Source organism: Euprymna scolopes, chromosome 21 (assembly GCF_053919585.1).
Source record: "Euprymna scolopes isolate OS-2025 chromosome 21, ASM5391958v1, whole genome shotgun sequence".
Lineage (NCBI taxonomy): Eukaryota > Metazoa > Mollusca > Cephalopoda > Sepiida > Sepiolidae > Euprymna > Euprymna scolopes.
Window position 1 is genome coordinate 72,877,661 of NC_136502.1, and position 72,089 is coordinate 72,949,749.

The 72,089-nt window shown below is 33.6% G+C and overlaps 2 protein-coding genes across 2 annotated transcripts in view; both read right to left on the minus strand.

The window, feature by feature from the left end:
- LOC145242485 (uncharacterized) overlaps positions 1 to 7,031 on the minus strand; it is a 10,479-nt gene extending 3,448 nt beyond the window's left edge. The window contains exon 1 of the mRNA XM_080105542.1: positions 6,849 to 7,031. The gene's annotated coding sequence lies outside the window, so the exon portion shown is untranslated. The remainder of the gene's footprint in view (positions 1 to 6,848) is intronic.
- Positions 7,032 to 30,169: 23,138 nt separating this feature from the next.
- On the minus strand, positions 30,170 to 56,176 carry LOC145242486 (uncharacterized). Its single transcript, XM_080105543.1, has 2 exons — positions 55,907 to 56,176; positions 30,170 to 35,302 (listed from the first exon to the last, which is right to left on the minus strand). Exon 2 carries the CDS (start codon positions 35,297 to 35,299, stop codon positions 33,605 to 33,607), a length of 1,695 nt encoding a protein of 564 aa, XP_079961669.1. The 5' UTR covers positions 35,300 to 35,302; positions 55,907 to 56,176; the 3' UTR covers positions 30,170 to 33,604.
- Positions 56,177 to 72,089: the final 15,913 nt, after the last annotated feature.

Below are 72,089 nucleotides of genomic sequence, written 5' to 3' on the forward strand. Positions count from 1 at the left end.
TGTGCTGTGTGTTCTACCGAGAGTGAATGCCAGTGAACATGACAACGTGACGTCATTACCAGATCAACATGTAGGTATATGATGCCTGAAGTTTCTTGTGTTCAACCATGTGATCACGCTAATAGCCATAAAAAAATATTTTTCATTGCCCCTTGTATATTGGCTGTGGTAATTTTATGAAGGTAGTTCAAACATGTATTTTTTTTTCTAAAGAAAAAGAACAATTCTCCATTTAGATAGTTATATAATTGCAATAATTGCACATTGGGATAATTTTAATCTAACAAACAGTAAGTGAACTTGTTTTTGAAATTTTCTTACATGTCTATCGAAGAAAATCGCATATTTCATTTTATTTATTTTTTTAAACAGCAAAACAAACAATTTTTATATGAGAATATTTTTCAGTCTATTCTTTTAATAATAAATAAAACTTTTCATTGAGTATTTTCAAATATTTTAAACTTTGAAGCATTTTCCAAGACAGTTTTTTTTAAATTTTTTTTATTTAACTAAAACGATTGATGAATTGTATATTTTAGCACCGGGCATAATTTATTTCTTTGAAATATATTTAAAACTTTTTTGTTTTTGTTTGTTTTATAACATTTCAATTGTAAATAATTTACATGACTGAAATGGGAAAAGAAATAGGAAATTTTCTGTTCTCTCTCGAGACATATTCCCCGACATATTCTCCTGAGACTAATTCATCTTAAAAATTCATTAACTAATCAGTTTTAATGAAAGTCTTGATATGAACTAAAAATAAAGACTACATTAAATTTTAGTTAACATATTTTCTTGTGTTTTATCTTATAAATACATGGGTAGTTCATGGGGAACGTGGACCCTGTGTAAATGGTGTTTTTATTTAATGATTGCTCTTTGAAAGCATTTTCTTTCACTTTTTCCGTATATATCTCAAACTTTTTTTTTTAATTGTGCGTGTATTTATTTAAAAAAATTGGGGGGGGGGGGATAAATTTGATTCATACTTTTATTTTGTGCTTGTTTTTATTTTATTTCATTTTTTGTTATTATTTTCTCAGGTTTGTTTTCCATACACACATAGATTTGAAAAAGTTGTCATAAAACAAATATATAACAAATAAATGTTATCAAAGGCAAGACTGCATATTTTTTCGGTGTGTTTTTAACAGTATTTTGTATAGTTTTTTATTTTTAACTCCTTTTCCCAAACTTACTGTGTTCATCAAAGATTCCTGAGTTTGACAAGATACACCTGGAAAAGGTTGGAGGTTACATCAACCGAAACATTGTGAAAATAACACTCAAGATGAGAACAGTAGTCCGAAGAATCCAAATAATATGAAAAGATAAATGCATTATTTAAACTGAATTCTACTTAAAGCTTGTCAGTTCAATCCCTGATGAAGAATCTAATGAAAAATAAAACAAATGAATGGATGCAACATATCTTAAATCATGGGAGTAAAAAAAAAGTTAGCCTAAATAAAGGGTCCAGTTTGAATATGTGTCAGCCTATGTCACGGTAAAATATATTGAGCGAGTTTATAACAGTATTTTATCTAGTGTTATATTTTTAACTCCTTTTCCAAAACTTATCATCAGAGTCGGTTGCCATTTTTAATTTTCCAATACATTGGTAAACACTGTATGTTTTTCGAGCTGAATAAACATGTTACATTAAATAAAAACACTAAAAAAATATCCAGTTAGGTAGAAAAGTAACTTATAGGGGAGAAAGACATTCCCCACATAAGAAACAACTATGTGTCTAATAGAGAGGCAAGTAAATAGAAACTTTAAAAACAATACAAATGAAGCCAAATTTTTATTTTTCACTAATTTTAAGGAGTGATAACTTAGTGTCACTGATAAAAACAAGTTAGAATACCTCAGACATATTTATGTCAAATTGATCTCTCAATCTAAATTCTAAAATAATTGTTTTTGGCTTTCTTTCTGCCAAGTTTTTCAGAGTGTTCACACATAGCTGTCTAAAAAATGTAGAATCTAACTTTGGGGGTGATTTACTTGAGAGATTAAATTTTTGTTATAGACAGATATTTTATGTAATTGCCTAAAGAAGTACAATCTCACTTTCATACTTGTAAGGAATGAGCACCCATAAGATTTAGATTTTAATGGAGTCGGTTCTGAGTATCCTGAATCAGTTCTGGAAATTGCTGAAACAGTTTACGATTTGAAAACCACCTTCATTCTGTTTTTTTAGTAAGTTTTTTCAACTTATTTTTTTATCAACTAAAAAATTGTTTTTTTTAAATTCTTATTCACCTCAAACAAGGCATAGTGCCACTTGGATGTATAGGGCTACTGTTTGGAACCATATCAATAGGTACACTGTAGGGAGTTGAGCAGTGAGTCTGTTCACATTACACTTCTGCATGTCAGTATAGTCAGGGAAGTAGGAAACCGGGAAGGAATTCCAAAGTCTAGCAGTTTGAGGGAGAAAACCACTGATACCATATAAAGCTTTCCGGCATCTAAGGATTTTTACAGTGGAGGGGTGGGATTTTGTTGCTTGACAGGTTAGTTGTGTATTTATGTTGAGGGGGCACAAGTGTTACGAGTTTGTCAGAGCACACCCCACATAGCACTTGGAGAATAGGTACAGGGATGCAACAGTGCAGCAATAGGACAGGGGTTGGAGTTTGATCGACAGTGCAGGATCTATTAGGTTAGACTCTTTTCTAGACCCTGTCTTAGAGCGAGAGACAGCAAGAAAGATGTATCAGATGTGGCAACAATGTGCATTTGTAGTGATATAAAATATTCTCATGTACGAGTAGTTTTCAGCATGATAGAGAACACATCTTCTTTGCAGCAACCTTGGCAATGTCTTCAATGTATTTGTTCCAATTCATGTTGCCTGTGAATGTTAAGTCAAAGAGTTTAAATAAAGAGATTTCAGATAACATATCATTAGTTATGCCAATCAGTAATTGAGAAGGTTTCTTGCAATTGTTAAAGGAAAGTAGCTTTGTCTTGGCAGCATTGAATGTTACCGTACATTTATATCTCCCATTTCACTACAGATCGGACAGCATTTTCTAAGGTTTCAACCATTGCCTTTGATATATGTTCATTCATTTTCCCCTCATCTGTTATAGAGCATAGTATCATCAGCAAATATACTCATCTCAGAGACAATTTTATCAGGGAGGTCGTTTATGAATATGAAGAATAAAAAAGGTCCAAGGATCGACCCCTGTAGCACGTCCGTATTTATATCATGCTATTTTAATGTACAACCATCGAGGACAACCTATAATTTTCCCTTGTCTAACAATTATTTGATTATATTAAGTATTCATCCAGTAATACCATATGATTTGATTTTCATGAGAAGACTTTTGTACCAAACTTTGTTAAAAGTCTTCGATATATCAAGGGCTAATGCCCTAGCTTCAACTGCCTTCTGCAGTGCATGATATATGCATTCAAAGATTACAGTTAAGATATCTGCAGTAGAAGGGATTTGTCTAAATCCATACTGTAAGTCAGAAAGAAGTTTAATATCTATGATGTGGTGGATTAGTATTCGATTGATTAAGGACTCAAAGCTTTTAGCGAAGAGCGGAAGGAGGCTAATGGGGTGATAATTGAGTGGGTCAGTTCTTTCACCAGAGTTTTTGAATAGTGGTACCACAGAAGTAATTTTCCAGCAGTCAAGAAAGCAAGATTTGGTAAGTTATTTGTTATAGAGTTGGGAGCAACCTCAGTGGAGCTTTTTGTTACTAGTATAGTACAGAGAAGATCAGGTCCACATGCCTATATTGTGTCTAGGTTTTTTATATCATGAACATGAGAAGGGATGATTTTCAAATCATTGAGTGTGGCTTCTGTCCACAAAGGGAAATTTGGGAGAAGGTAATTTGTTGGCATAAAAATCACCAAGTACATGTACTGTCTGAGCTCCAGTATATGGCCTGACTTTCATGAAAAACACTCATCTATCTTAAACTACTATCAATAATTTCCCACACTCTTTATCTGTGCCTAAACCTAAACGTATTCCATGAACAAAGCTTCTTTCTTAGATCTGCACGCCTGTGGAACTCTGTTTCGTTTTTCTGTTTTCCAACTGACTACAATATGGTCGTCCTCAAGTTCAAGGTAAACAAATTTTTGATAAGCCATCCACTTAAGTTATCCAATTTACCAAATTTTCACTACTAACAATTACTACATGTTTCGATTGACTACTGTACACTTATTAACCTTTATCCTTGAGTGGCCTTAGGGCCTTAATAAGCCGTGACTCCTTTGTAAGAAATAACAAAAAAACTCGAGCACTTGTATCTAAGGAGAATGTTGCATTTATGCTGTCAGAGAAGTGTTTTTTTAGAGTTCAGTCCTAGGTCGAAGGAGAATAGCAGAGAAAATATAAGTAACTAACACTATGTTGCAAGGTTAGTCTGAAGCACATAAAGGCCTGGTTGACTGATTCTAGTTTGGATTCTCTAGTCAAGTGGAAGGTGTTATGAACATAGACTCCAAATTTGTGCCTATTTGAATTCTTACAGCAAAGTGTTGGAGGGGGGGAGCAGACATATAAAAGTAGTTAATTTCACTTAATGCTAAGATATCTGGGAAGTTTGATAGGAGAAATGATTCTACATCATTAAAGTTAGTTCTAAGCCGACGGATATTTGTGAATGTGAGCCTCAGAGAAGGAAGCAAATTGGTTTTGTTTGAGTATGTGTCTGGGTTGATCATATCTTGTGTTTTGGATGTCATTTTATTTAATAATTTCAGTTTTAGGATAAAAGGAGTTGGACAAAGTGGGCGTATACCAAACATGCATACACAAGTAGACTATTAGCCGACTTGTCATCTATAGGATTTGTGGCCTCAGAAAAGCCCACCGGAAATGGGTGCAGGGTCCCTTTCCATGTGTGACATGGCACTACAACCATCTCGATATTATATAATTGATGATAGAGCAACCACTTTAAGAGCTACTTAAGAGTACTGTCAGTCAGAATACAACAGCCAGACAAACTGTTAAACTAGTACCCTCAAACCCGTCAGACAAAAGTGGCCCAGACTAGTTGTGGCAAGCAAGCACCCCCAAGATGTCCAGTTTTAGAGGAAGAGAATATGGAAGTAGGGGGTAGAATTAATTGCCTGAGTCGGGAAACAAGGCCAAGTACTGGGTGTCTTTGCTGAGTCCTTGTTATCGCACCTCTGTGCCTAGCTAATAGCCAAAAAAGTATGAAAGCCGGGTGATAGGCAATCTACCTACTCCTTAAGCAAAGTTTGTAAACCGGATAATTTGTTTCAGTCACAAAGAAGACTGTTGAGTAGGACTAAGAAGACTTCTCTCTCTTACTGGTTTGGTGCTATGACGTACGAGGTCAGTAGCACAGGTTAATATCAATTATCCTTCTTCTAACGAGATCAACGGATCCATCCAAAATAAACCCTAACCAATCTGATTGGCTGTCTTTTACATTTTGTTGCTGCTTTATAATTGTAAACTGTTTCGATTATTTCCGGGACTTGGGATCCTCCATTAATATTCAGAACTGACTCCTCAAAATTGAAATCCTCTATGTGCCCATTTTTTTTACAAGTATACTCCTTGTTTTGGGGTGGGGATAATATATAATGTTGGGGCTACAGTTTTACACCCCCAATAAAAGCGAAACAAAAATGAAAGTAAAAAAAACAACTTTTAGGCAACACGGGGAAAATAGTTATTTACATATAAATTAGAACCCCGTCACCGTTGTCATTTTATTTCCTTTGTCATTTATGAATTTTAATTTAAAAAAGAACTTGGTTTTATGGCAAAAATTAAAAATGTAGCTTTAGGGGTTTGTTTTACTGTACACAAAGATTCGAAAAAGTTCACACGAAACAAATATAGAACAAATAAATGTTATCAAAGGCAAGATAAGTTACTTTTCTACCTAACCGGGTATGTTTTTTTGTGTTTTTATTTAATGTAACATGTTTATTCAACTCGAAAAACATACATTGTTTACCGATGTATTGGAAAATTCCAAATGGCACCCGCCCGACTGTAAACACCGTACTTTTTCGAGCTGAATAAACATGTTACATTAAATAAAAACACTAAAAACATACCCGGTTAGGTAGAAAAGTAACTTATCTTGCCTTTGATAACATTTATTTGTTATATATTTGCTTTGTGACAACTTTTTCGAATCTATGTGTATAGTTAAACAAACCCTCGATTAGTTTAGTCTGATTTTCCAAGCGGTAACAGGAAAATTAATTCACCGTATTATGTTGTCATACATTTTTGTGTATTTCATTTTGTTTTTAATTTTGCAAATGTTTTTTTCTCCTGATTTTTGCAGATTGATTGCGAATTATTTTGCAAATAATTTTTCTAATTCTTGTAAAATTTTCTATAATCTTGGAAATTCATAAATAATATATAAAATAAAGATAAAATCCAAATTTTCTGTTTTTTTTTTTTTTTTTTTTTTTAATTAAACAGTGCCACCCGATGTGAGGGCTGGTGCCAGGAGTAAGGGAAAATATGCTTTTAATATTTGCAATATAAAAAAGGCGAAATTTTCCTCAGTCACCGCTGGCGCTGGTGACAAACAAACCGACTAATCGTTATAATTTGGCAGTCATTTTGGAAGTCAATCGCTTCAATATATCCTTTTCAATGCGAGAAACAAAACGTAAATAAATAAATTTTACCAAATTTGCTATATTACCGACTTTTTTGTGGCATAACTTTACTTCCGTTGTTTTTGATTTTGTCTTTTGTTGTTTTTTATTGTATGTGAAGAAAATCTTATTTGATTATCACAACAAAAATAGGCATAAAAAGTCAGGCATTTTTGTGTTACCTTGCGTCCGAAATGACAAACACAACGATTTAGTTAAAACTTTGGGAAGCATTAAAAACAGTATATTTGATCCGCGGAAACAAAAAGCAATTCAACAAAGCCGCTCCGCAGATGAATTTTAATTAAGCGTTATCTTTTTTCGCAAACATTCTCCAACCAACAAATGACGTCATCACTTTCAGTATAAAACGTTTTTAACACACTATAGCGGTAACTGGTAAGTGGCAACCCTATAGTGGTAAAGGAGCTGACATTAGTTTCTTTCCTCCTCCTTTAATGTACTTAAAAATAACTAGCTTCATACAGTGTCCCTAAAATAATTTATTAAAATTAAATCATTTAACCATAAGCGCATTTGCATAAATTAAGAGTATTCCAATTTCGTTCGTGTGTGTTCCAACCTCCCAAATTCTTTCAGAAGACGTTATTTTATAATTTAATAAATAAAATTCTATAATATAATTGTAGAATTACAGATAGAATGAGTTTTCGATTTAAAATTTACTTTGTAATTTAAGATTTAGTAACAGTAAAAAATACCAATAAAGATTTAATTTATATCAATTTCTTCTTTTTAAAAAATAACTTGGTATTTTGTTTTGTCCAATAAATAAAAAGAAAAAGAACTTTGTATTTACTTGCCTCCCCACGAGGGCAGAATCAGACAAAATCGGTTTTTATTGTGGGGAAAATTCAGCGCCCTGAAAAGGGGTACTTTGAATTGAGACAAAAAATAAAATTGCCTCAGTTTAGAAGGATTTCTGGGTTTGTATTACTGTACACATAGATTCGAAAAAGTTGTCAAAAAACAAATATATAACAAATAAATGTTATCAAAATCAAGATAAGTTACTTTTCTACCAAACTGGATATAATTTTCGTGTTTTTATTCAATTCAACATGTTTATTCAGCTCGAAAAGCATACAGTGTTTACCGATGTATTGGAAAATTCAAAATGGTGCCCGAATCTCTCTTTAACACGATAAGTTTGGGAAAAAGTGTTATAAATAATAAACTAGACAAAATACTGTTAGATCTTAGCTCAATATATGTTACCGTGACATAACTTGACATATATTCGGTGGTTTTTTAATAGTATTTTGTCTAGTTTATTATTTATAACACATTTTTCCAAACTTACCGTGTTAAAGAGAATCGGGCGCCATTTTGAATTTTCCAATACATCGGTAAACAATGTACGTTTTTCAAGCTGAATAAACATGTTACATTGAATAAAAACACAAAAAATATATCCAGTTTGGTAGAAAAGTAACTTATCTTGCCTTTGATAACATTTATTTGTTATATATTTGTTTTTTGACAACTTTTTTTAATCTATGTGTACAGTAATACAAACCCAGTTGTGCAAAACCGGTTTGTTCAGGGAATTTATTTTACCCATCCTGGGATGGGTATTCTTCTAGTATTGTTATAAAGAGTTAACACTGTATTAACGTTGTGCTATCATCCTTAGTAGATATCACACTGCCAATGCAATCCTTGGTCTTTTCAAGACTAAAGTCAATAGGCGTCTCCTGTTTTTGCTTTCATTCTTGTTAGCTCTTTACATCAAGTGACAGCATCGTGCCATTAGGTATATACAACTTATTCTCTGCCGCGACCCTGTTCCCTCTGAGGTATATAATCTGCTTGGATTAGATCTGTTGTCTACTCGCCAAAATGTAACAGTTGCTTCTGTTGCTTACAGATAATTTCATGGTTCTTGCCCCACCACAATACTTACTACTCTGCTGTGACTGAATAGACCAAACCTGCAACGCTATACATTCACATTAGACTCTCTGCATAATCACACTGGTTTTTACTCAGAGATGTACCAACGATCTTTCACATTGTGTTCTGTAGTCCTAAACGTGTTGCCTCAGAATTGTGTGTGTGTGTGTGTGTGTGTGTGTGTTTTTTACAAGGTGGTCACCACTTATCAAGGCCCGGAAGCCACTCAGGGATAAGGGTTATTGTAAGTACAGTACGTTAGTGTGGAGATTTAATAAAGTGTCTACTTAAGGGGGCGGTTCATGAGGAATTTGTTTACGTTGGACTTGGACATTCAGGTTGTAGTCAGGTGGGAAGCAGGCAGATGGAACAGAGTTCCACGGGCGTGCAGTTCTAAGAAAGAAGCTTTGTTCATGGAATCTACGTTTTGATTTAGGCATAGATAAAGAGTGGGCAAAGTTTTTGACAGTGGATTCAGCTTCCCCTTTGCATTTGATCCCAAAGAAAACTGGGAAGTGACATCCGACTGGGGATGATCAACAACTGAATGCCATGAGAGTACCTGGTCAGTACCCAATTCTAAACATACATTTTGTTCTGTCTTTGCACAATTGTAAGACATTCTTAAAACTAGATTTGGTTAAAGTTTACCATTAGATTCCAAAACTTATAAAAGGATCCCCAAAGCTACATAAATTGCATGTCGAATTGTTTTTACACTCATTATTGTCCAAACCTTTCCCCACCCCCTCAGCAACTACTTGCTGTTTGAAGACGTCAAAAGAATTCTTCAGAGAAAGAGATATGGATGTAATGAAGAAGTGATGTCAGGAATTGAGGTGTAATTTCAGGCCAAAGACAAATCATTCTACAGAAAAGGCATTGAATAGTCAAAATCGGATTATCACCCTAGAAGAAGGCGACCATGTTGATGAATAAAGTTGAATTTTGCATTAAAGTGGTTGTTTTATTTGTTACTTATTGAGTGGTGTGTTAAGTTCTAAAATAATTGTGTTTTTTGTAATTTTCTTTTCACTAAGTTTTTCAGGGTGTTATCATCTAAAACAGTAAAATCTAAATCTAATTGGGGGAGAGGGTCCCACATCTTCACCACAATTCTTCAGCTTATGATCTTCGAAGTATTCAAGGGGTATTGAGCTGCAACTATGATTTCCAAATGTTTTTTTTAACCCAGTACAAATCATCATAATGCAGCTCACTCTCTTTCAATATTTCAGTGCTTTCCAGTCATCCATGAAGATTCAGACCGCAAATTCATCAATAGTAGATGGAAACAACTAGGGCCATGTATTGAGAGCTAGCTGTGTCTGACCATCGATCAAAGACTAGCTGTATCTAGCCGTGTATCGAGGACCAGCTATGTGTGGCTGTGTATCAAGGGTTAGCTATGTCTTGTCGTGTATCAAGGGCTGGTTGGGTCTGGCCATGTATAAAACACTAGACATGTAAGATGTATATAAAATGTGAAATGATCTTTAAAGTTCAAGGGGGCATGTAGCTTTAAAATATAATTTGCATACAAGAGGAATGGATGCAATAAGAAGGGCGAATTGTAGAAGAGAATGAGTCGAGTGTTTGGCAGCAAAGAGTCAAAGTCCATAAATCATGCTAATAACATGAATGTCATGGGAGTGCTGCCAATTTCATTTTTTTCTCTTTTTATATTACATCATTGTACGTTACCGCTCTTTAAATGATTCTGAAATGAAAGAATATAAAAAATTATCAAATTTTTCTTATTTTGTGTTCTTTTTTCCAGATATGTTGTATAAATGAAAACAAAATTAAATCTATTTATTTTTTTTTATTAAGAACATGGTTGTTTATTACATGCATAAATAAATATTCATTTTATTGTTTTATTTCCCTTGGTCAGGGAGGTGATATTTTTTTGGCAATCAACAATCTTCAAGCTTTATGGTCTTGAGGATTGATTCCATTCAACTTCCATTGTTAAAATCCTTTTCATATTTGTGGCACAATGATGGAGAGTCCTTTTTGGAGGAGTTTTTAAGTTCCCCACATGTGAAGGACTTCTTCCTGTATTTTCTTGTCCTCAGGGAAAGATATGTAAAATAAAGTTGGTGCTATTTTTGTCTCAAAATATCAGCACACATCCAACCTGAAGATTGACAGATGTTTATAAAATCTCACAATCAGGCTACACACATGAAAAAAGTCAAATTTGCTTCGCTGACATCAGAATTTGAAAAGCAAAATAACATTTCAGTCTCTTTGTTTTTGGTGTGTATCTCTCTGTCTCGAAGAGAGAAAAAGTATTATTCAGTTGGAATCTAATTGCAGTTGGCGATGGATGTAAAAATTGAAGCAAGACACCATTGTAGCTGGGTTGAAAAAGTTGGAATTTGGAGATGGTCGCAGATGATCTTGTAACACTGGCTGGCACTTGTCTTCATTAATTGTAGTTGGAATAATAAAAGTAATACAAATGTTAACCTTTGAAAGGAAAGAACTTTATTTGCCTTTTTACATTTTGGAGTGAGTACACCTCTTGTTAATAATGTTCACTGGCAACATACGTCTCATTGATTTCAGGACTAAGAGTGTACTGGCTACTCGCCTGTCGTGCTGGCTAGGGATTGGTTAAGGAGAAAGAGAAAGAGAGAGAGGAAGATGATGAGGGATTCTGGATACCAGTTTCTGGTTTGTGTCCGGTTTTTGTGAAAGAGAAAGAGAGGGGCTAAGAAACTATTATTTCTTTGGAATAGTATTATTTTCGTCCTATTTCTTGGCTTTTAAGGGTGACTCAATATTTGCCTACCAATTCACTGAGTTTTTTTTTTTTTTAAAGTTTAATAATAAATGTATTCATTATCTTTTTTCTATGTGACTCTCCTACCTGAAGTTCTTGTTTTTATTTTATTTTCCTGCACTTTTTCAGGAGGTAAACTATCAGGCTTTTTATTTGCATTTGTAGTTGTATTTTGAGTGCATTTTTGTTTGTTTTCAATGTAAGGTTTCAAACGGTCTATTGAAATTTGTGTATGCATGTTTGGGTTAGTTTCTATTAAGAAATATTTTAGTGTTTGGTTTATGAGAAAGAGAGGGACTAAGAAACTATTATTTCTTGGGAATGGTATTATTATTCTCGTCCTAATTCTTGGCTTTTAGGCGTGACTCAGGTCAGTCCTACAATCTAAAAAAAGATGGCATTTTGACTTTGTCAGGAATGTGTCTCGAGTTAAAATGCTCCTTAATTGTTAAAATAAATAAAATTCTATTTTTATGAAACAGATGCCTTGTTTGCTTGTTTTATAAGGCGTTCAATTTCAGTCCTGCCAGTAATGATGCCAACAGAAAAATTGAAGAAAACACATATCAACCTCCTGATGCAATGGATATTTTTATTGCCTATGTTTAATCGTTTATTCCCCCTGAGGAAGTGGTTGCTGTACCCTAGACATAACAACCACCCCAGAAACATGCCCACAGCATGAACAAACCAAACTACACTCCCTGACAAGCGATAGTGACACATATATAAGATAGTTTCCATCCAACTTTACTCGAATTGGCCTACATTCGTCTAGTTTTCTATCCCAAGATATGTCTTTGTTTTTAGATTAAAGAATTATTCCTCTTAACAAATGTAGCTGACTGACCATCAGGAGTTTATTAAGCTTTAATATATTTAACCTAGCGAACAAGGTATCAGAAATAATATGCTGAGTCTGATCCAATCCATCTGACCATTGCTTTGTGATTGTTCTGAAAACAGACGATTGAGTATTAATAAATTTATTTGTTTTTTTCCTTTAGTTGTTTCTCTAGAGATGAACTCATAATTTTCAGATAGAATTAATAGAAAAAAAAAGAACTATTACAATATATCCTAAAGTATGGAACAAATAAAGAAAGCTGTGAACTAACCAAAGAGTCTAATTTGAACTTCATGGAACAACTGAATAATGAAAAACTTCTTAACCAAAAGTTTTGTACCATTTTTTACTTTAAGGTGACAACTTTTCATATAAAGGAGCATAAATTTTCTTCTTTCAAATTACAGTTTATGTTAATTCGTTTTTTTATTTCAACATATTTTTACTTTTCAATGGATGACTTTAATAAAACCAACAAAGAAAGACCCATTTTTTTTTCCAAATTATTGTTCATTAATGGTATATAATAAACAAATTTAACAACTTTTAGTCTTTTAAATCCATGAAACAACAACATGTTTATTTACGGAATGTTGTTTTGTAGAAACAACACACAACATTTCCCTCTTTAATTAATTCTCATTTTTCCTTCTTTTTTTAAAATTTATATTAAGTTCAGTTTCAGTATGCAAGTTTTTAAGTTTTCTTATGTTTTTGTAAAAAGCTCTCATTCATTATCAACAGTCTAATTGTTTGACAGATCTTGCTTGCTAGGGACTTCCAGCATGATGTCATTTTTCAGTAAACAGGCCAAAGTCTATTATATTTATGTCAGTCATGACTTAGTAGATAAACATATTGCCTCAAATGAATTCTATAGTGAAGTGGTCTTAGTTATGGTGTCACCATCTTAGGTAATTACCAGTTTGGAGGGTTAAATTTCGGGGTTTTGCCTTGGGGTGTTCATAATGGGAAAACGACGATAGACATGTTAAATGAAAAGACCAAGACAAAACAAATGAAGACAATCAAGCATACATTCACACAAGAGATATTTTATACATGTTTAGGAATAGTGGATTACAGCAATAGAATATTCGTGAATGTATGGGAGTTCTTGTAGAGCAAGGAAGACTTTAGTTGAAATATAGAAAGGTTCCGATGCCAACAGTTTTAGTGCCCTGTGTCACATGGGTCTGAAATATTGTATCAAAACTTTGTTCAATTATATGAATTATATTTTCTTAATTAAAAGTTATTAAAGAGAGTGTTCATTGCTTTTTGTATTATTAGAAAGAAATTAAAAGAATATTTAACTGTTATGTGTGTGTGTTCATTAAGTGTGACAGGCTTTAGTCATCTTTTTGGTACCAACAGGCCCCTGATGCTGCCAGTTCTGGATTCAAGTATGAAAGGAAGGAAAAGAGACCAGAAAATCTTGGTTTACCCTTTTTCTCTATTTAGTTGCATGCTCAACTCACTTGAGAGATGGTGTTTGATTGGACAAGTTGGAAGGTAAGTTTTATGCTTGCGCCAATCAGGATATTTACACTAGTAAGCAGCGAAGTGTTGCAATTCTACCTATGAGTTCAATTTTTAATGAAGGAACCAATAAAAACTAAAACAAATGAATTGATGCATAATATCCTAAAACATGGCACAAAGAAAGAAAACCAGATTAAATAAAGAGTACAGTTTGAAATTCCCAGAAGGTTAAGAATTATGACAAAAAGCATTTGAAGAAGGTTGGAGAGTTTAACAGCCAAATTGTTTCGAATACAGCATCCATAATGAGGATACCAGTCTTAAACCTATAACTAATGACACTCCATATCAGAAATATAATAGTTACTGCTTCACAAGTAAATTGACTGATACACATGAATAAGGATTTGGTTCAAATATTTCTCAAAGGCTAAAAGCTTTGGCAATGATAAGAACAAATGATTAAGGTGAGCAGGATTGAATTCATCACCAGGAATAAATGTAATTTCAAAATGTTCTTATGTTACAGACAATATATATATATATATATATATACGAGCAAACAGTTAATAAGACATGTTAAAAAACACTTTGAAAAAGAGTTAAAAACATATTTAATCTGAAAAGGAAACACTTGATAAGTGGATAGTCCTTAATCTGCGGAGTTTCGAAGATGAGAAGGAAAGTATTTCTTCGAAACTCCGCAGATTAAAGACTATCCACTTATCAAGTGTTTCCTTTTCAGACTAAATATGTTTTTAACTCTTTTTCAAAGTGTTTTTTAACATGTTTCATTAACTGTTTGCTCGTATTATAAGCTCTGTCTCTCATTTGGTGTTATCGAGCTTTTACATCTGGCTGAGATAACTTTATAAATATTAATTCTTTAATATTCATATTATACTTTAATTTTACCATCTTGGATCATTTTGGTAAATTTAATTGTAATTTTTATTATATATATATATATATATATATATATATATATATATATATATATATATATATATATAATCTTTTGGATCTATTAGATTTCAGGAACTCCAAAATGAACAAATATGAAAAGGATGGATTCAGGTTGACAGCAGTGTTTTTCATTTCTGATTGAACCTGTAAACTACTTGTGCGCATGCACTGAACCTTAAAACAGGTGGATAATGAAACAAATAAAAGCAAGCCATAAATGCCAGAGATAACAGCTGGAATGATAAAACAAAAGCTGAATTGATTTCAGATTTACAAAACCCTGGCATAGACAACCTACCAAATTTCTGGCTTAAGAAACTAACAGCACTTCATAGTTACTATAGTAGTTGCTTCATCAGATTATTGAAGGATGAAGAGGCCACACCAGCATGCCCCAGTAAGTACCAACCCATCTGCTTTCTTACTGGCCTAGTTGCAGATAGCATTTATGACCATATCTTCTCCAGAGCAAGAAAAAGAACAAGCAGAGTGTAGGAGGAAGTGTTTTCGTACCAATGATCAATTGTTAATAATAGGACTATCATTGAAGAGTGTAGAAAGAAGCAGAACATAAGCATGCTTGGATCAATTGCCAAAAGGCAGATGATTGTGTGCTCCACATGTGGCTACTGTAGAGCCTTGATTTATAAAGTTGATCCAGTAATCAATGAGACCATAGTTATACATATAAAGATGTGGCAAACAACCATTATAAGAAGACACAACAATGGCAGAATAACAATTTCTGATCTCAAGATCCGAAGAGAAATCTTATCTCCTTTTACTCTTATTATGCCTGGTGATAGATCAGCTAAGTAAAATACTGAATAAAAGCTGGAGTACCTACAACTTAAGCCATGTCATTCAACAAGATCTGAACAAAAGAGTCAACAACCTGCTCTTCACGGATGATCTCTAATTGTTTTTTAATTTTCTTTTTTTGAAGATTGTAGCACTGGGTACCAGGCAGCCAAACCATCTGCCAACATTGCCCTGCTTTTTATTGAAACCAGCGGAGAGCTCTTTTTAGTATCCTTGTTGTTCCCTTAAGTGCAATTGTTTGGATCTCTTTTGCACTTGGTTCATCAGTTAATTAGTTAGGTAGGACTACAGGTTTTTCTTCATAAGCCCTGTGTAACTGGTATGATTGATATCTCCCTAAGATTCCAGTTGTATGTCAGTTCAAATGCTGACTCAAGTTGACTTTTGCAGGTTATACATATATCCTTCAAAAATATTGAAATGAAGTTGGGCCTAGACAAATGTGCCAAGTGCTTCATTAGAGCTAGGGAGAAGATCAAAATGGAGAACATACAGCTTGATGAAGATAGTGGCGTCAAATGCCTTTGAATAGAAGAGAATTGTTCAATTCAGCATGCCAAAATGTTAGAAAAAAATTGACAGTGAATATGTATGCCGTGTAAGGAAAATTTGTAAAACCAAGCTTATAAACAAAAAACAAGGTAACTGCTATCAACCATGTCTGTGATAACATACAGCTTGATATTACTGACTGTCCACAAATAAACATAAATAAACTAGACATTAAAACTAGGAAAATTTTGACATTGTACAGAGTAACATACAGAAATCAATGTTTGCAAAGGCTGTATCTGTCCACAGAAAATGGAGGTATGGATCTCTCAGAAATCGACTATCAACATTATTCCACTATTGTGAGGAATATCTGATGAGCCCCCAGAATTTAAACCTTAAGATGGCACATTAATATCAAGGCACAAGAGCTAGCAGAACAATCTCTATCATGAAACTGGGCAAAGATTTTGGACATGACTGTCTTACAAATGAGATAGAAATACAAACAGGCCTGCTATAAAAATAGCCCAAAAGAGTCGCCAAAAATATACTAAAACCTTCCAAAAATAAAAAAATGGACGAATGAGCCAACCTACAGTGTGCCAAGTATTTTCTTGATGAATTGAATCAGGAATATAGATAAGAAAGCTCTGTAGACTGGCTAAAAAGAGGATTGCTCAGCAGATGATTATTATAATGGCTGACTAAGATCAAAGCTTGATGACCAATGTTTTAAGAAAATGAGTTGTCTTAGATGTAGAGAGAGTAATCCACCTGACATCCAGCCATGTTCTACTGAGGGACAGCTATCATCATCATCATCACCATCATCATCGGCGGTCACTCGTGTCCGAGTAAGACTGTCCTCCGTTGTGGCTTCTGTGGGTCCTCAGGTGAGCATAGAGCCCAATCCTAGACCCAATTTTTCTTGTGCAATTTGGGCAGATAAAGGTAGTGGTGGTGAGGTGGGGTTGGGTGTGTCTGGTTGATAATCTGTCCTTTCTGTGCTTGCACTTATCCTCAGCAGCTTGATTTAGGTCACTGCTATAAAGCGCAGCACCTTCGTGGACTGCACTCCTCCATGCCAACCTGCTCCCAGCCACGTCCTCCCATGTCTCAAGGTCCATGTGAAACCGCTTTAAATTTACTTTGATGTTGTCCTTATACCTCATCTTTTGGCCACCCTGGGCACGCTTTCCCTCAACAAGCTGAGAGTAGAAAATCTGTTTTGGGAGGCGGAAATCCGGCATTCGGACATGACCAGTCCATCTGAGCTGGCGTTGAGCAACAGTAGCGGTGATAGTAGGAATGTCAGCCTCACTCAGGACACTGGTGTTGGTGCATCGGTCCTTCCAACTGATTCGGAGGATTTTTCGGAGGCATCTTTGCTATTATATGATGTGACCCAATGGAGTGTGCAACTATCTCCATTGGATCATCTGTAAAAAGTTGAATATCAAATGCAGCAATAAGTCTTGGGAACATATACAGTATAACTTCTATAATTTGAACATCTACTTCATTTAAATTAGAGGATGCTGTTCAAGTTTCGTGATAAAAAATGTGCTACAGTTAACTTTAATTTTCTAAGAATTAAGAAATAGTAAATGAAATTCATTGCTATATGATACTTCAAGTATATATTAAGATAAGTTTACGATATATTGCAAGTAAGAATTGTTAAATATTATTACCAGGAACAAAAACATTGAAAATAAATTAAATCTACTCTTACTTGTTAGGTATTTATTACATAAGTTATCATCTACAGAAATCATACATTTATGTAAAATAGTTTTTTTTATTTATTCATTGAATGAGTCTCATTGCAGTTTCTATTTTCATCAATTGAGCTCTTGGGCGCTGCCATTGCATTCCGTAAGTGATCACGAAAATCTACAATTTCTTGGTTCTGTAGCTTCTTTATGATTATATCTCTTCGGAGTGACATTGCTTGCAAAACATAGTTGTCACTAAAGTAAGGACTTTTTTCTAGAAATTTTATAACCGTCTCCATAGACTTTCCTGCATCATCCCATAATATTGCTTCATCAGAGTGTTCTTGGTTATTTACATTAGGGTCAAGAGAATGGGAGCTGTCGCTATTTTCATCACCATTACTGCCTTCAGAATATTGATCAGTAGTTTTCTCACCTTGTTGCAGCCACATTTCAACATCATTTGCATTAACTGATTTAAGAACAGCATGGTTGGTCGGTAACCGTTTGGTTTCAAGAATTTTTTCTAGACCAGATGTATTCTCTGATTCTTTCAGTTCAGAAGCCTTTGGTGCTGGGCATAATATACCCCATGTTTTTGTTAATGTGCTTGCTTTAAATATAGCAATCTGAAAAAGAAAATTACAGTTAGTGTAAATTAATTATCAATAGCTAATCTACATTAATTACATAGTACCAATACTAACATTTCTGCACAATATCTGACTAAACCATGTAAACAGTTTTACGGCAACTCTGCATCAAATGTGCTAATACAATTTCAATGACAAGACAGTTCAATTTTAGAGAAAGTCCAGGTTTAGAAGAAGTCCAACTTAAAGGACTTTTACTGTACCAGAAAGAACAGTTGGAAATAAGTTATACACCATCCACTATGACTATGCAGTTCCTACAGCTACGTAACTAGAAAATGAAACTGTTAAACGTGACATAATGTTATGGGATAAGAAGGACACAATTAAATTTCTCTAATATGAACGAGTCGACCTGTCTTACATTCTTGTTTGACTCTTTCTGGTTCTTATCTTGTTTGATGAAACTCTTAAAGTTGATTTAATTATAGAGCAGATGTTGGTATTTTTATATGGAACTCTAGTGACTCTACTTTATTCATTTCAAACCAATTTAATGATAAAAACAGACACTTCTACAAAATGGCTATCTCCAATCTCCAAACACAGGAGCACAAGAATGTGCGATAAGTTGGTTCAGCAGGCGGCCATCTTTAAGATACATCTCAGCTATCTGTTTAAATGTATGCATGTCTGCCTAAAACTTTTGACAGAGGCGACGGATTTTCACAAGATCCTTATCATTTTGAAGGTTGACCCTTCGGACAACAAATATGGAAAAATTGGCTGAAAACATTAATTCCTTCACCCTCAACTGGGTACTTTTCTACAGGGAGGGGTCGCTTTTTTCGCTGATATTTTTAAAAGTCATCCCCTCTTTTCGACTGACTAGCTTTAATTTAAACATTTGTCACTTCCAGTTTGGCAATGGGCGCAACAGCAAAGACGTCACATTTGTTTTTCTATGTTCTTTTCCTCCTTTGCAGTACGGGTTCGAGCCTGCCTGCCTACTACCACGCTTTTTTTTTTCCTCTCTCAACATACACCTCCAAACACCCGGACAACGCCAGGCACCCAGGCTAGTTAGCTATAAAAAGATGTGCCAAGTTTGAATCGTTAATTTCATAGAAATCGTTTCGCTGAGAATGTTGGCAACCTTGCAACCTTCATGTGGTTTATTTTATAAGTACTTGATATCTTTCTAGAAAGGATTGACTAGAAAGATCAGGGAAACCAATGCCAACAATAGAATCATCTGATTCATGCGAAATGAATGAATAGTGACCAGTTTTCTATGTGAGCTTTATGTAAAACTATTTGCCAACATGATTTTTCAGCCAGTCTTTAACTAAAAAATGCTCCCTCCTCCTCTAAAAATTAAACAGTGAAACATTTTTATTTGTATTATCTCACAATTATTGTTTTTTTTTTTTAGCTCCTTACATTAAGTGGCTTCATGCATTGGCTGGAGCGATTTGATTGACTGAAAAACAAACTGTTGCATGTTTGGCATGTAACCATTCTAATTACATAAAGCCTGATTTACCACATTTAGGCTTTAAATAAATAATTTATAGAAGACAATTACAATGCGAGGCTAAATTGGATATAAGTGGGACTAATAGCAAGATGACAAATCTAAAAGTGAAGACAAGTTTTTGTTTTTCTCTTCTTCGTTTTAATAATAATAACAAATAAATTTTTTTTTTAAATCTTACTACTTTGGGAAGAATCCGTATGTTCAACTCTGTTCTTAAAACATGCAAACTTTTAGGCTTTGCTTTTAATATGATTTTAAATCTGTCATTTTTTTTGTTTTTTAAACCTTTGCTGCACTTGTGGATCTTTATCCCAACATGTCTGTACTGATAAATTAAAAATTCCCGAAATGAAATAATTTTAGATAATAGTAAAGATTAGCCCAAGAGAGAATTGCTAACCAAAGGCTCCAGTGAACTCTGATGGAATAACGACAGGAAAACCAAAAATGAACTAGAAACAGACAATAGAGAGATTTGATTGCAATGGGGAGGGGGGGAGTGAAGAGATGCAGAGGGACAACTTAGAAACGCCTTCAGTAATTATTCTCCAGCAACCTATTTAAAAGTGTATACAGCTATGGTGTGATTATACTTCAAGTTCACATCATTAGGAACCCCCATCTTACTCAAAATGCTGACTGACTGGAAACCATTCAGAAACATATAACCAAGCGATTACCCTCCATCAGATACTTAACCCACTCTGAACATCTTGCTTCCCTAAGATTTGATTCAGAAAGTTCTGACTCAGTAAATACCCACAAAATTAAGCATCTCACTAACACCTTGGTGCACACATGTCTAACACATGAATGTGCTAAGTTCCTATGACTTTCAGAAACATTTTCTTTTCACAATCAGAATTGCTCAAACATGGAATATCAGTTGTTGACTGCCGAGGTACTGCATCTTTTAAAACCCCTCATGCTACATGAAATTTCTACTAATGCCTCACCTTCCATCCAGGCACACATGTACACATACTTCTAATGACACACTGATTTCGTTATTATTATTATTATTATTATTATCATAAATAGGAAACTGAACACTAACCTAAAAAAATGAACAAACCCCTATTTACCACATAACAGGTGCTAGATCTGACACTGGGTTGATGTAATATGGGCTGGAAGTCTATCAAGCTCACTACAAATGGGTCTTCTGGATGAAAAAAAATTTGTCTCAGTCGAGAAGGATTTCTCCTTCTTTGGCTGAAGACAATGGAAGTAGTTCCAAATCTCTACATTACTTTCTATGTGCCAAATATTTGTTCTTTGACCTCTAAGTGACCCATGTGGACAGATTTTAATGAAAATTTAAATATAAGTCAATAATTCAAAGAATTTTTACATTTTAGCTTCAGACTATATAAGTAGGGGTGAAACGGGAAGCAGTATAAACAAAGAAATTAATATGGTGTTGTGAGCATAGTGAAAAAGTACATGGAAATGATCCTTATTCAATACCAAACAATGTTGTTTTTCCTGCTAGTATATATATATATATATATATATATACACACACACACACACACACACACACACACACACACACACAGGGTGTCCCAAAAGAAGCTGATGGTTAAAAAAAAAAAAAAAAAAAAAAAAAAAAAATTCATAACTTTCTTAATTTTTTATATTTTTCTTTTATTTTTTCAGATCATCTAAGGAAGGTCATCATGAGTCATTACACTACTGAGGAGCAGACATTTATCATAGTCATACTTTCGGTTGAATGAGTCAATATCAGAAACTCAAAGAGAATTTTGACAAAACTTCAACACAAGAAATCCCCCTACTCCCAATGCAATAAAAGCTATGGTGGCTCGATTTCATGAGCAAGAGTCTGTATGTGACCTCCCTAAATCTGGTAGACCCCGTACAGCAAGAAGTGATGAGAATCGTCAGAGATTAGCAGAGTGTGGCTGAGGATCCATCCACATCAGTAAGAAGGAGATCAAGTCAAATTGGGGTCTCTCGATCAATGTGGACGGTGCAAGAAACATTAAATCTGCTCCAGGACATATTCGGCAACTTAATAATTTCTTGTGGCTGTGAGATAAATTGGCCACCCCGCTCACCAGATCTCACATGTGCAGATTTCTTCCTTTGGGGTTACCTCAAAGAGCAGGTATACACAAACAAACACGCCCCAATAAATACCCTTAAAAACAATATAGGATGAAATTAGGGCCATAAGCCCTGAAACATTAAGTGATGTGCTGGACAATGCCCTGCAGAGAGCACAAGAGTATGAAAATGAAAATGGTGGACATTTGAGTAACATCATTTTTCATAACTAAAATTAGACCTTGTGAAAAACATACCCTAGATTAAGTTGTGTAAATAAAATTAGAATAAGTAGACTATGAAATCTTACTATATCTCAAAAAAATCATGGAGAGGCTCATCTACCTACATATGAAAATTGGTAAGCATAACTTAAATACTGAGGAAGTTAATCAAATTTAAAATCCATCAGCTTCTTTTGGGACACCCTGTATATGTACATACATATACACACACTCATTGACAGGTAGACTGTTTCCTAGCATTCAGTGTGGTTAAACAGACATGTGCTTCCAGCTGGGATTATAACCAAAACATTTTTGTTGATAGTTGGGCGTTTTATCTATTAGGCTGTCAAACATGAACCATGAAATTTCAATGTTTATATAAACACTGTCAACTACTAAAGAATGCTTCATTCATTATTATGAAGTGCTTTGTATTATTACTAAGCGTAGTTAGCTTTTTCACTTATCTTACCACAGTTCTCAACCCACAAAAGAGGAGGGGGGCATAAGTTATCATCAGTAAACAAACTATTTCACTGTATCAAAGTTTTTTCAGTGTGGCCATAGAGGCAAATGCTTCTAACCAGGATCGAAACTCAACCGTTTTTGTTGACAGTTGGTGAGATATATATATATATTAATTTATTATTAAAATATTTATTAAAATATTTTCTACGTGCATAAAATTAAGTTATCTATAGACATGACGTTTCGAAGTTTCACTTCTCGTCAGTAAACTTATTGAGACTCGAACTCATCACCGCTCGATACATAGCCTGATGTCTTAACACCGAACCACAAGATCTCAACGGTTTTTATCGCTTTTAAATGTTTATTTATTTTTTTATAAGCGATCCTGTGTTGTTATATATATATATATATATATATATTGCACAGGTGGTGATTTCAATGGATGTCCAAAAAATCCAACTCCTATTCGAATTTCTTATTAACCATTACTGCTAAACTAGATCAGCCTTCCAGACAAAGTTTTTTTTATTAACATGCTGAAAAGCGTCTCAAATTATTTTAATTGACAGAACAAATTTTTTTTAATGTTTTATTGACAAAATCAAAATTAACTGAGTAGATTAAAAATGAATAATAAAAAAAAAAAATAAATGAAAAAAAAAAAGTCACTTTCAGAAACTATTTTTTGGAGAATTGACAAAAAGTTTAGTTGTTTTTTTGTTTTTTGTTTTTAAATTGACAAAACATTAAAATCCCAAATCATGACCGTCATTCAAATAAATTTCATCACTTAAAGTAAAGAAAAGTAAAATTAAAAAGATTTCCTTTTCTCATTTTTTCCATTTCTGAGGAAATTAAAAGGTTTTCATACGATGCTCAAAAAGGGAAGTTTACAGTGTCCTTTTAGATTTGTATACGTCAGGAATGCAGTATACATATATGTGTGTGTGTGTCTGTGTGATGTAAGGATGAATTGAATATATATATATGCGTGTGTGTATGTGTGAGGAACGCAATATATAAGTGTGTGTATGCGTGTGGTATAAGGATGAATTGAAAATCTTTATTTGAAACATGTTTTCTTCTGTTTAGATACATAATACGTCTTCACATATTCAAAACCAAGATGAAAAAGCTGTCTTTACATGAAAGGAAGGAAGCATTCCAACGGTCCTTGTGAGAATGTGGGAAAATTTTCATATCAATGATGAGACACGTTTACCATTTTATCATCCAATTGGCTTCTATGACTGTGAGAGATGACCAATGAAGCTGCTGGACCAGTGGAAGTTAGAAATTTTTGATAAATACTAAATCCGCTGTATTCTACCATGTGTTCCAACATTTTTTCTCCACCAAAACCTCAACCTGAAGTTTCTTCCATCTGTCTTGTAGCAGTATCATCTATGATAGTTCGGACATGCAGAGGAATTAATTTGCGACATGATCCTCTCTGCCTGAATAAAGCAAGTTTATTGGTGGGTAGCTTAGGACTTGTACAGCAACCATCAAAAATGGTTTAGCTGAGACCTCACATCCAAGCATAATCGACTTATGACATTGGAATTGCAATCCATGTTGTGTGACCTTGGGCAGTTATGGTTCAGAATTTAGTTTCAGCCCAAACCAGAGTGAATGTTGTTGCAACAATAACCTTACAAATAAAATTAGGAAAGAATTGGAAAGGGAAAGAAAAGACGATACAAGAGACAGAGGAAAGGGAGGCAGTTGATTTGTGGTGACCTTTGAGAGAGAGTCAAATGTACTTTTATTTAACTGTCCTAAAATTTTAAATCTGTTGGTATTCTTAAATATAAAAAACATGAAATGAATTAAGCCATTAAAAAAAGAAAAAAAGAAAAGAATTTCCAATAATTTTTATACCAAACTATAAAATATATTACCCCCTTTCCTACATATATAACAATTAAATAAATTCTTTAAATGGCTTTACCATGATTAAGGCGATTCTCTTTTTGTTATCATTTATCACTTCTGATAGTGCTATGTAAGAGGTTGGCACAAAATTTATTGCCCTGCACTTAAATGATCTATTTCACAGCCCAAAATGTTATTTTTCTCATAATTATTTTTTTATTTTGTTTTTATATTTCTCTTTTTACTTAGCATCATCTGCCTTTTTCTTTCTTTTTTTTTTGTATGTTGTATTTTCATATCATCATTATAATACACATTCTATACTTCAATTCGCTTACGGTCAAATCTGTAGCTTTTTAAAAAACTTGAGTAAGCTATTGTCCTTATATTGGACAATGTGCTTTTTATATACTTATGATTATATACATATGTACACATATACAGTAGCATCCAAAAGTTAAGGGATGGTCAATCATTTTCTTTTAAATGACTTCTTTGTCTATGAAAAAAGAAAAAATAAATTTTGGTGAATTGTCCAATGGTAGTTAAATAAAATTTTTATTTTTTTTATTTTTTATTTTGAATACATATTAGTTTTTTTTCCAGATAAATAAATTTAATTTAATTACAGGTGTCCAAAAGTTAAGGAATGGTCAATCATTTTCTTTTAAATGACTTCTAACTTTGTCTATGAAAAAAGAAAAAATAAATTTTGGTGAATTGTCCAATGGTAGTTAAATAAAATTTTTATTTTTTTTATTTTTTATTTTGAATACATATTAGTTTTTTTTCCAGATAAATAAATTTAATTTAATTACAGGTGTCCAAAAGTTAAGGAATGGTCAATCATTTTCTTTTAAATGACTTCTAACTTTGTCTATGAAAAAAGAAAAAATAAATTTTGGTGAATTGTCCAATGGTAGTTAAATAAAATTTTTACTTTTTTTATTTTTTATTTTGAATACATATTAGTTTTTTTTCCAGATAAATAAATTTAATTTAATTACAGGTGTCCAAAAGTTAAGGAATGGTCAATCATTTTCTTTTAAATGACTTCTAACTTTGTCTATGAAAAAAGAAAAAATAAATTTTGGTGAATTGTCCAATGGTAGTTAAATAAAATTTTTACTTTTTTTATTTTTTATTTTGAATACATATTAGTTTTTTTTCCAGATAAATAAATTTAATTTAATTACAGGTGTCCAAAAGTTAAGGAACGGGGGAAATTATTAATGAAAAAAAAAACAAAACAAAGAATCCTTTCAGTATTTAGAGAAAAGCCCCTTGTTTTCAATCACACTATGTCATTTTTTGCTGCAAGACAGAATAATTGGTCACATATTATAGGCGAGATATTATTCAAAGATTTTCTTATACATTCCCATAAATCATCAAGATTTTTTGTTTTCTTTTCTGTGATCTTATCACCAATAATTTTCCAAACATTTTCAATTGGATTATGGTCGAGTCTCTGAGCTGGCCAACCCATAACGCAAATATTGGATCTATTTAGCTCTTCTAAAACTATTTTTGCTTTATGGCATGGTGCGTTGTCTTGCATAAAGATATCAGAATCAGAAAGATTAGGAACCACGTTCTCTAATCAATTCTCTGTACATTCGGGCATTAACTTTTCCATGAATCCTCACAAATGGGCCAGTTCCTTTTGAAGATATCATGCCCCATACCATTATACTGCCCCCCCCCCTCCAAATTTTACTGTATTTTAATGCACTTGGGGGACAGTCTTTCACCATTTTTTCTTCTGACATGTGGCCTTTTGTCTGATCCAAAAAGATTGAATTTAGATTCATCACTAAAATGAACCTTTTCCCATTTTTTTCTTCCCAAAAGAAATGTTTTTCGGTGAATAACAATCTGGCCTTTTTATTTTTAATAGAAATTAAAGGCTTTGAGCATGAACTTCTTGAAAATAATCTAACTTCGTTTAATCTTTGGGAGATGATTTGTCGGGAAATTTTTTGTCCAGTTTCGGATGTAAAATCCCGGGATATCGATGCCACAGTTTTCAAATGATTTTTCTATCCTCCCTCTTAGTTGTTATTCGGGGTCGGCCTGATTTTTATCTTTTCAGTCAATGGTAAACCTTTTTTTCTATTTTCAATCAGCTGAAAAACAATGCTTTTAGACCTTTTCAATATTTTAACAATCTTCCCTATGGCCTTTTTTCCATCATAAAGGTCACAAATAAGCTGCTTTTCTTGTATAGATAAACTTTTTTTTTCTAATATTCGGAGTCAACATTTTATGAAGTTGTTATTAAAATTGCTAAAGTTTGTATTAATTTCCCACGTTCCTTAACATTTGGACGCCTGTAATTTAATTAAAATTATTTATATGTAAAAAAATATGTATTCAAAATAAAAATTTTTTTTATTTTATTTAACTACCATTATTAACATTGGAAAATTCACCCCCTTTTCATAGATAAAGTTAGAAGCCACTCAATACCGTTCATGATAGACCGTTCCTTAACTTTTGGACGCCACTGTACTTCTTTATATATGCACATATTTTATTTTCTAAATTATTTAACTTTTACAAATCAAGGGAGACAACTGCGGTTAAGTTTTTTTAAAACTAAGAACTGGATTTTACACGATACTTTACCTTTACGTTATAGATGTGATTTTTTGAAAACACCACTCAAAATAGGAAGAATATTCTGCATAATCCCCAAAAATGCAAATTATTAACATTCATCTACAAAACTGAGAAATATTAAACAAAAAAAAAAAAAAATCTGTTTTAATTAAATATAATTTGCAATTAACTAAACAAATCACCCATTTCTCAGTTTTCCATTTATTTCTCTTGTTTTCTTATTTCTTCTTTCACTATGTTGATTCAATTAATTATATTCCTAATTTTTAATGAAATCAAAATAGAATATGAAAGGGAATGTTTGTTCTCTATAGAAAATTAAACAGTTACACAAAATAATTTGAAAATAGAATTCAAATCAGTTTGGTTCCAAGGACAATCACTTTTAAATATTTTCCATGCAATAAATTTTGAAGAAACTGAATATTGATTTTTATTTTCTAATTATTTTTTTTTTTCAATTTTAAAAGCTGACAAGATTTTAACAGCCACAGAAATTTAAGAAAGGGTGCTTCAATATTAAACAAACAAAATTTTAAATATTGAATTTCAAGTAGAACAAATTGTATGTGTAATTGTCATGTCAAAAACAGTAACATATCCAAAAATTATGAAAAATAACGTTGAAAAATAATGAAAAACAGTTTTTGATAAAGTTTAGATGGGAGAATAAAATTTGTTTGACATTTTGAATTACGTTCATCACGACATAACAGAATTATCTCCCCTGTCAACTTATCTCTTTTTTTTTTAGTAAACGTAATATAGTGATTTTGTTTCATTTCACAAATTGCATTAATTATTTTTTACCTTATTGTTTTTCGTAATTTTTGGATATGTTACTATTTGTGACATGGCAATCACACAGGTACCATTTGTTGTACTTGACATTCATTATTTCGATTCGTTCATTCAATATAGAAGCATGGAGAAAGGAGATATAAACTTTTATATAGCGAAAACAAAAGAAAGAAAAAAAAAACTATATAAAGCTAATAGCAAGTATTAACTTAAAGAGGGGAAAAAAACCATCTCACTTATTGACAGACATGTGGTAAGATTTGTTTGAGATTTACAATGCTTTTTATTTTTGAAAAAGTGGCTAAACAAATTGTTTAAAAACGCCAGTTTTAATTGTTGATTTATTTCAATTATTTACAAAATTTATATAACCACTAGCAGGCTGCCTGGTCGTAAGATACACTTAAATATATTTTAATTCATGCAGATTACCTATTTATTATTATGGAGCCAATTCTCTATTGTACCTAACATATAGTAGTGAGATCAAGAGTAAAAAACAAATATGACTTGAATGACATCAGTTAGAATCGAAACTGAAACATAACTCTCCAACCTCATTTCTTAGCCTTTGAGCCACGCCCATACAAATATAGTTAAAAAAAAAAAAAAAAAGAAAGTTGTTTAACCTATGAATGTAGGTTTGTGCATGTAAACATGTGTAGTCGACTACTCCTGCCAAGGTCAACTGTTTTGGTTTCAATTTTGACCCCTTAACAACAATTTTTGCAGGTTAAACACTAAATCCAAACTGCAACAGGTTCAAATATTCTATATATCAAATTTCAACTCTGTAGACCAAATATTCAGAGATAAGTTTGCTAGAGAATTTTCTCGCACACACATGCCAATAAGGTCACTTTTATATTTCTGTGTGCTGAAACGTTTTCATCTTAAATTGCATAGAATTTTTTTTTTTTTTTTTTTTAATTCTATGCAATGATGCAGAATTTAGAAACTATGCATAAAATTCAGTGTAATAGTGAAATGAAACCATAAAAAATAAATAAGTAATTAATTAATGCTCCCTTTTCAAAGAAATATGCAAATTAGTTAACATGTAGTCACTCACATAACCATGACTGAGTATATTAAGAAGTTCATTTTAATAATTTTTAAATAGAAAAGGTTAGTTTTTAATATCAATGTCAGAGTGAGAAAAATGCTCAACTGTAAAAGTATGTAGATTAAAATATGTTGTGTTTTTTTTTTTTTTTTGCATAGGCAATGGAGACAAAATTACATAGTTATAATATGAACTTAAATACAAATTTCTGGGTTTTCTGATTCATGACATGTTAGACTTAAGATCCACACTATATTTAAGATTCAGACAAACTATTTACAATGATCCATAAATTAGCAGGAGTTTAAAATTTTCTATTAATTCAAAAGTTATAGAATATTTTATGCATTCCAATGTTTCTATAAATTCTTTGCAATAGCAAGTGAGAGGTCTGAATTATTATGATTAAATGTTTTTGCATATTCCAACCAATGTATGATACATTGGATCAATTAAATTTCTAAAATAAGCAAATAATGAAAAGGACAGATTCGATTTGACACCAGTTGCTTTCATTTCCAGTCAAACACATAAACTACTTGCGCATGCACACATTTTCACACCTGTCAGCAGATGAATACACAAAACTTTAGTTTTAATTAAAATTATTCTGTGTTGCTTGATTTTTCTATTTATTTTGAGAAAAAGGGAGGGTATATGAAAAAATTGCAAATATTTTTTGTAAGCAAAAAACAAACAAAACTATTTAAAAAATAATTTTATTTACAAAACCTATAAAACAAAATCTCACACACTTTGTAGAGTTTTTCTTGTAAAACCTTTTAATTAAAACTATTGTTTGTTTTTCATATTTATTTTAACAAAAAATATTAAGTGTGTTCCTGTTTACTTGTCTTTGAATATTATCTGTCTGCTTGAAGACAGATAATATTCAAAGACAATCAAATAGTGTGTGTGTGTGTGTGTGTGTGAGTAGTTTACAGGTTCAAACCAGAAATTAAAGCAACTGATGTTAACCTGAATCTGTCCTTTTCATATTCGCTTGTTTTGGGGACATCTAAAATCTAAGTGATCCGATACATCTGCTAGAGGGTGTGTGTATGTATATATATTTGTATATATAACACAGGTGAAGTTTACATATACAGGTTAATAATCGAAATAATCATTACTGTATTTATATAAGGATGTTTGATAATAAATAGAGCAGTTTAATAGGTATAATGATTTTTATTCATTTTATTAATCTTATATATATATGATGTATCACAAGTCAATAGAAGAAAAACATCAAAGTGTTTGATCATAGGTCATACAAGAGCTATTATTTTATACATACTATACACTTTGTTTGCTGGGAATATCAGAGTTTTGTCCTCCTGGAATTTAGAAAAATTCCAACTGGTTCTTTCTTCAGATAATTTTCTCATTTGTGTTTGATATGGAATACAGCCCTGACAAATCTATCTGAAGAAAAAACAGGCTAGAACTTTTCCTTATTCCAGGAAGGCTAGACGGACAAAACCTGGTATACCCAGCGGAGACAGTAAGGTACAGCATTTACATAAAATTAAATATATTCGTTTTCGGATTAGTGCCGGGTCTGAAAAATAGTGTATATCTTAAACTTAGGAGCACAAATGAACCATAATACTTAGTTTTGGTCTATAAACTTAATTCTAGTTCGAAATGAAATTAAAACATATTTAAAAGACTTTAAAATTCAATTCTACTTTCCCATGGACATGATAAACATTCTCAGACATGGTTATTTTATTATTATATAAAGAAAATGGTGTCATATTTTATCTTAAAGTAATTTTGAAGCCTTTATAAAAATTATTTCTGGCTAGAGTTTATAGACCAAAATCATGTAGTCTTTTTTTTTTTTTTTTTGCTTTAGAGTGGCAAAATGTCATATCACAGGGGATAAATTATTGACTTATTTTTACATGTTTTTTTTTCAACAATTGATATTAAATATTTTTTTGTGTTAAAAAAAAAAAAAAATGAAACAACAAAAGATAAAATGGAGTCAGGGTTAATATTTACTTTAGGTTCATAAATCTGTAGTTAGTATCCTTCATTAACAACCATTCTTGCTTTTTAGGGCAGTTAACAATGTTTTTTTATTACTAACCTAACGCGTGTTCATTTATGTTTCTAATACAAAAATCTACAGTATTTCTCAAAAGTTCCACTAATCCAGAATATATATATATATATATATATCCATCCATTTCAAAACAAATAAAAAATAATCTTTTTTTTCAACTCAAAAGTTATTTCCCATTAAATAGCCAGTAAAAAAAGTTAAAAAAAAAATAAGCTGAGGTAAATTATCTCCCTTGATATAACATTTTGCCATCCTAAAAAAAAAAAAAAAAAAAAATAGTTCAGTTTACCTGTGTTCCTAAACCAAAACAAACCGCATTCCTTGAAACAAACAGTAATCTAAAAAAAATGACACACACACACACACACACACACACACACACACACACATATAAGTGGAGCTACCAACACTTATTGATTTTTAAGCATTTGTTTATTAATTAATATTTTACATTTAAAGAAACTTTGGTGTTTAAATTTATATTTGTTTCACGCATGTTTCAGATATTGTTTTGCAAAAAAAAAAAAAAAAAAAAAAGGTGTGGGTTCAATCTAATTATTATTAAAAGTTTGGTGTCTGTATGCACATTTCTTCTCTTTCCGGGTCAGCATAAGTATATGTTGGGGCATCCAGCTTGACTTTATTGAAGCGTGTTGTTTGGTCACTGTGCCTAATTTGCTCGGTGGGGGAGCAAATAAATACCCACTGTTTTGATATAGAATTAGGAGGGTTTGAATTAGTGTACATAATTTATGATGGTTATTTAGTTTTTATGATTCCAGTCTTTTATGCAGGTGTAAGTGCATGTGTGTGTTTAGGTTAGCGTATCTGTTCTGGTTTATGTATGTGGGATGTGTATGCATATGTATGTGTGTGTGTGTAAATGTTTTTGTCTACACATGCAGTTACAATTATATGCATGCATATATGTGCTCTGTATTTGTTTGCGTTGCGTTATGATTTGTTCATCGCTGAGATGAATTATAAATTTTTTTTTTTTGTGTAAAGAGGTAGGCATGATTTGGAGTTTTGGCATAACCTTGAATCTACTTCTGCTTCATGTGTGGATATGTTGTGTAAAAATAAAAAAATTCTGTTTTCTAGGATTTTATGTTGTTTTTGTATAAAAGTACTGTTGAGTGCTTTGGTGGTGCCTATATAGGATCTATTGTAGGTTGTATATTTTAGTATATAGACCACATCTTTGGAAGTGCAATTAAATCTTTTTTTATATATAATTTGAATATTTGTGGTGGGTTTTTGAATGTGTAGTAGTCTCCCACTATTATTAGGTCATAAACCCAACATCGTTGTTGCATTTTGTGATATCTTGTGTGTTGGATGAGTTTGAATGAGGTTAAAATGTGTTTGAGGGTTTTTGGTTGGCATTTGTATTTTATTATTTTTGCTGTTTTTAGCATGTTGCTTAGTTTGTTGTTTTGGTTGAAAAGATTCAGGTTTCTTGTTATCGCTGAAATAGTCATGGATTGTTTTTGCTGTGTGTAGAAATGTATGTTAAGATCTGTCCTTTTGAGTTTTGCAGTTGTTCTAATGGTATTTTTTCTGATAGTTCCATATCTTTGTGTATTAATTTTGATTCTTCTCCTTAAGGTTTTTCATAGTTCCTTCAGTCAGACAATTTTGGTGTTTGACTATAGTACAGATTCTGCATTTTAGGAAATAGGGTAGAGAAAAAAAAAAGGAAAATATTAAATAAAAAAGCAAATTTTAAAAAATTAATAAATGTTGGTACCTTCACTTCTTTAAACATACACTTTTATCTTGCTGGAACCACACTACCCTATATATATATATATATATGTTTACATCTATAGTAAGCAAAAGCTTATGAATAAATAATTTATGAACATGTAAATTAAGGACAACAACGGAAATAAATATATTTTTGATATTTCATTACATTTGCCAAAAGGCAAAAAAAAAAAAGTTATATTTTACTGGTCTGTCTGTCTGTCAGCAACTTCACATAATAAAAACTGCTGATCAGATATCTATCAAAATTTTATTGGAGATCTTTTATCATTTTATAAAGAAGCCTCCATTTTCAATCTGGGAACCTTTTTGCTTAATTAATGTTATGACTATTAACATCATAGCAAAATGGTTGGTTTCTTTTTGTTTTCCTTTTGCAATTCATGATCCAAGCAAAGTTTGTTGGTTATTTAAAAAAGCATTACCAAATTATTTTAGACTAATAATTTACCATTGCCAAAGAGGCAGGCAGGCATTTTACTTTGTATCTTTGCTTGTTAGCAACATTATATAATTACTACAGATGAGATGTTGATGGAAAGTTTCACTAAGAGTTGTATCTTTTTTGTTGTAGGAGTCTTTCATATGAAAAAAAAAAAAAAAGAATTGTTACATAATTTGGATTATCTTTCCAAGATGAAAAAATCCAAAATCTGAGCCTTAAAAAAAAAAATAAAAGTTATAACCTCATGTCAGCACATTCAATCCAATAGGAATATTATCAAGCCTTGGTTAAGGTGAGCACTTGCTGAATGGTTCTTTAAAACATTTTACTGTTTCTCCTTTTCGCTTTCATTCTTATCTGTTGGCAAACTGCTTTTTTCTGTGCTCTGTTTCGCGGATATCGCCCGTTCAAACATTTCCAAAAATGCAGGAGGGTAAGTCTTTGCCATATCAAATCTCTCGGACATCTTTACTTCGCACTGTTTGTCCTTGTTGAACGCATTCATGTAAAGTGGCAGCAAGTCCTTCTCAAAGTTCATCACTTCAGACAACTCAGTGTCATGCGACCGAATATAGAACGGCAGGTAGCTGTTAGGCAACGGGATCACTTCAGCAGAGGAGTTGCGTCGTATTCCACTGCGTTTCTCCTTCTCGTGCGTTTTCAGGTGGACGGGCAAATAGCTGTTTTGGGAGAAGCGTTTGCCGCAGATGTTGCATTCATACGGCCGCTCACCCGTGTGAATGCGCATGTGGATCTTCAAATAGTTGGCGTACGTGAAACTCTTGCCGCACACTTCGCACAGGAACGCTTTGTCGCCAGTGTGCGTGTTCATGTGCAGTTGGAGGGTGACACGCTGAGTGAACGACTTCCGGCAAACCTCACACTGGAACGGTTTCTCTCCAGTATGGGTTCGCAGATGGACCTGCAACTGATGCCGACGTACAAAGTCGAGTTGACAGAAACGGCAGCGAAAGTAGTTGCCATCCTCACACAATCGTCCGCTCAGCGCAATCTTTTCCAGGCAGACGTCACAAAAGCAGTACCGTTCTCCATTCAGCACGCGCACGTAAATATCCTTCTGGCAGACTTTGCACTTGTCCTGCTCCCTATTGGTTAAATCGCTATCATCTTTCTGGCTACAAGCAAGGATCTTGTTAAAAAACGAAGACTGAAATCCTTTCTTTGCCTTGTGTACGCCCTCATGCTTTTTTAGCAGGTTTGCCTCAGCAAAATGTCTACCACAAACATCACAGCCATACGGTTTTGATCCTGTATGTATTGGCAAATGTCTCCGAAGTGAGGTATCGTTGGAAAAAGTTTTACCACACACAGCACAGCAATATGGCTTTTCACCAGTGTGTGTTCGTATGTGACCCTTAAGACTATTGCTCGTTGCAAGGTCTTTACCGCAGATCTCACAGTGGTACATCTTCTCACCTGTGTGCGTCCGCCTGTGACCGGGCAACTGTTCACGTCGGGCAAAGTTCTTGCCGCAAATGTCGCAGCAGTACGGCTTTTCCCCCGTATGGGTTCTCATGTGTTTCATTACGCTGCTGTTCTCAGCAAATTTCCGCCCACATGTCTTACAATCAAATGGTTTCTCCCCTGTGTGGGTCTTCTTGTGTCGTCTCATACTGCCCTTCTCAGAGAAGAATCGACCGCAAAGGTCGCAGTGGAATGGCTTCTCTCCAGTATGAGTTCGAAAATGGGCCTCAAGTGAACGGTGTTGCGTGAAGATCTTTGAGCAGAGCATACAACGGAAAAACTTCTTCTCGTTGTGCTGCTCGATATGTTCCAGCAGTTCCGTGTCGGTAGAAAATGTTTGCGTGCATTTCTTACACTTCAGCACCTTCTTTCGCTGTCTCAAATTTGTTTTAGAATTAAGCCAATCAGAGGAGGAGTCGGGAGAAGGGGAATCGGAACCCAGGTAATCGGAATCTGGGGAATTGGCTATGGCAGAATCAGGAGCTGGTGAATCAATTTCTTCTTTAATGTCGGGTTCATTTTCTGATTGATCCATGCCCTATAAGAAATGAAAAAGAGAAAATGATGACTATTTGTTTGACCATGATAACTAAAAATGTCTTAACATTAAAACTGAAAATTAATTTGAAGATCCATTTTTCAAGGATGTGAGTGACCAATGGAAAAAAAAATCTGAAATCAAAATGAATTTTCCAATCAGGGTGAGGGGCACATGTGAAATTTAACATAAAATGATCCTCTCCTTTCTCGCTATTCTGTTAACTAAAAGGTATTTTGTTATGAAAGAGAAACCAATAACCTCCATCCCCCAGAAAAGACCTGTAAAATCATACACTCCTAAAAAAAAGAAGAAATTGATTAATTGCGTTAAAACGATAGAATGGCCCAGAAATGGGGAATTGACAAAAAAAATCTAAATTTTAGCAGTTTTTTTTTACTTATTTCCGGTGTTGAAAATTGCTTATCCAGGGTGGCACGATAAAAGTGTTGCCCTAGAAAGACAACATGATTCCATTTGATGAAAACTGGTTTCCTTTTTTGTTGCAGACCATCTACTAGGTGGTTAGTTGTGTACAAATCCCAAGAGCGATAGGAGCCGGCTATCATATCTGAAAGTGACACAATATTCAACGAACGAGATTGTTTGTTTGTTCAACCAGCACATCGACCTTCTTTGGGTCATTTAATGTTGTATATAAAATTAAATTTTTTTTAGATGTTTTCAGAGTTGATTTTCGCTGGGTATATTCGAGTATTGTTTTGGTATATTTTGTTATTTGATGGTATTTATATTTTATGGTAAAGATTTGCTCTTTTTAGGAAATTTAGAATGGTTTTAGGGCTTTCTTATAAGTTTGTGGCCTTGTACTAGTGTTGATGAATTTGTGTGAGATCGTAGCTGTCAAGTAGAAAGTGTTTCACTGTATAAGATTTGTGACATGGTATATATTTGGGAGGTTCTTCACTTTTTACTATGTAGGAGTGAGTTATGTATGTGTGTCCTATCCAGATATGTGATAAGACTACCTCTTCTTTACGTGATTTTCTGGGATCTAGTAGGTTTATTTTTAAGCATAGGTGTAATCTGGAAGAGTTTGTTGTTTTGGCAATTGTTCCAGTTTTCTTGCCATTTCTTTGTAATAAAATTGTTTATTGAAGGTTCGTAGTCTGTATGTAGGACCTTTACGTCACTTTTTTTAGCAATACACCCAGACAATAAAACGCTTTGGATAATCATAGATTTCAACGGGTTCTGATAAAATCGTCATATTTTAAAAACCAAAGCAATTTAAGTCCTCAAAATACCACCATTTTGTTCAGAAATAAATAAACTTTCAAATGAATTAATAAATGTACATAATATATTTTAAGAGTTTTAAGCAAATGAAGTGATAAAAATGTTATCATAAAACAATGTTTTCGGTAAGATTTTGTAATGAACCCCTTTGATTTGTAAATCCTCGTATTACATTTGTATTAAGAATTTTGTCATGAGATTTGGAAACTAATCAGAATAGATGTCACTTTTAATAGTTTGGAGTGTCCGAATACTTTTGACCACTCATTTTTTTGTTGTGTTAAAGAAAAAAAGAAAACTTCCACATGACGAATATTGAAAATTTTGAGAAAAATTGTTTTCAGATACTCACTGTTAAATAACTCAATCTTTTTACTATTTTTATCTGTTTAAAGTATAATTGTGTGTTTTTTCTTGTGGTAGTTAGCAATTTAAAATCATGATATCTGGACAAAAAAACTGTTTCTATTTTAAAAAACTATCTAAAAACTATTTGTAGCAGCAATACTATCAGTGATAGTATTGCTGCATTAATTTCTGGAAATTTTAAGTAGCATATTCTAATTCCTAGCACAAAAATACACTTATATGGTAAATTTCATTGCTTAACCTTCTGTTTTAACAAAAATATAACATTTTTACTGAAAAAGTAGTGTAAAAAATGTGGCAAAACGCATATGGTCTTAAAGAGGGAAAAATATCCAAACATGTGAGGCACAAAAATAGTCATAACTTCCTTAATTTTAATCAGATTTTAAAAATTTAAAAAGATTCTTTCTTAGCCCATCAAGCTTTCCTATAAATACTAATATTAGGTATCCCAAACTAAAATTTTATTTTCATTATATCTAAAAAAAAAAAAAAAAAAAAAAAATTAATGTGGTCATATAGATTTTTGTAAACCATAAACAAAAGTATCAAATTTATTTTGGTAGCTCAATTAGCCATCAAGTTCTGATCGTTCAAAGTTTGTCGGAAAGTTGAAAATTTGCTATCATGGTTCAGAAGGCAAATTTCATAGTATATAACTAAAAATGTAAGCTACTAACAAGTGAAGAATCCTTATGTAATGTCATCTTGTGGTAAATAAAAATCAATACTAATGAAAGCAATAATTAGGAGATGATACCAAGCTAAACACTAGGCAAAATCCCACTACCAACGGAGAAAAAAGTGCAAATAGGACACGGAAATGCGACTTTGACTGTTCATATCAATTTCATTTCGATAACTAATGTATTGAATCTTCTTAGTATGATTCATAACACATTATAGATCCAGATAACTTTTTCTTTTAATTATAAATTGATAAAACCACTCAATTGTGGATCATGTAAAAGCAGTCAAACAGACAATTTAGTAAAAAGGGCAAAAAAGAGTTTTAAAAAATTAGTCAAAAGTATATGTTACTGAAATTGCTGTAAAAATGTAACCATTGGAAGTAGAAGCTTAAAACTTTGCAACTTTACTAATTTTTGGGTGACGAATTCAAAAAAATGTTTGCCTTGTTTCTAATAACAAAACTTTTTGCCACAAAAATATTTTTACTTTGGGAAATTTAAACTCGCTAAAAAAAGAACCGACGACAATAAGATTTAGAAATTTGTTATACAAAAGTCACAAGTCATTTTTTTTCAAGCATTGGAAAACTTTCAACTTAAAAGACAAGTAAACAAGTAAGATATTTTATAGGCAGAGGTCTTACTACAATTCCTTTCCTTATTGATTTTCTCTCGAAATTCTTTCATAAGCTTCTGCTATGGTAGATATATCAAGAACACTCCAAATCCTACCATCACTTGAAACTGACATTACCTCAAAACCCCATCTGTAAACAAATGCTGACTCTACCTGTGCAATGTCAGCTGACAAAGGCCACCAAAAAAATCTTTTCTACCTTTGGTTTGCGATAAAAATTTTATTACAGCGCTGGATGCAGATATAACCTCAATGACTTGGCCAATGTAAAAGTTGGTGTCATAGTTGACAGCAATCCATTGTCCTTGATGCTCCTAACTGAAAATATCCTGAGATGGTTCTTCATCACAACTGCAGGAGTTATCTGAATGTTCAGCAGATTCACTAAGGGACTTTTTTTGTTGCTTTGGAGGTGGAAATGAATTAACTGGATTTCTTCTTGAGTAGTCAGAGCAAGCAGCTTCCAGTTGAAATTTATTTTCACTGGTGTTGATTTTGACACCTAACATAACCTTGAGATATCTCGGTTCAAGTTTATCAAAAACACCTGGTAGAACATATAGGTCTCGGGGGTACTTCTACGGTTTATTGCCGAAAATGGAGACGCCATTTTTTTTTGTGCACCTGTCGTTAAAATCCGAGGAAGAAATCAGTATTTTAAACTATGACCGAAGCATGAAATAAATAACAAAAAAATTAAACTAGATAATGATTTTCGGTTTCATTTAAATTAATTTGTTGTTAAACTTTTAAAATTGCTTTAATTCAAAAAAAGGTTTCATTAAAATTATTTGTTAAAAAAAAACAAAAAAAACAAGCAAACTATTTTACAAAAATCCAATGTTGCTTTGTTTTATTAAAATTAATAATATAATCAATAAATGTTTTTACAATTATATTTTGATAAATTTTTATGCAGTAAATGCTTTGGTTTTCGAATGGCGTTTGCCCAGTTTAAACAGTTAGGAATACGTCATTTTCATTTTCTGTTTTTAATAATAAAAATATATATACGTTTCATGAAAAACTAAAAATATTATTTTAAACAATAATTTTCTATAAATTTTAAATAAACAAAAACAAACTCACCTAAGAACTATAGTGAAACAAGTTGTTTGTTTACGTTTTCATTGGGTCCTGTGGGTTGTTCATACTGACAGTTGATTTTGTGATGGTACTTTGTACTTCAATCACTTGGGATTAAGTTGTAAATCTTGATGTGTAAGTACAGTCACTTCTATTAGTGGAGCTCCTTGATTTATGAGCGTAGTACTATGACATCAACAGATTATTAAAGAGGAGATATTTCTCTACAAAAAGGTGCTAGTTTTGGAATTTTTCAATTGGGTTTCTTTCATATTTCTTTCACTGAAGTTTTCAAGTTGGATTTTTTTGTGAAAAACAACTTAAAACCTTTTTTAAGCTCACCATATTGATAAGTGACCTTTTTTCTTTAAAATGGTACTATTTTTTATACCTAAAGACTCACAATATTGCGCGCACCAAATTTGAAAAACGCCAACATCTTTTTTTTTTGTGTAAAAAATAAAGCAGCGTTCACAAAAATTAGTGACATAACTTGAAGTAACCTGGAAAAAAAATTATTAAAGACACAAGAAAAAGAATTATATATATATATATATATATATATATATATATAAAAGCGAAAATGTTTGTTTTTGTGTGTGTGTGTGTGTGTGTCTCACAAAAATTTTTGACAGAGACCATGGATTTTCGTTAGATAGGTATCATTTTCAAGCTTGAGCCTTCGGCCGACAAATATTGAAAAATTGACCAAAAACATTCATTCTCAATGGCTCTCTTTTTTACAGGGAGGGGTGGAAAAAAAATTGTATCTTCATGACAAGATGGCTTCTATGCATGCGCAAATGACGTCGGAACTTGAATTAGTTTAAATATTAAAAACACCAACCCAATTTTGTCAATGTCCTCATAGCTCAGTTGATTAAAGTGCGACGTCATTATCTAAAGGTTGTAAGTTTAAATTGTGATGTGAGATGTCTTTTTTGTTTTCGATTTTTCTAAGTTTTAATATTGAAACAGGGTTATTTATGCCATTTTTTACGTTCGCTGCTTTTTTTTTTTTGGTTTTTATTTTTCAGATTTTTTTAAGAAGTTTGTTTGTTTTTTTTCCATCACATTCGCATTTTCTTTTTTTGTTTTTGTGATTTTAAGAAATTTTAACATCGTTCGTTTGCATTACATTTGTTTTTTTATTTTTTTTATTTTTTAAAGTTTTAACATTGTTTTTTTATAATATTTAAACAGGGTTATTACTTCGCTTATTCTTTTGTTTTGATTTAACCCCCCCTCCCCGCTCTAGGAAACACACTTTTAAACACCCGGGCAACACCGGGTACCCCCGCTAGTCTATATATATAAAAGGCAAAGTGTGTGTGTGTGCGTGTGTGTGTGTGTGTGCATTTTTTTGTATGTCCGCAAAAGGTTATTTTTGCCCAACTTCTTGGTCGGCTCACTCCTTCTTAAAGCTTTTTATATGTTGTCTAAATCATAATATCTACGACTTAGGAATGGGGGTCGCAGCTATCTTTAATTTACTCGCCTTTTACAAGCTATTTTTCTGATCGCCATGTTTTCGAAAAGCAAATGATGAGGGTGGGGGAAACAGAAACTGGCTTCCAGGGCAAAACTAGGTCAAACATCACGTGACTTAACTTTCTCGCACTTGTTAATTTCGCTTTATAAACATCAACTTAAAAAACTTATCACTTCCTCTCCACTCGTGGCTGAGATGGTTAGGTTGCAGGGTTTTTTTCATTTCCACCTTCGCGTTAAGGCTTCGGTTCAAGCCTACCTTCTTACTAACACTTTTTTTTTTCTTCTACACCGCCACCCAGCCAAATTTGTTTTGATCTACCCCCCCCCCACCACACACATCTCCAAACACCCGCTAGTATATCTATAAAGCAAAAAGATTAAATTTTATTTAAATCAAAACTTTATCAAAATAACCCAAAAAATAAACGAGATATAGCAAGTTGAAGTTAAAGGAAATTTAACTTTATTTACCAGTTTTCGCATCCTAAACTAGGCTAGTTTGGGATACCTACTAATATTGAAATATTTTAAGCCATTTCAATTTTTTCATGTGTATTGCTACTTATTTGGAGTTTTAGGGAATTTTTGGCTGCCATGTCAGCCTTTTCATTTCTATGGAATCTATAGTGACTAGAAATCCAACAGAAGGAAGTTTTGTGTTGTATGAAAGAATAGATCCTTTATAACAATTTGATTAGTAAGGAATTATTTAATTTTTGATTCTTTAATGATTCTAATGCTGATAAGGAGTTTACAAACATTATGAATTTCTTGGAATTTTGGTTGGTGATAATATCAAGAGCCAAGTTTATGGCTGTAATTTCTGTGTTGAGGAGTTATTTGGTAACCTTTTCTGCCGAATAGTATTATTTGAAATAGCGGCACATCCCACTTTGTTTTGATCTTTGGAACCATCCGTGTAAATGTGTGTCCAATCTGAGTAAGAATCCAGAATGTTGTTTTCGTTTTTGTCCAATTTGAGTAAGAATCCAGAATGTTCTTTAGTTTTTCTCTATAGTCTGATGGGTGAATATTGGATTTAGTATATACTGTCAGGTCTAGTATGACTTTAGGTTGATTTAACAGCCAGGGTGGGAGTTTTGTGAAATTTTCCTCATGGATGCTGGTTTGATCTATAGAGTTGTCTGTAAGTGGTTCTATCATTTTTTCCATATAAAGATCAAAGGGTTTAATTGCATTTTTTTTTTTTTTTTTTTTTTTTTGAATAGATGTGTGTAGTTGGGATTGAAAGTGCATTGAAAGGCAGAATTTTTGGGGTTTGATTTGAGTTTTAGATAATATTGTAAGCCTAATTTTTCACCTCAATTTTAGTGAGGATTTATAGGCTTCAGCATATAAGCTTTCTACCAGGGAGGTTTTGAATGTCCCCAAGGGAAGACTTAATCCTATGTGATGGATGGGGTCCAGAGTTTTTGGATAACTTTTCCTGGTTAAGCCATATATAAAACTTGGTCTACTTTGGCTGTTATCAGGTTTTTATATAATTTTAGAAGTGATGAGCAATCTGATCCCCACTCAGTATTTCCTATAACCCTTAATAGTTGTAGGGTTTTGAAATATTTTTATTTTAACTATTTTAAGTAAGGGATGAAGGAGAGTTTTTGTCAAAATTATGTCCCAGAAATTTATGTTGGTCAGCTATTTCGATTTTTGTTCCTTTTAGGTTGAGAGTAGGGTCATTGTACATTTTCGTGCATTTTCCTATGATTATAGAAATGGACACATTTAGTTTTGGTTGTTGAAAATTTAAAACCATTTTCTATGGTCCATTATGTTAGTTTGTTTATACACATTTGTAGTTGGCATTCTTAGGTATGAATATTTTTTGATCTATGGCAGATTACAAGGTCACCTACATATAAGGAGCCATTTATTTCATTGTTTAGACAATTTACAATATTATTGATTTTTATATTAAAGAATGTAACCGATAAAATACATCCTTGTGGGACTCTTTCTTCCTGCATTTTTGTGTCTGATAGGGTTGGTCTGATTCTTTAAAAATTCTATCAGATAGAAAATCTTTTATCAGGATGGGTAGTCTGTCCTTTAATCCAAGATTGTATAGGTCTTTTATTATACCCTGGTGCCATGTTATATTGTAAACCTTTTCTAAATCCCAAAAGATAGCTATTGCATGTTCTTTTTTTTAATGAAAAGAAAAATGTAGTAGGCAAAAAAAAAAAAAAAAAAAAAAAAAAAAAATCAAGAACACAGATAGGAAATAGTCAGTATCGTCCACCTCTAGAAGAGAGATTTCTTGGCCGTAGAGAAAAAAAGAAGCAGAAAAAAACAAACAAAACAAAAAAAAAAACTTGCTTTTCGCAGACACGTGGTTCGTCACAAAGAACAATCCAATCGCCAGAACCACCTACAACAATCTGCCGGACACACCTCATTGCTTTCCAGTGTCCTGCCTTTATAGCAGCTGGGAATTATCCATTTGCATAATCGCGCGAGAGTAGACATGATTCTACGAGAATTGCATGGGGTCAACGCTAATAAAAACCCATGGACGCCATCTTGGAACTCTCTCTTCCGCTCAGCCTGAAACACAACAGACGTATCCGAGGTAAGCTCTCTATTTCCCCTCATTTCGGTTATTGCTAGTTTTGCTACACTTTGTTAAGGGTTTCCAATCGGATTATGTTGTCCATTGTTCCTTTTGTTTCTAAACCCACTTTGTATGTTGCTAATAAAGCTGTTGGTTTCCAGATACCAGTTCGGTCGTTTACCATTCTTTCAAATGTTTATTTTGTAGATCTGAACTGTCTTTCTCTGGCTTAGAGATGGGGATCACAATAGCAGGTTTCCAGCTATTGAGTAGTTTTCCCTTGAACCATATTTTGTTGAGGGTTTAAAAGATACGTTATTGATTTGGGAGGAAGTTGTTTCGGAAACTCATAATATATCTCATTCGCACCAGTAGCTATATTATGTGCGTTGTTTTATGGCTTTTAGGAGTTCATTTTTAGTAAAAGGATAGTTGTATTCTTCTTATTTGTTTGAATTGAAATTTAATTTGTTTATCTTTTTTTCTGTACCTTGTTTTGTCTTTTGGAAGAAATGACTAATTTTTACTGGAGGAATTATTTTGAGAAGATTCGTTATATTTTTTGTCTCTGTTATTTTAATGTTGTTCTGTAGGAGATGCTTTAAAGGGAGGATAAGTTTTTGCCCAAAATTTTCTTTAGCATGTTCCATACTTTTATGGGGTGTGTGTATTTGAGTTTATTTTATTTATATAATCTTTCTATGATGTCCTTTTTGCTTCTCGGATAACTTTACGAGCTATTGCTCTTTTTGCTTTTGTACTTTGTTGACTGGGAGTTGAATTTTCGTAAGGCAGCTTTACATAAACGAATTGTGTTTTGGCATTCATCATTAAGCCAGGGTTTTTGTTGTTGGTTAGTTCTGCTACTTTTAGGTATACATGTGCAATGGTTAGTAATGTTTTAGAGAAATATTCTTAAGATTTATTTGGGTTTTCCTCATCTGACAGTTTTTATTGGTATTTTGTTTTTTTTATTCCTCCCAATTTACTTTTTTTATTTTCCATTTGGAGAGATAGTTTTTCTTTGTTTCTTTCAGATTTGTTAAAACCACTGGGAAATGGTTGCTACCCTATGAATCTTCTAGAACCTTCCAGTTATAGTCCATAAAGATAGTGGGGTCACACAATAGATCTAGTACCGAGTAGGTGCTTGAAGTGGGATGAAGTTATATGTTAGATTTATTGTTTAATATGCGCGTCATTGTTGTATACAGTTTTTTCAAATTTAAGTTTTACTTTCTTATGCAGATCCCCATATATCGTTGTGACTATTAAAGTCACCTAACAGTAAGAATGGTTTGGGTAACTGATTTATTATTTCATTCAGCTCCGTTTCATTTATTGGATCCTGGGATGGCATGTAGATAGTGGAGATATTTATAATTCTGTGTAGTGTGGCTGCTGTAGCAATTACTTGAATATTAGTTTTTAGATCTATTTTACTTTGTAGGATATCCTTTCTAATAAAGATAGATATTCCTCCAGAGGCTCTCTGTTGGGTATTGTGGATGTGATTGTATTGTTTGTAGTTTATTTTAACTTCAGGTTTTAAAAAGGTTTCTTAGAAACATATGATGGCTGGTTGATAGTTTGTAATAAGAAGTAATAGGTCGTTTATGTTAGGTTTTAGGCTCCCACAGTTCTACTAAATGATTTTTTGGCTTATGGTTTGATTTTATGTATTTATTTTTAACTTTTGTTAGTCGTTGGTGTCTGATTTCGATCTTCTGTGTCCATTTCCTCAAATCTGTATTGAAGTGAATCTCTTGGTCTGGAAGTCGAACGTGGTCTGTTTATTTTGGTTTTAACTTCTTTGTTGGTTGATGGTTTGTTTACTTTTCCTTCATGGATGCTTCTTTTTGGTGAGAGGGGTTGTTTCTATGGATGTTGTAGCACTTTGGGATTTTACGGATCTTTTGAGTTGAGTTTTGGTTTGGGAGCTTTATTCAGTTTTGTAATCTTTATTTTCAACGTTGATTTGTTTTATAGTTTTTTTTAACTTTTCCATTAGTTCTTTATTTCATTAAGTAATTTCATAATATCTTCCGGTTTGATGTTTGATGGATTTGGTTTTGTTGTTTGGTTATTTAGTCTGGTGGTATGATGTATGTTTTTTTTGTTATTTCAAAGTATCTTATATTTTCGATTAGGTTACAAGCATCTTGGAAGGTTATATTTTTGGTATACTGTATTTTTTTCCACTTGTCGCATTCTTTTGAGTTTTCACCATGGCCTTTTTGGCAGTTAATATATTTTGGTTCTTTTTGGCAATCTGTACGGTTCTCATTTTCTCTACATCTTATGCATACTAGAGATTATAGTGTCCGTACCTTTGACAGTTGTAACATCTGAGGGGGTTTGGTATGTATGGTCCGGTGTTTATTTTTTTCATACCCTATTTTAATGTTATTTGGGATTTGGTGGGCGTTAAAAGATGTAGGTGTTTGTATTGATAGTTTCACCATATTTTTTAATTTGGATTCTTTTTACATCAATAACATTTTGCTTTCTCAAGTTAGTTTTGATTTCTTCTAAGGAGCACAGGGATAATTCTGAACTCCTGATCACTCCTTTACTGGTATTCAGCATTTTGTGAAGGTAGATTTTTACTTTTTGGTTGTTAAAAAGTCTCCATTTAAAGATTTCTATTATGTTTTTGGCTTCCTACTTCCACTAGTAGTGTGTCGTTATTTAGTTTCTTGACCATTTTAGGTTTGATGTTTGAAAATATTTCTCTATTCAAAATAGAAAAATATTTTCAAACATCAGAGAGACACTTTTGTTATCGGTTTTCCTTCGGTTGCTTCTATAATTATAAAATAAGGAAGATTTTGATTTAGGTTTTGGGATTCTGTTTCTGAATTTTAACTAGATGTATCGAAAACTTCACAGTGGTTTCTTTTTTTAAGCTTTTTATTTAACATTTACATATTTTGGATTTTTCATTTCTCCTGCTTCCTCACTGCCTTGGAGCCCTGTGTGGGAAGTGTTGGGGGAGAAACTCAATGACAACAAGAATACAGGAGAAGTATACTCATCCTGCTGATGGACTCCAGCACCCATGTTTCCTTCGTCGTTTCTAATGGCCTAATTTCTAGAAAAGATGTTAGTTTTCCAGCCGTGTTTTATCCATTCTTCAGCAAGTTGATTGACTAATGTGGGGAGCATGAGCATATTTTCTTGTTGTGTTTGTCTAATTTAGTGCTAGTCATGATTGATTGGATTCGACCGATCCAACTGCCCATTATAGCCCAAGTAAGGGCCAAAGTGGCGTGTTTCATCTCATGTCATAATAGGACTTTGAACATGATCTGCTCAACTACCAGGATTCCATCCTTAGACATTATGGGTTGCCACTCATGGTGGCCCTATTGAGAGATTTTTACCCTTTGCAGGGGGGCAGTCAGTATATTCTAATACTCCACTAACAAGGCGGACAAGTGAGATTGGAAATGTCTCACTGTACAACTCATGCTCTCTACCGATCCAAGTTATGACAACAGGATCATTGCCAGCACCTTCAAAATGCAAATCCAGATGGTTCAACGCTTCAAAATGCTAATCCAGATGGCATAGCTCAATGAAGGTTACAGTTATGGTTTTTGTGAGGGCCACACCATGCCACCTCACATCTACAAAGTCAGCTTGAAAGTCAACATCAAAACATACCTGGATGTGCTGAAGAGTGTGGTGATCCACTGGTGCAATCAGGTGACCACTGGCAGACCCTGGGTATGGCAGCAGGACTCGTTGTCGGTCCACGTCCAAAGAGACCCAGGCTTGGTTTCAGAAGAAGTGCTATGACTTTGTACCCTTCTCTTACTGCTCCCCCGACTTGAACTACTTTGTTTGGTCATATGTCAAGAACATCACCAACATGACCTCCCACAACACTAAAGCCAGCCTGATCACCACCATCCGCCGAGTATTCGCTGTTCCTACTGGCTCTTGTGGATAAGACATGCTCCCAGTTCCGGACCCATATTGAGGCGGTGATTGAGACTGAAGGCAGCTACATTGAATAGATGTCAACTCTACTAGATAATCAAGTTACCGGAGTTGATTTTTTCAATAAAAGTTTTAAAATAAAGCTGTAGTGTTGTTTTCTTTAGGGTAACAAACTTATCGTCTACCCTGTAGTATGTTTTTAGCAGGTATTGCTTCTATTCTGCAAATCCGCTGAAAATTTTTTTCTTCAATAAGCCAATAGGCTGGCTATAAGAACCCTACAGAGTGACAGCAGTATAATAATTCTGCCAGCAGACAAAGGCAATGCTACTGTGGTGATGGACATGTCGGAGTACTCTGAAAAAATGGCAGGCCTAATCGCAGATGGTAGCTACGGTAAAATAAAGAAGGACCCAACTTTGAAAAATGAAAGAAAGCTGTTACAAATCCTTACCAAAAAACAAGGAACACATTGCTCTGATGAGATATAGACAGCTGGTCCAGCATTACAGTAAGCTACCACATATGTACGGTCTCCCCAAGATACACAAAGACGGTATTCCACTCAGACCCATAGTGAGTTGCCGAGGCTCAGCATGCCACCCACTGAGCAGGTACCTTGTGGATATAATAAACCCATTAGCAGGCAAGTCAGCAGCACATGTAAAGAATTCTGCCCACTTCACGGAACTGATCAAGGGAGCACCCATCAGTACAAACCAAATGGTAAGCCTAGATGTGGTTAGCCTGTTCACTAAAGTCCCAACTAGTGAGGCACTAGCAGTAATTCAAGATAAACTAGCTGCGGAACTCTCCATAGAAGAGCGCACATGTGTACCATTGCCAAACTTAATGGAAATGCTGACATTCTGCATAGAAACAACCTACTTCAGAATGAGTACTGACCTATATCGACAAGAGGAGGGGCTAGCTATGGGCTCACCATTATCACCAGTGATGGCGAACATATACATGGAATACTTCGAAGACATGGCCTTAGGTTCAGCTCCCTTAAAGCCCACCATGTGGCTAAGATACGTTGATGACACCTTCATACTCTGGCCCCATCAGGAAGACATCTAGGCTCTCCTAGACCATGTGAACTCAATAAGACTATCGATACAGTTCATAATGAAGAAAGAAAAAGATAACCAACTGGCCTACCTTGATATACTCATATCACGCACAGAGCATGGGTTTAAGACATCCGTATATCGCAAGCCTACCTTCACCGGACAATACCTTAACTTCAACTCCCATCACCCATACAGTATCAAACATGGAATCGCACGCTGCTTACAACATCGAGCAGAGACAATAAGTAGCGACACCATTACATACCACTAAGAAATGGTCAGGTTGAAGAATACCCTCCGTCGTAACAACTACCCCGATAGCATACTATCCACCAGACGTGTTAATAGTATAAGAGAGGAGAATGAAACCCAAAAACCTCCAACGGTCTGCCTACCATACATACGAGGCATCTCCCTACAACATCAGGATGGTATTCAAGAGCGAGTCAACACTCAGACGACACCTCGTACGAGTGAAGCCCTGCATGGAGGAGAACATGACCAAAAACTGCATATACTCCATCCCATGCAGTTGCAGAAAGGTTTACAAGGGTGAAACATGCCGCCCCCTTAAAGTAAGGGTGGAAGGACACCGAAAAGCGGTAACTAAAGGGGAGACGGAAAAATCGGGTATAGCCAACCATGTCTGGATGGAGAGGGGGGACCATCGCCCCCTATGGGATGAAGTAAAAATAATAAACAGAGAGACCCACTGGAAAGCGAGAAAACTTAAAGAAACAGCTCACATGCTCGGACATAACAACCTACTGAGCAAACCAAGCATAGAGCTAAATGCAATTTGGACACCTCTAATAGAGAGAGAGAAAACCTTGAATAACAACATAGGTTTAAAATTAACAAAAACCAACTAAGAATTGTCCTAGTGACATATGGCCGAGTGGTCCTAGACGTTGTATCAAAAGTTTACAGTTACCCAAGGTGCTGAGTTCAATCCTGAACGAAGGCAGTGAAAAAGTAACATTCAAAACAGAGAATCAGCAATTATATCCCAGAGCCTAGCTGGAGTCCGAACACGGTACCCTCGTAATAATAATAAATGGTTGGGTTCGAGACTCCTAACAAACGGTTCCCCAGTTCGATACAAAACAACTGATGAAGGCCGGAGGGCAAAACAGCCGAAACGTTGTGACGATAACAACCAAGATGAGGAAATCAGTCCGACAATCTCAATCCATGAAAACACCTCATCTCAAAAATACAGACAATTACTTCAATAAATTTGTTTAAATTTTTTAGGGATTCAGTGTACCAATTTTGAAGTACTTAACATATTTAATTTTTGAGATACTGCTAATCAAAAATAGATTCAAATTCAATTTTTTGGAAAAATCTGAAAATTACCTAAATTCCCATTTTTCCCCAAATTTAAAAATGCATAAAAACTGAACCACTCAAGCTGAAATTTTTGGCAAATACTCACTTTAATATATACTAATGATTGGCAAAAATAAAAAAATAAAAAATCAGAGATGTTGACCTTCAATGAGTGGATTACATTTATTTGGAATGCTCCATGTAGACTTTTGCCTAGAGCTCAACAAAGATCATGCCTCAAGATGGTCTAAGTTGCATGAAGTCTGGCTCATTAGTCAGTTATTCATTAATCAGCAAGAGTGCAGAGTTTTAGCTCCTCCATAAGCAATACACTGAAAAAATTCAAATTCAAATATTCTAATAATGGCATACATAGAAAGGACTTTATGATCTAAGAAAGAATCTTTAAATTTTTAAAAATCTGACTAAAAATAATTACGTTATGACTATTTTTGCGTCTCGCATGGTTGGATATTTTTTCCCTCTTTAAGAACATATATGTTTTGTCACATTTTTTATCTCCTTTTTCAGTACAAATGTTATATGATTATTAAAACACAAGGTTAAGCAATGGAATTTGTCAGATAAATGCATTTTTATGCAAGGACTAAGAACATGCTATTCAAAATCCCCAGTTTCAAAGTATTCTTTATTTTTAAACTCTTTAACCACAAACAGGGCATGTTACCACTTGGACATAAAGGGCTACTATTTGGGATTGTGACTAATGACGGATTGTGGAGAGTTATGCAGTAAAATGTCTGTCCACATTACATTTAAACTTCTGCAGATTAGTACAATTAGGAAAGCAGGAAACAGGGAGGGAATTCCAAAATCAGTGAAGGAGTATGATCTGCCTGTCGAGTTAGTCAAGAGTATGTATGTCAAGGGAGCACAAATGCTATCAGAGCACATTCCATTAAAGTACTTGTAAACCAGGCACTGGAATGCAACATTGCGGCAATGCAATTAAGGTTGGAGCTTGGTTGATAGTGCAGGACCTATTAGTTTTGAGAATAGTCTGGGGGTGAATTGTGGTTTTGTAAAGATATAGGATACTTTCTGTTGTGAGTATTTTTTCTAGCATGGTAGGAGGTGGTAACTACCCTAAAAGGCAAGAATGGCCTGAAAATCGGGGGCTATTTCATATCGAATTTATATGCAAAACTAATCTGAAAAAAAAAAGAGACCTTGTTCTGACAGGCAAAAACCATCAGACAAGATCAGAAAATACAGTGTGAGATTTACAGTTAGAAACAGATTATTGGAGTCTATGACTCTACCGGCAAAAGGAATGGAGCAAATTCTATCATTCAGACTCCAAACATCCTTACAACCAGTCAGTCTAATCAATGTTCTTATCCTAGAATGGCGTTTAATCTTTGATAAAAGTAACTCATTGGCACATTTTTAAGACACAAAACATTTACATTATTAACAATATATTATCAATATACATACAAAGTTCTGTTAAACCAACTTTGGCATCCACAAAAAAAGCAAAAGACAGGTTTTATGACAATCTCAACGCTGCTATAAACAGTATTCCTAACAAAGAACTACTGTTCATTATCGCCAATTCCAATGCTAGAGTGGTTGTTGATCATAACTTCTGGCCCACCAGCTTGGGTAAATTTGGGATTTTGAAAATGAACGAGAACGGTTAGTTTCAGCTAAAGCTTTACATCCCAACTTAACACTGACCGTGTTAGTCAACATGGATTGTGCAGTAGTATTGCCTCCTTCAACACAAAACCCCAATATAAAAGATTTTGGAGATACCCCAAATCCAAACACATAATGTTATTTCTAACTTACAGTGGTCATTTTAACATTTTTCCTCTATCTAGGAAGTTATTGTCAAGGTTGATCTCAAAAACTAGATTTAGTAACCAACCGAATTTTGAAAAATATTTTTTTGCTAATATAGTAATATTTTTAGAACAAGTTGCCAAATTAGATTAAAACATTTTAAGAAAAAAATCAGATAAATTTGTAAATAATTGTAAAAACAGAATTTAGAGGGCATTTTTGAGAATTATTCGATAACATATTTAACAGAATTTTATATGTGTATTGATATTCCGTAAATATTGTAGATTCTGTGCATTAAAAAGTGCTTTTTTTTTTTTTGGTTTTACTAACAAGTTTCTCTTATCAAGAACTAAAAGCCACTCAAGGATAACGGTTATTGAGATTGATAGGTTGACAATGGAAGGATGATAAATGAGATGCAAGAAGATTGAAAATCTTCACACACCACTCACTCAAACAAGATCCGATCCAGAAAACAGCAATTCTTCCCCTTTGTCAGAAAGATGGTTTATGAAATGTGTAAACTAAGATAGGATAGAGAGCAAGCAAAAGTTAACTGCTGGAAATAAACTCCAAATTTACTTTCTACTCTTCATCAACTCGTTTTTAGTGTTACTGGATGTGTCTAGATTCACCCTATTGGACAAATCCATATCCGCCTAATGAAGATGCCAGTTTAGTTGTCAATAGCTTGACCATAGCACAGGTTGTACTAGTTTAAATGGTACTATAAGCAGGTAAGAAAGCACATCTGGCCTAACATTAAAAGAGAGGATGCTAAAGGAGACATCATAACAAGCGAATAATAATCATTATCCATTTTATCATCTTATCTTGGCAAGGAGTTCTGACATTTTCTGATAACCTGTAATCTTAGTTTCCAAACTTGGAGGACTTATGGATTGATTCCATTCAAATTTCCCTAAGATTCTTGTTAATGGTTTGCATTTTCTTGGATTATCCAACTTTTCTCTGGCCCATCACCTCAACGTCTCTGCATTTTTTTAATTTAAGAGTCATTTCTTTCAACATGGCCAAATCAATGTAGCCAAATGAATTCATTAAGCTTTGGTATATTCAGTTGTGCAAGGTCGGCGTTAAGTTGACATGATTGCTCTAGACACTTTCTAAACTTATAGTTAATAACAATAATAATTACCACATAGAACCAAGAAAACTGAAATCACAAATCACCCCCCCCCCTGAAAAAAAATTTGTAGCATTGGCATTAACTGGTACTACACCAAATATTTGTGAAGTGTCAAGGGAGGATGGAAAGACTAAGGAGAGAAAATCTAATTGTTGAATGTTTGAGTTACAGAAAAAAAGAATGATTTTCAGATTGCCAAGTTCTCCGCATCAAAGCATACACAACAAAAATTCGTCATGTTCCCTTTTCAAAGTTATCATAAACAAGCTTTCTTCAACTGACATCAGATTGCAAAGTACACTGTACCAACGTCGAGCTGACAAAAAAAGAATCGTTTCAACTCAATGATGGCTTTTTATATTGGTCTCAATTTGCATAAGATACATTTTTGTCTCGTGTCGGTCAGGTTTTGAGTTTAAGACTTTTTTCTTTCTTTTCTTAAGCAAATGACACCCATGCTAATCATGCACACTACAATTTTCACTACAGAAAACACTAATCAGATTTCCACTGGATGAGTAGGACTTGGAACTTGTCACCCAAATTCCAGTGATAACCAATGGTCATTGCCAGTGAGAAGTCAATGGCAAGTGGCTGTTGCAATGATGCAAATTCATTTGCAAAGGTCATTGAAAGAGATGGAGAGTACTGAAAATCTGGGGAGACTTGTCACCCAATGTCTAGGGAACACCACCTGTTGTAGCCAGTGGATAAACTTTGATAATGGCCTGCGTGAGAACTAGGCAGTACAAATAATAAAAATAATATACTCTCATAAAAGAAACAAGAAAACATGCACATTGTGGTACCAGTCTCAGTTAACTCCACACAAAATGATTGTGAAAAGTCAAGGAGGATGAAAAGATTGAGAAGGGCTAACCCTAATCCTAACCTCCATTGAAAGGGTACAAAGAATTCTGGTGCAGGATGACGAAGATCATAATGATAATTAGGGAGATTATAAACCAATCTAGAAAATTTGTAGAAACTGTGAAATTAGCAATACAATACTGAATTAGATTGGCTAACCTAAAAGCTGCTCCAATTCGACACAACAAAAAGCCCACTAATCAATCTGATACAAACAATACCATCCTTAACAATCATTTGGGTGTGAAGTTACGCTGTAAGATGTTTGTTCATATTACATTTAAATTTTTACATGGTGGTATAGACAGGGAAACAATGATCAGGGATGAAATTTTAAAGGAAAACAGTCTGAGGAAAGAAGAAAATCTAGCGTTTAGGGACCTCTACAGTGATAGGCTGCGATTTTACTGATGGATTGGAGTATTTTTGTTGAGGGACTTGCAAAAACAATGTCAGTTTTCACGACCCCCAACTGCATTCAAGGTCTGGTAGCTATAGATACATAATGGAATTCGGGCAATCCAGTCAAACAAAGTGTATATAAGTAATTGGTGAGATTATACCAATTACTCAGTTCAGTTCAAAGTACCCCAAAAGAGTGGATGCAAACTGCAGTTGAAGCAGCCTTGGTCATCTTAACAAATAGAAACAGTGTGTATTTTGGTTAACCACGTAGACTGCTTGAACTGGACAGTGCAACAAAAAGGTATGAAAAATGGATGCGAGTTCAGAGTTCAACCTAATTAAAAAAAAAAAAAAATGAATACAAAATAATTGGAAATTGATCAAGTTTTTTTTCTCATATAAAAATATCAATTTTATGATTTTAATAGTAAATCGTAGCCATTACAAGGTTAATTTTGATCTCAGTTGTTCGAATTCAGTTGTCTACCTTTATTAAATATGGCGGATCAAGACATAACGTCCTAGCTTGCTCGAAAATTTGATTCTCGTAGTTAAAAAAAATAAATAAATAAAAACAAACAAACAAAAAAACTACTTGATCATTTTACGTAATTTTTTGGAATAGCCTATGACATCTTCGTTCAGTGACAGGTACGTTTGGCCTTTTGGTTAAGATCAAAATGTAGTATCTGTTCTTCAGATGCTGCACTTCCATTTCTTGTTCTCTTTCGGTGGAGGAGAAATCCTTCACGACTGAGACAATTTTTATTTTTGTACCTTTTCTTCACGTTAAAAAACGACCCTGGTGTCTAACTCTGTCCCGTGGGTGGGGAGGCATAGTAAATAGGTACATCATAAAGATTTTTCTGTATTTTTGTTTTTTAATTAGGTTGAACTCTGGACTTGCATAAAAAATGCAATAAACAATATAGTGTTCATATTTACTTGCACCCCTACGAGAGCCGAGTTAGACACAAGGTCGGTTTTTTTCATGTGGGGAAAATCCAGCTTCCTAAAAGAGGCACTCTGGATAGAAACAAAAATAAAAATGGTCTCTAAAAGAATCCCAAAATTTCTTTTAATGGGGAGGAAGGCGGGTCTCAAATGATAATACATGACACCTTCCTGCCCATCATTCATTTTAAGGTGACATAATCCTCATCAACGCCACATCAGCCATTATTTTCCTCTTCTCATAAAAACATTTACTTTAAAACATGTAAAAAATATCGGAATAAAAATCTATTTATTTAAAAAGAAAAGGTATCTATACAAAATACGAAACATGCCATTTTTTTAGATAGAATTTTCAAGTTAAATTCAATGTTTACAGAATCTTATTTATTAAATTATAAGGTGAAAGTACAGAACAGTTAACCTCCACCCCTCCCGTGTTAAGAATGGGTTTCTAAATAATAACGTTATTTCAGCACGGTCCGTATTCTGCCTAAGTACTAAAAAAATATTGTAATATTTTTTTATAGCACAAATTGTAAGTTTTATCGGCACTCATGCTTAATAGCTGTTTTGGGAATGTGAAAACAGAAAAAAAAAACAACTTATTTTCAAAAGCCTTTGTCATTACAAGTCCGTTAACATTAAAATCACGCATTGCTAATCAATAGATTACGAATATTTTATTTTTAATTACACAAAAATATATTTTGTTAAAATACTTAAACTTAGACGAAATAAAGCTACAATTAATAATGATAATAAAAGGCACAAATACTCATAACTTGGTGGAAAATAATGCGTGTGTGCATGCGTCTATTATTAGTGTGCGATTGAAACTACTACTATTTGAATAAATAAGTAGAAATTTTGTGCGGATTTTATGATAAAACATTGTTCTAAAAAATGCTAAGATCGCAATGAAGAGAATTTCTCACCTGGTTTTATTTGTAGTAATTTTTCAGAAGGGGTCTCCTTTTTTCCTATTTCGCAAATAATTACCTTTCGTAGGTTCTTTTATAAAAAATGTTTTCATTAGTTGAAAGTCACGATAGAAATCTTTAGTGAAAAAAGACAGTAAAGGGATACTTTCCGGTGTAAGCGACTGAAAGCTCCCCCCTATAAAAATGGTTTTATTTAAAAAATCTATTATTTTATTTTATTATCTTTTTAAAATGAAAGTACCTGTATTCAAATGATTTCAGATTTCATTCTTTGATTTATTTTGTTTTCCTTATTTTCTGTTTTTTTTTTTTTTAATTTGTAATTAAAAAAAAAAAATTGTATTTTCCTCAATCTATCTAGCTACAGCTATCTTTATACAATACTACTAAAATTCAATTAACCTTGACTTGTTAAAGTGTGTGTTTATCCCCGTGCACATGATATGATGTCACAAAGAGATGACATCATATATTAAAACGGGTGTGAGACATCAGGAAAATCCTTTCTGGCTTCATAAAAGTTTAAATAACAAAAATATGACGTCATCCATTAAAACAGATATAAGCAAACATATAAAAAATAACAAAATTCTGTGCTTAATTGTAATTTGAGAATTTCATAATAATCTTTTTAGTGTTAATATAATAAAAAATTAATGTATGTTCCATATGTATCACATATATTTATCTATTTGAAAATAGATAATCACATAAAAGGTTAATTTGCTAAAAACAGTGTGACATCATAAAAGATGAATGGTAATTTGTCTAACCTGAGGGCCTTCGGGACAAGATCACAGTGTAGTATCTGTTCTGATGCTACACTTCACCTTTTCTGTCTTCGGTCAGTGGAGGAAAAATCCTTCATGACTTAGACACTTTTTATTTTTGTTCCTATCTAGAGTGGTCCTTTTTGGGGGAGTTGGATTTTCCCCACATTAAAAACTGACCTTGTGTTTAACTTTGTCCTCGTGGGAAGGCGAGTAAATAAGAATAATCACAGTGAAAAGCAAGCAAGCAAAACTCATTGAGCTGTGGTGGTGTTTTTCATACCCAGTCGAAGATAAGTCTTCAGTCTAACAGAGACTGAGTCATTTGAGCCAGATGTCCTTTTTTGACTGTGCAATTCTAGGATGTCCACTATCCCAGGCTTCACCATCTCTCTTTGAGAAGAGGTTAGTTTATTGTCAATCGCCTGAGCCACCTCCACTAAGAAATACTGGCAAGACTGCTCAGGAATTCTTTATAGACCAGAGTTCTTTTTCTTTGGGATACTGATTTTTAATCTCTACTTTCTGACCTTGTGTCACATCTTCGTGCAGTAGAAAAGAAATAAATACCAGCTCATTTAGATATCATCACCGTTCAAATGTAATGTGGAAACACATCTTTGCATTCACACCCCTTCTTGCTAATCGCCTCAAGTGCCCTTTTGGGTGAGTGTTAAAAGGGCTACCTAAGCAATATTTGTTTTGACAGAGAACTCTTCCTCTAGGACGATGGTTTTTCGGATCACATTTTCATGACTTGGGTTTAATCATCCTGTCGTGGGAGAGAGATAAATGAAAAATCCCTACCTAGATTGCCTTGTATATATGTGTGGTATTTTATATTGCCCTGTATATATGTGTGGTATTTTATGTTGCCCTGTATATATGTGTGGTTTTTATGTTGCCCTGTATGGATGTGTGTTATTTTATGTTGCCCTGTATGGATGTGTGTTATTTTATGTTGCCCTGTATATATGTGTGGTATTTACACGATTAAACCCGGTTCTCCAACTTCCAATGTAGACCCCTACTACCATGTCTCCTTCTCCAACATCAGGGGTCTACGTTCTAACCTTCCAGAGGTTGAAACCCAATTACAGGAGACTAAACCAGACCTTTTATTTTTAAGTGAAACTGGCATTGGACAGGCTATTTCCCTAGAAGAGTTTGCAATTAAAGGATACTCTAACTTAACTTCTAAATCTGACCCCCAAGATCGCCATGGGCATGGAATATGTGCCTATATTAGGGATAACTTTCCATGTGGTAGGGACATCTCCAGGGAAGATCCTAACTTACCCTATATGTGCTTCTGGGTTGCTTTAGCTCACACTACGGCATTTATATTTACTCTCTATCGCCCCCATAACAGCGGAGTTACTATCTTTCAAAGCATATTTGAGAAAATTGCCCAAGTCCTATCTGCTTATCCTTCAGCTAACATTCACGTATGTGGTGACTTCAATGTTCACAACGTCGAATGGTTGACCCACTCTAACAAGACCGATGATGAGGGGAGGTTCTGTCATGATTTCTCCATTGCCTATGACCTCACTCAGATTGTTCAGGAACCCACCCGTGTGCCCGAGAATGACGGCCAGTATGCGAGCCTACTAGACCTTTTTCTCACAACTTGCCCTGAACTATGTTCAGTTTCTGTTCTGTCGCCTCTTGGATCTTCCGACCACTCTGTTGTATCAATTAAGATAAAAATGAAATGTAATAAGTCCCCAGACGTACCTCTCCATCGTACAGTATATCGATACACTAAGGCTGACTGGGATAGCTTCCGTACATTTATATCTGATCTACCTCTGTATTCCATGTTTAAAAAGGATGTGTCCTCTATAGTATTAGACCTGACGGAATGGTTAATTGTAGGTATTGACCGTTTCATGCCCTCGAAAACGTTTCAGCAAAAACCTAACAGCCAGCCATGGTTCTCTCTAGAATGTGCTGCTGCCATTGCGCACAGAAATCCCTTTTTCCACTGTTTCCAACATAATAGATGTATGAAAACTAAAGCCGCTTTCAGGACTGCCAGCAACCATTGTAAGAAAGTAATAAAGAATGCAAGAGAGTTGTATGCTCAATCTGTTAAGTCCAAAGTAGCTGAACAGCGGCTTGGTTCCCACCAGTTTTGGCAAATAGCAAACAGAATCCTGAACAGAAGCGTGTGCTCCATCCCAACTATTATCAATGGACCTGAGGTAATCTCGTCAGCATCAGACAAAGCCAAACTCTTTGTCAAGAACTTTGCAGCTAATTCTACCCTTTGCGATCAAGGCCGCCAACCCCCAATATTTCCTCCTGTATCAGAAAACACGCTATGTGATATACGTATACCTGTACGTGATGTTGCCAAGCTAATCAAAAACCTTGATTCCAGTAAAGCAACTGGCCCTGACGGTATTCCAATCATAGTACTCAAAAAACTTCAACCTGAACTAGCGCCCATACTTACAAAACTGTTTAAACGTTGTCTTAAGGAGAATAGTTTCCCATCTCCCTGAAAAATTTAATCAGTATGCCCTGTATTTAAGAATTCAGGTGATCGCTCATCCCCCTCTCAGTACAGGCCAATAAGTCTCCTGTGCGTCATGAGTAAGTTGCTGGAATCTATGTTAAATACAGAAGTAATCAACCATCTCAACAAAAATAACCTTCTTAGTGACACTCAATATGGTTTCCATTCTGCTAGATCTACAGTAGATGTGCTTACAGTTATATCTCATAGGATTAACAAATCTCTCGATGGAGGCAACCTTTCTAGGGCAATTGCTCTTGACATATCTAAGGCCTTTGATAGGGTATGGCATAAAGGTTTACTTCATAAGATTTCTAGCTATGGTATAGCTGGAAATGTCTTCTCAATTATTAAATCATTTCTTTCTGATAGGTTCATAAGAGTAGTAGTTGAGGGGCAAAAATCAGAAGCTCACAGTATTAATGCCGGTGTCCCTCAGGGGTCCATCCTGGGCCCAACTCTTTTCCTGATCTACATTAATGATCTTCCAAATCACATCCTTACATCATTTGTAGACATTTATGCTGACGACACTACCATTTATGGTAGCACATCTAAGACAGTAAACGACCAAGTTATCTCCAATTCTCTCTCCTCTGATCTTGAGCACGTAGTACAATGGGGTAAGGAGTGGCTGGTTACTTTTAATGTATCTAAAACCAAGCTTCTCTCTTTACATCATCAACATTCTGATCCACATCTGGCATCAATTGAAATGAATGGCTCTCGTCTTCAGGAGCCCTCAAGTTTTGACAAGCTTCTTGGCTTGACCATTACTCCTGATCTTAAATGGAACATGTACATCAAATCTGTTGCCAAGGCCGCTGGAAAAATGGTGGGATCTTTCTATCGATCCGGTAGATATCTCACTGCTGATGCTATTCTCTATCTATATAAGAGCCAGATACGTCCAAGGATGGAATACAGTTGCCACATATGGGCAGGAGCTGCTAGAAAGGACTTGGCCTGCCTTGATAGAGTTTAAAATAGACTTCGTAGCCTCGTAGGAGATGTCCTTTTCTCTTCCTTGCAACCTCTATCTCACAGAAGAGATGTTGCGAGTTTGTCTCTGATGTATCATTATTTTCATGGAAAGTGTTCGACTGAGCTTCAATCTATGGTCCCCCCTCGCCAAACTTTCACAAGAAACACTCGTCTAGCTGTAAACACTATCAATAATTCCCCCCACTCTTTATCTGTGCCTAAACCTAAACGTAGATTCCATGAACAAAGCTTCTTTCTTAGAACTGCATGCCTGTGGAATTGTCTTCCGTTTTCCTGCTTTCCGGCTGACTACAATATGGTTGTCTTCAAGTCTAACGTAAATAAGTTCTTGATGAGCCGTTCCTTATAAGTTACCAACTTTACCAAATTTTCATTATTAATGATTACTATATTGTCCACTTTCTACTGTACACACTTTAACCCTTATCCTTGAGTGGCCTCTTGGCCTTGATAATGTGGTGATGCCAATGTAAAAAAAAAAAAAAATTTTATGTTGTCCTGTATATATGTGTGTTATTTTATGTTGCCCTGTATATATGTGTGTTATTTTATGTTGTCCTGTGTATATGTGTAGTATTTTATGTTGCCCTCTATATACGTGTGGTATTTTATGTTGCCCTGTATATATGTGTGGTACTTTATATTGCCATGTATATACGTGTGGTACTTTATGTTTTCCTGTGTATGTGTGTTATTTTATGTTGCCCTGTATATATGTGTGTTATTTTATGTTGCCCTGTATATATATGTGTGTTATTTAATGTTGCCTGTATATATGTGTGTTATTTTATATTGCGCTGTATATATATGTATTATTTTATATTTCCCTGTATATATGTGTGTTATTTTATTTTGCCCTGTATATATGTGTGGCATTTTATGTTGTCCTGTATATATGTGTTATTGTATGTAGCCCTGTATATATGTGTGGTATTTTATGTTGTCCTTTATATACGTGTGGTATTTTATGTTGTCCTATATATATGTGTGTTATTTTATGTTGCCCTGTATATATGTGTGTTATATTATGTGTTCCTGTATATATGTGTAGCATTTTATGTTGTCCTGTATATATGTGTTATTATATGTAGCCCTGTATATATGTGTGGTATTTTATGTTGCCCTGTATATATATGTGGTATTTTATGTTGTCCTTTATATACGTGTGTTATTTAATGTTTCCCTGTATATATTTGTGTTATTTAATGTGTTCCTGTATATATATATGTGTTATTTTATGTTGTCCGGTATATATGTGTGTTATTTAATATTGCCCTATATATATGGGTGTTATTTTATGTGTTCCTGTATATGTGTGTGTTATTTTAGTTTGTCCTCTATATATGTGTGTTATTTTATGTTGCCCTGTATATATGTGTGTTATTTTAAGTTGTCCTGTATATATGTGTGTTATTTAATGTAGCCCTGTATATATGTGTGGTATTTTATTTTGTCCTGTATATATGTGTGTTATTTAATGTTGCCCTGTATATATGTGTGTTATTTAATGTGTTCCTGTATATATGTGTGTTATTTTATGTTGTCCTGTATATATTTGTAGTATTTTATGTACTCCTGTATATATGTGTGTTATTTTATGTTGTCCTGTATATATGTGTGTTATTTAATGTTGTCCTGTATATATGCGTGTTATTTAATGTTGCCCTGTATATATGTGTGTTATTTAATGTGTTCCTGTATATATGTGTGTTATTTTATGTTGTCCTGTATATATGTTTAGTATTTTATGTTATCCTGTATATATGTGTACTATTTTATGTTACCCAGTATATATGTGTGTTATTTTATGTTGCCCTGTATATATGTTTAGTATTTTATGTTATCCTGTATATATGTGTGTTATTTTATGTTGCCCTGTCTATATGTGTGTTATTTTATGTTGCCCTGTATATATGCGTGTTATTTTATGTTGTCCTGTATATATGTGTGTTATTTTATGTTATCCTGTATATATGTGTGTTATTTTATGTTGTCCTGTATATGTGTGTGTTATTTTATGTTATCCTGTATATATGTGTGTTATTTTATGTTTCCCTGTATATATGTCTGTTATTTTATGTTGCCCTGTATATATGTGTGTTTTTATGTTGCCCTGTATATATTTGTGTTATTTTATGTTGCCCTGTATATATGTGTGTTATTTTATGTTATCCTGTATATATGTGTAGTATTTTATGTTATCCTGTATATATGTGTGTTATTTTATGTTATCCTGTATATATGTGTGTTATTTTATGTTGCCCTGTATATATGTGTGTTATTTTATGTTGCCCTATATATATGTGTGTTTTTATGTTGCCCTGTATATATGTGTGTTATTTTATGTTGTCCTGTATATATGTGTGCTATTTTATGTTGTCCTGTATATATGTGCGCTATTATACGTTGCTCTGTATATACGTTCGCTATTGTATGTTGCCATGTATATATGTCTGTTATTTTATGTTGCCCTGTATATATGTGTGTTATATTATGTGTTCCTGTATATATATGTGGCATTTTATGTTGTCCTGTATATATGTGTTATTATATGTAGCCCTGTATATATGTGTGTTATTTTATGTTGCCCTGTATATATGTGTGGTATTTTATGTTGTCTTTTATATACGTGTGATATTTAATGTTTCCCTGTATATATTTGTGTTATTTAATGTGTTCCTGTATATATATATATGTGTTATTTTATGTTGTCCGGTATATATGTGTGTTATTTAATATTGCCCTATATATATGCGTGTTATTTTATGTGTTCCTGTATATGTGTGTGTTATTTTAGTTTGTCCTCTATATATGTGTGTTATTTTATGTTGCCCTGTATATATGTGTGTTATTTTAAGTTGTCCTGTATATATGTGTGTTATTTAATGTAGCCCTGTATATATGTGTGGTATTTTATGTTGTCCTGTATATATGTGTGTTATTTAATGTTGCCCTGTATATATGTGTGTTATTTAATGTGTTCCTGTATATATGTGTGTTATTTTATGTTGTCCTGTATATATTTGTAGTATTTTATGTACTCCTGTATATATGTGTGTTATTTTATGTGGTCCTATGTGTGTTATTTTATGTTGTCCTGTATATATGTGTGTTATTTAATGTTGCCCTGTATATATGTGTGTTATTTAATGTGTTCCTGTATATATGTGTGTTATTTTATGTTGTCCTGTATATATGTTTAGTATTTTATGTTATCCTGTATATATGTGTGTTATTTTATGTTATCCTGTATATATGCGTGTTATTTTATGTTGTCCTGTATATATGTGTGTTATTTTGTGTTGCCCTGTATATATGTGGGCTATTATACGTTGCCCTGTATATACGTTCGCTGTTGTATGTTGCCATGTATATAGGTGCGCTATTTTATGTTGCCCTGTATATATGTTTGTTATTTTATGTTGTCCTGTATATATGTGTTGTATTTTCTGTTGTCCTGTATATATGTGTGCTATTTTATGTTGCCTTGTATATGTGTGCGATTTTATGTTGCCCTATATATATGTGTGTTATTCTATGTTGTCCTGTATATATGTGTGCTATTTTATGTTGTCCTGTATATATGTGTGCTGTTTTATGTTACACTTTATATATGTGTGTTATTTTATGTCGCCCTGTATATATGTGTGCTATTTTATGTTTTCCTGTATATATGTGTGTTATTTTTTGTTGCGCTGTATATATATGTGTTATTTTATGTTGCTCTGTATATATATGTTTTGTTTTCGTTGCCCTGTATATATGAGTGCTATTTAATGTTGTCCTGTATATATGTGTGCTATTTTATGCTGCCCTGTATATATGTGCAATTTTATGCTGCCCTGTATATGTGTGCCATTTGTGTTGCCCGGTATATATGTGTGTTATTTTATGTTGCCCTATATATGTGTGTTATTTTATGTTGTCCTGTATATATGTTTGTTATTTTATGTTGCCCTGTATATGTGTGTTATTTTAAGTTTCCCTGTATATATGTGTGTTATTTTATGTGCCCTTTATATGTGTGCGTTATTTTATGTTGCCCTGTATATATGTGTGTGTTGTTCTGTGTTCCCCAGTATATATGTGTGTTATTTTATGTTGCCCTGTATATGTGTGTTATTTTATGTTGTCCTGTATATATGTGTGCTATTTGTTGTTGTCCTGTATATATGTGTGTTATTTTAAGTTGCCCTGTATATATGTGTGTTATTTTATGTGCCCTTTATATGTGTGCGTTATTGTATGTTGCCCTGTATATATGTGTTATTTTATGTTGCCCTGTATGAGTGTGTGGTATTTCATGTTGTCCTGTATATATATGTGCTATTTTATGTTTCCCTGTATATATGTGTGCTATTTTATGTACCCCTGTATATATGTGTGTTATTTTGTGTTGTCCTGTATACGTGTATTATTGTATGTTGCCCTGTATATGTGTGTTATTTTATGTTGCCCTGTATATGTGTGTGTTTTTATGTTGCCCTGTATATATGTGTGCTATTTTATGGTGTCCTGGATATGTATGTGTTTTCACCTTGCCCTGTATATATGTGTGGTATTTTATGTTACCCTGTATATATGTGTGCTATTGTATGTTATCCTGTATATATGTTTGTTATTTTATTTTGTCCTGTATATATGTGTGTTATTTTATGTTATCCTGTATATATGTGTGTTACTTTATGTTGCCCTGTATACATGTGTGTCATTTTATGTTGCCTTGTATATGTGTTCGATTTTATGTTGCCCTGTATATATGTGTGTTATTTTATGTTGCCCTTAATATATGTGTGCTATTTTATGTTGTCCTGTATATATGTGTGGTATTTAATGTTGCCCTGTATCAGTGGCGACTCAAGCCTATTATTGCTTGTCATGCCGCCCCCCCCCCTGCCCTTTGTCAACTTTAGTTCCCTATCCGTGGTCCGTGTACCCAAATAAGTAATCATAGTTGCTATTGCGTGATTCTACGAAGGTTTATTGGATTGACGGGTTTCTTAGTATTAATATAAAATGACTGAAAACCCGTATTATTCGTAGATTTCTATGATTCAAAATTCACGAAAAAAAAAAATTCCTCAAAAAAACAAATTCACTCTTATTCAAAACCTGTTCTTTATTAATTAATGAAACAATAACTTCATCACTGATATTTATTTACAATCTGATATACACGCGTGGTTATGTTTACACAGAACTATTCGTGCTACTACATATTGCAACAGTAGTAGTAATCGTTCTTCATGTGTTTATGCATATGTATGTGTCTAGAGATCTCTCTCTCCCCCCTCTCTCTCTTGGTCCCTCATCCTCTTCCTAAAACAGACATCAGCAGGCTCGATCGTTCTAAATATTTTAGGCACTATAAGTGGGCTTCACTTTGCGGGTGATTACAGAAAAATTTGGATTTCTCTAACATTATGATTATTACGAGTAAAGGTTTGGCTTCGCACGAATTACGGACGTTCAACGTCATAGCCGCTGTTATGGAGTTTTCAATGAATCTGGCGGTGGCCGGACAAAGACAACCCGTTCAAAACAGCATCCTTGTATTATTCCCAGATATATTTATGAATTTTTTGCTACTTAGTTATTGAAACTTTAACAGATATGTAATTTAATTGAGATCAGACTAAGTATGTTTGCTTGAAATTAATGGATGATTTTTAATCCATTTTGAATAACATTAACCGAATTATTGGTCGTGCCGGGCACGAGTGGCACTAGTCCCATCTCTGCCCCTGCCCTTTATATATGTGTGGTATTTTGTTTTGCCCTGTATATATGTGTGTTTTTCCCTGTATATATATATGTTGGCCTGTATATATGTGTGTCATTTTAAGTTGCCCTGTATATATGAGCGTTATGTTATGTTGCCCTGTATATATGTGCGCTATTTAATATTGTCCTGTATATATATGTGTTATTTAATGTTGCCCTGGATATATATGCACTATTAAATGTTGTCCTGTATATATGTGTGTTTTCTTATGTTGTCCTGTATATATGTGTGGTATTTTATGTTGCCCTGTATATGTGTGCTATTTTATGTTGCCCTGTATATGTGTGCTATTTTGTGTGGCCCTGTATATATGTGTGTTATTTTACGTTTTCCTGTATATGTGTGTGGTATTTTATGTTGTCCTGTATATATTTGTGTTATTTTATGTTGTCCTGTATATATGTGCGCTATTTAATGTTGTCCTGTATATATGTCTGTTATTTAATGTTGCCCTGTATATATGTGCGCTATTTAATGTTGTCCTGTATATATGTGTGTTATTTTACGTTTTCCTGTATATGTGTGTGGTATCTTATGTTGTCCTGTATATATTTGTGTTATTTTATGTTGTCCTGTATATATGTGTGTATATTTTATGTTGTCCTGTATATATGTGTGTTATTTTATGTTGCCCTGTATATATGTGTGTTATTTTTAGTTGCCCAGTATATATGTGTGTTATTTTATGTTGCCCCGTATATATGTGTGTTATTTTATTTTGCCCTGTATATATGTGTTTTATTTTTTGTTACCCTGTATATATGTGTGTTATTTTATGTTGCCCTGTATATGTGTGTGTTATTTATGTCTCCCTGTATATGTGTGCGTTATTTTATGTTGCCCTGTATATATGTGTGTTATTTTATGTTGCCCTGTATATACGTGTGTTATTTTATGTTGCCCTGTATATGTGTGTGTTATTTTATGTTGTCCTGTATATATGTCTGGTATTATCAGTAGCCCTGTATATATGAGTTGTATTTTATATTGCTCTGTATATATGTCTGCTATTTTAGTTTGTCCTCTATATATGTGTGGTATTTTATGTTGCCCTGTATATGTGTGGTGTTTTATGTTGTCCTCTATATGTGTGTTATTTTATGTTCCCCTGTATATATGTGTGTTATTTTATTTTATGTTGCCCTGTATATATGTGTGCTATTTTATGTTGCCTTATATATATGTGTGGTATTTTATGTTGTCCTCTATATATGTGTGGTATGTTATGTTGCCCTGTATATATGTGTGTTATTTTATGTTGCCCTTTACATATGTGTTGTATTGTATGTTGCCCTGTATATAAGTGCGGTATTGTATGTTGCCCTGTATATATGTGTTATATTTTATGTAGCCCTGTATATATGTCTGTTATTTTATATTGCCCTGTATATAAGTGTGTTATTTTATGTTGCCCTGTATATATGTGTGTTATTTTATGTTGTCCTGTATATACGTGTGTTATTTTGTGTTGCCCTGTATATGTGTGCTATTTTATGTTGTCCTGTATGTGTGTATTATTTTATGTTGCCCTGTATATATGTGTGTTATTTTATGTTGCTCTATATATATGTCTGTTATTTTATATTTCCCCATATATATGTGTGTTATATTATGTTGGCCTTTATATATGTGTGTTATTTTTTGTTGCCCTCTGTATATGTGTGTTATTTTATGTTTCCCTGTATATATGTGTGTTATTTTATGTTGCCCTGTATATATGTGTGGTATTTTATGTTGTCTTTTATATACGTGTGATATTTAATGTTTCCCTGTATATATTTGTGTTATTTAATGTGTTCCTGTATATATATATATGTGTTATTTTATGTTGTCCGGTATATATGTGTGTTATTTAATATTGCCCTATATATATGCGTGTTATTTTATGTGTTCCTGTATATGTGTGTGTTATTTTAGTTTGTCCTCTATATATGTGTGTTATTTTATGTTGCCCTGTATATATGTGTGTTATTTTAAGTTGTCCTGTATATATGTGTGTTATTTAATGTAGCCCTGTATATATGTGTGGTATTTTATGTTGTCCTGTATATATGTGTGTTATTTAATGTTGCCCTGTATATATGTGTGTTATTTAATGTGTTCCTGTATATATGTGTGTTATTTTATGTTGTCCTGTATATATGGGTGATATATTGTGTTGTTCTGTATATATGTGTTTTGTTTTATGTTGCCCTGTATATATGTGTGTTATTTTATGTTGCCCTGTATATGTGTGTGTTGTTCTATGTTGCCCAGTATATATGTGTGTTATTTTATGTTGTCCTGTATATATGTGTGTTATTTTATGTTGTCCTGTATATATGTGTGGTATTTTATGTTGCCCTTTATATGTGTGTTGTATTTTATGTTGCCCTGTATATATGTGTGCTATTTTATGTTACCCTGTATATATGTGTGGTATTTATATATATATATAATAGTTTATGTGGATTGGTGTCCACATTTGAGGATTTTCCTTAAGATTTTGGCTGTTCTTATCATTGCTGTTACATACATGGTTCCAATCTTTTCTTTGATTCCAATTTCTCCTAATCTTTTTTTCTAGTGTTTTTCCCCCTTTTTGATTGTTCCTTGTGCTCTTACAATTGTTGACATTTTGTTGCTTTTCTTCAAATTTCATATTCTATTTTTGCCAAGTTCTATGCATTTACCTAATTTTTCTAGTTCCTTGTAATCTGCTAGGACAGCAAAATCTGCGATTTGGTAAATTCATTCCTTTTTGTTGACTATTATTTTTACTTTGCTTATTTTTACCTTGATTGTTCCAATCTTCTTGCTGGGATTATTATTTACTTACTAGAAGTCACCACAGATTTTCACTATTCTCCACCTCTGTCGATAACCATTGTAAATCACTTTGTGTTATGGCAAAATCTGCTTACCATTGGTTTTTTTTTTTCAAAGGCGTCCCCACATTATCAAGGCCAAGAGGCCATTCGAGGATAAGGGTTAAAGAGCGTACAGTAGAAATTGGACAATATAGTAATCATTAGTAATGGAAATTTGGTAAATTTGTTAACTTGTATGGAACAGCTCATCAAGAACTTGGTTACATTAGACTTGAAGACAACCATATTGTAGTCAGCCGGAAAGCAGGAAAAATTTCCTGCTTGCAACAACCATTTGTCTTCTCTTCAAATTTCCAGTATCCTCCACACTTTCTTCCAGTGGAGGTCTGGCTAGAGTTCTTTCTCCTTGGTTTTTCCATCTTCTTTGACCCTTCACAACTATTTTGTGTGATCTCAGCTGAGGCTGATGCCTTCTTTTCCTAATTTAGCTGGTTACTGTTCCAGTTGATGTGAGTTGGTTTCCACATTTGAGGATTTTCCTAAAAATTTATCTCAACTTTTGAATGCTTTTAGTTGGATTTGTTTCTTTGAACATCAGGTCAATTCCTTTAAGTGTAGACATTCAAGCTGCAGCATAACACTTTCGCTATTCCTAACAGGCAAGTCTTTTGCAGAATTGGAAAAGAAATTGTCTTGTTAATCTGTTTAAGTCATTTATGGTGGCTTTTCATTGTACTCTGATATCGAGAGGGCAGGCTATGTCAATGATTAAGCAAATTCTCTTCATTTTGTTTAGAAAAATTATATCAGCTTTGGAATGTTCAAGGACTTTATCTGATTGCATGTGCATGTTCCAAAGAAGTTTAACATTATTGTAACTGGTAACTCCTCTACATGAGGAACAGCTTCAAATAGAATATCGTTCATGTTTATTTTTCATTCTCATTCATTTCACATTATTCCTTTCTCCAACAATGCTTATGTAATTAAAAGAAAGGATTCTTGTTAGCATTCGTACAACATTATAAATTCCGACCTATTCAATTCAGTTCCAAAAACTCAACACCTGTTTTTTTTATAACGACCTTTTGGAGGGCAAAGCCTCAATAATATGCAAATCAATGCATATCACACTACATCCCCTATGATCTTTAAAGATCATCTCATAACCCCATGCCAAAGTTGGCAATCGCATCAACTTCAAACACTGCTAGACACTGTTGGGTTAATTAATAACCTTTGTCAATCTATTTGTGAAGTAAATAAAGAAAAGCACCTTTATTTTCCTTAATGACTTCATAGTGGAAAATACATTGACGATGGCAAAAGAAAACAAATTAATTAACAACATAATATCTGTTAGCTTTTTTTACACACAGAGATATGCAGAAAGATGCGTCTGTTTATTTTACATGTTTACACGAAAGAGAGAAAAACACGTCACATACACATGTTTTTATAAAAACAGTCAAAGAAGAGATAACTCCGAGTCACCAGATTCTAAAAACACTCATCATCTTTTAACAGACAAAGGGAGGCAACTCCAGTTTACCTAAGTCAAACATAACATCACATAAGCGTCAAAGGGAGACAACTCTTCAAGCATTAATAATCCAGCAACATTGATAAATTTCTCAATGTAAATAGGGTTTTAAGTCAGTTTTCCTGTACAGTTCCTTCAGTTTCATAAGTTGTCTGCTCACAAATCTCTTTATTTTATTTTATTTTTCCCCGGCATTGTCTACTTCTCTGTAACTCCTTGGAATGGAGTAACTCTCTGGAATGTAACTCCTTGGAATTACATAATTTAAATACCAGGAATGTGTTAGGCTTGATTTACTTCAGATTTTCCTTTTTAAGGAAAAGAAAATGTGTCATGGTGGTTTGCATATCATAATTTGCACACAAATTTTCAACCTGTTGCAAACACCTTTTGTTAGAACATCGGTTATCAGAGTACTTAACTTCCACGTCATTTCTGGCAATAGTGGATTATCAGTTTTCACAATGAGAAAGTTATGGGTGCATTCAACTTTATGAGAGTTGTTGCCCTTCTTTGTCTTTTCTCCAACTTTAGTTCGCTTTAGTTCTTGACCAATGGGTCACGACTTAGTTCTTGATGTTTTCCTGATGAAACTTCCTAAAAATTTTTTGGAAGTTTTTCCACATCCCATTCCCTCTTCCATTTATCGGAGTGAGATTTCTGCCGATCAGTTCGTTTTTTGTCCACACATTCTCTTTCGGTTTTCCTATCAATATACTGGCAATGCTTTTGACCAGTCATGGATTTTGACTTCTCCATTTTGGATTAAGATGATAAATCAGTAAAACTTGTTCTTCCCATTAAATTTTTGCTTTGATTTTCACATTTTGAAAATCATTTTCACAAACAACGTTAAGCACAATTCCGAGACATTAAGTTTTTGGAGATAAAGAACGATGATGTTTTCTATCCAAACATGGTCCACAAAAGTTGATATCCTCTTTTGTGTCACTGTGTGAGCAAGTAGTTGCTGCATGGACTGCTTCTTTTGTTTTACTTTAGTTCAAATAGTACATGTTCCCAACTTTCAAACCTGTAACTACTATTTTCTGTTTGTCCAAAATTTTACAACCTGTAGCAGCCGACACTCGCTACAAACAAGCAGGAGCTAATTCTCAAACCTGTCTTGGAAAATATGCAGATTTTCCCAGATTTATCGAGTCTCAAACAACTTGCCTCTTTGATATTTCCCTTTTGGTACACTTACATTTAATTCTATTATTCCTACTCCTAACCCGCTTCGACTAAGAATCTATCACCAAGGGTTATTTTTTCTACTACATCCATGTAGCAGAATTAGCAGTAACCAAAATGAGAAATAGAGCTTACCTCGGATATGTCTGTTTTGGGTTGAGCGAAAGAGAGATTTCTAAGATGGCGTCCATGGGCTTTTATTAGCGTTTACCCAATGTGATTATCGTTGAATCACGTCTGCTCTCGCGAGATTATGCAAATATGTTGTTCCCGGCCGCTATAAAGGCAGGACACTGGAAAGGAGAGGGGGCGTTCTGCACATTGTGTGTAGGTGATTCTGGCGAGTAGATTGTGCTTGTTACAACCCACGTGTCTGCGAGAAGCGAGTTTTTGCTCCGTCTGTTTTTAGTCGTATTTTTTTTTTTTGTTTTGCCTACTACATTTTTGTTTCAAGCTATTTCGGCCCGACTATGGCGAAGGTACGGATAAGCAGCGATATTATCAAGCCGTTCTCTGGCGAGGGAGACGTTGTAGCATGGCTGA

What these genes read in the sequence shown, in the direction of transcription:
- LOC145242486 (XM_080105543.1), bottom strand. Translation starts at nt 35,299, where the DNA reads ATGGATCAATCAGAAAATGAACCCGACATTAAAGAAGAAATTGATTCA.